This window comes from Mustela putorius, unplaced genomic scaffold (genome assembly GCF_011764305.1).
Source record: "Mustela putorius furo isolate JIRA1106 unplaced genomic scaffold, ASM1176430v1.1 tig00000196_pilon_pilon_pilon, whole genome shotgun sequence".
NCBI lineage: Eukaryota > Metazoa > Chordata > Mammalia > Carnivora > Mustelidae > Mustela > Mustela putorius.
Window position 1 is genome coordinate 13044069 of NW_025421310.1, and position 69336 is coordinate 13113404.

At 53.8% G+C, this 69336-nt stretch overlaps 2 protein-coding genes across 10 annotated transcripts; both read right to left on the reverse strand.

Moving 5' to 3' along the window:
• Positions 1-1918: 1918 nt before the first annotated feature.
• Positions 1919-23201, reverse strand: PPP5C (protein phosphatase 5 catalytic subunit). The gene is made up of 13 exons (XM_004767527.3): positions 22985-23201; positions 17227-17468; positions 10301-10448; positions 9432-9553; positions 7254-7319; positions 6853-6951; positions 5970-6075; positions 5087-5229; positions 4842-4929; positions 3985-4025; positions 3717-3895; positions 2621-2702; positions 1919-2437 (listed from the first exon to the last, which is right to left on the reverse strand). Exons 1-13 carry the CDS (start codon positions 23103-23105, stop codon positions 2375-2377), a joined length of 1500 nt encoding a protein of 499 aa, XP_004767584.1. The 5' UTR covers positions 23106-23201; the 3' UTR covers positions 1919-2374.
• A 2154-nt stretch (positions 23202-25355) lies between these two features.
• HIF3A (hypoxia inducible factor 3 subunit alpha) lies at positions 25356-53025 on the reverse strand. 9 transcript variants are annotated; one of them, XM_013063946.2, is made up of 15 exons: positions 52921-53025; positions 47766-47956; positions 46618-46763; positions 44941-45025; positions 44555-44667; positions 44205-44365; positions 42621-42727; positions 42280-42427; positions 38911-39029; positions 37734-37924; positions 36700-36804; positions 32432-32703; positions 31384-31501; positions 30247-30328; positions 25356-27954 (listed from the first exon to the last, which is right to left on the reverse strand). In XM_013063946.2, exons 1-15 carry the CDS (start codon positions 52944-52946, stop codon positions 27857-27859), a joined length of 1962 nt encoding a protein of 653 aa, XP_012919400.1. In that variant the 5' UTR covers positions 52947-53025; the 3' UTR covers positions 25356-27856. The 9 variants fall into 9 exon arrangements, with proteins under 9 accessions (XP_012919400.1, XP_004767589.1, XP_012919401.1 ...); XM_004767532.3 differs by having other exon boundaries at positions 44205-44413; XM_013063947.2 differs by having other exon boundaries at positions 30247-30347; positions 44205-44413.
• Between the last annotated feature and the right edge of the window lie 16311 nt (positions 53026-69336).

Consider the following 69336-nt stretch of genomic DNA (forward strand, 5'->3'; position numbering starts at 1 on the left):
TGCCTCTCTGCCTACTTGGTGATCTCTCTGTCAAATAAATAAATAAAATCTTAAAACAAAAAACCTTACGGACATACTAAGACCTTCCCCTAACAAGTCCCTCTCCTCCCCTGTCCTTCCTGCCCCACCACCCCGGCTCCGTCATGCTGCTGTTTCCTCACATCCCTCACAGCATCTCCTGAAGTGGTTTCTCTTTTCATTTAAAAAATTCCTCTAGTAGTCACTCGGAAAGAGAACACCCCACGTACCGGAATAAACTCCAAACAGACCTGAGATCCAGATGGAAAGCACAAAATTGCACAAATGTGGGAAGAAAGCCTGTCGGGATGTCTGTGGAACCTGGGTGTAGAGAAGAGGTCTGACCCCGACTCACAATGTGGAGATCTTGAGAGAAACACCAATGAGTTCAACCTCATCAAAATCACCTTTTGCCTGGCCACAGCAGCCCAAGCCAAGGCTAAAGAGAAAGGACTGGCATATAAACTGAAACATGGTTAAACTCACACAGAACATAAGCAAATCTTCACAGTTTAAGGGGAAAAAAAAAAAAAAGGAAAGAAAGCCCCGAGGAAATTCTCTGCAGCATTCTTCCAAACACAGGGTCTCCCACTATTGCCTTACATGCTGTTCCAGCTAGAGGTCCCCGACCCGAATCTCATGAAGAAAACGCCAGACAACCCCACATAAACTTTTCTAAAGGGGGAAGGACTGTACTCATTGCATCTGTCAATGTCCTGAAAGAGCACAAAAAGGCTGAGCACATGTTCCCGATCGAAGCGGACCAAAGAGGACTAAATATAATGCAGCGGGCACCGGGTTCCACGGATATGGACGGACACACGGCAGGTGGACGCAAGCAGACATGCTATCACCGCGAGGCTCTCCTAGCGGGTGTGGGTCATGTGGTTACGTGAGAGGAGCCTGACTTGTAGGAAGAACACACTGAAGGACACAGGGGTCAAGGGCCATGATCCACGCTGGGCTGCGGTCTTCCAAGCGGCTGAGGAAAACACTGGTGGGCACGCGCGCATGGTGTCAAACAGAACAAAACAGTTTGTTCACAGGTGAGCCCAGGTAAACGGTGGACGAGTGTTCTTTGCATTTCTCCTGCAGCTTTTTGTGCAGTTAAGAACTGTTCCCAAATAACAAGTTAAAAAAGACACCAATCAGGGTTTTATGAGGACTGCCAGGCACATACAATCTGGAACCAAGTCATCCCTAACACGCAGCACCAAGCAGCTATTAAATGCTAGCTAGGGGCCTCTTTCTACAGGAAAAACTGCAGCTCTGGGCTTGAAGTTCATTCTGACATCTTGAGCTCAAGCCCTCCTGCTGTGGTCACCTGCCCACAGACGGACAGCACCCAAGGTCTGCACCTCCCCGGAAAAAGGTGGGTCAAGAGAAGCTCGAACTCGAAAACGGAAATGTCTCCACAGGGCCAGGGGTAGGCAAAGCAGCCTGGACAGGACTCGGTATTAATCTCTGATGGAGGATGAAGGAGCCGCAGAAAACACCTCTGGTCTTCCCTGGTAGGGGAAGTATCTGCTTCCCTGGATGCTGTAAATGCCAGGACACTCTGAGCGACTGAGAGCACATGGCAGCCTCAGCGAGGGCCTGTTCCAGCATCGCCAGAAGAAGGACCAGTCTTTCCAGCGTTCTGCTTGGGCCTGGCCTCCCCAGGCCAGCTTGTGCCTTGTTTCCTTGTGTGCGCCCTGGGCCGCAGCTGCGGTTTCCCTCTCCAGGGGCCGCTGTAAGTGCAGACACTGGGGCAGCCTGGCTGGTCAGCCCCAAGCCCAGCCATCCAGCCGATCTAGCCCCCAGGAGATGGAAGAGAAGGGGTGCGGGGCTCGGTGGTCCCCCTACTTGTCGGGATGCTGTGATTATCCCAATCCCAGCAGCTCCACCATCTGACACCAGCTGACTTACAATAATGACTTTATTTTAACATATTTAATTACAGACATAAAATAGCTGGGGGAGGGGGTGAGCCCCAGCCTCGCCCCGTCTCGGGGCCGCCAGGAGAGGGGGATGCAGGCGAGGCCTCCCTGATGACCCTCCTCCCGGGGGGTCTTCCTATGGCGGGGCCCTATTGCTTCAGGGGAAGGGGCCATGCAAACGAGGAAGGCGGGGAAGCATCGGGCCCCGCCCACCCCACAGGCTGAGGCCTCCCTCCACAATGCCCGGATGTGCCCCAACCCCAGCCTCTCCACCTCCTTCCTCTTTCTCTGGGGAGCGGACCTTCTGGTCGGCTCCCCACCCCCTCTGCAAACCTAAAGGGGAATAAATACAAACTTTACAAAGTAAAAGGGGGTCCAACGTTGCCCTGGGCCGGGCCTGGGGTCACACGGGGAGCAGGCCCTGGGTTGCGCGGGCCTCACATCATCCCTAACTGCAGCAGCGTGCTGGCGTAGGCCATGGGCTTGACGTCGGGGTGAGGCTGGGGACAAGAACACACGGGGCCAGGGAGATAGAAATGGGGCATCTTCAGAGCACCAGATGCACACAACAGCCCTCCCGGCAAATGCTGCTAGGCACTGAGCTCTGCCCCTGCCTAGACCGCTCAGCTGCGTCCTCCCCAGGTCCAGGCCAGGGGGGGCAGGGGACTGCGCAGGTGACTCACCACTGCTGTGAACTGGTGGAACTGGGGCCGCAGGTCGGAACCCCGGAGGTGGATGTAGGAGGCTTTATTCCCCATCTGGTCACTGTGCGAACAGAGGCAGAGGGGCCAGTCAGGAGTGTGGCAGGGCCCATGGGGACCAGGGCTGGGGAGGGGGTGGGGAAGATACCCAAGGAGGCTAGATGGCAAAGTCTCAGAGAAGAGGGGGAGACAGATGGACAGAACCCATGGGAGATACTGATAAAAAGAGAGGGACAGAGAGGCTTAAGGCTGGGAGAGGGAGAGAGTCATGGATGCAGAAGGCCAGGGAGACACAAGGGACAAGCCAACCGGAAAGGCAGGAATCCAGGAGAAAGGATTCCCCACCCCCACCCCCCACTCTGCCCCCTGGGGAGGCTTGGGTAGGAGGAGGGGGGGGATGTGGGGAAGGAGGTGCAGGTGGGGCACGGGGCAGTAGAGGGCCCTCCTGACCCCACAGGCAGGGGGACACGCGGCCCCATGGAGGCAGAGCTCTTGCCAGAACCTGAACTCTGCCCTGAAACACAAGGGACAGAGGAATGTGGTGCCCGGCATCCGGGGGATATGGGCGGCCTGGTTCAGAGCACAGGCAACTGCAAGACGAGGGGCCTGGTTTCTTCACCCAAAACCTGGCAAGAGGCAGGGAAGGAGGGACAGGGAACGGGAACACAAGGAGACTGAGTGTGGCCCCTGTTCAGGTCCTACTTGGAAGGCATCAGACTGGAAAGACATTTATGAGAGACATGAGGAAAGGGCACTGGATTCAGGGGACTTCTCCTGACACCTGATAGTAGGACAGTGGTCTTCTGCTTGCGCAGAGAAGAGTTCTTTCTTCCTGAAGCATATGGGGGTATCAGTGCATGGAAAAGGGAATGCCTGGGGTTTGCTTTAGAAGAGCCCGGGTAGTTGGGAACTGGTGAATCTGGGTGATGACCACATGGGCATTGTACGACTTTACCTCCGCCTGACTGTCTTTGACATTTTCTGATCATAAAATTAAAAAACAAAAACAAAACCCCCCAGCACAAAAAGCAGTAGGTAGGGAAGAGAAGCCCAGACCCGTGGGGGAGGTGGGACCCACCAGTAGTTGGGGGCGGAGAAGACGGTGACACAGCGGCCACCGTGTGCCACCTCGTAGCCCTCGGCCTTGACTTCATGACTGCGGATGATGTAGTCCAGGTGGTTCTCCTCCAAGAAGGCCTTGGTGACATCAGGGCCAAACTGGCAGCTCACGCCCCGCTTGCTGACTGAGCGTCCGTTCTGGGGAGACAGGGGGCTCAGGGTGCTCACCGTCCCACCCTCTCTGCCCACAGCCCGCACCTGCCGGCCACAGCCCTGGGCACACTGACCTGCGGCTGTGGGTCTGACCAGAGCAGGTCGCACATGGGACCTGGGGGGGGGGGGGAGGAGAGGGGACATCAGGGACTGGCCCACCCCACAGCAGTTGGGGTGGGGGCTAGGCAGGGCATTCCTGAGCAGGGGCTCGTGAAGTGGGCTTGGGAGCCCCGTGATCTCCCCTGAGACCCGTTCAATGTGTTCTGGCCCCGCAATGGGAGAACTTCTAACAGAGCAGTTTAGATCACACCCCTCTGCTGCTCAGAGCCTGCTGTGGCTCCCACCGCCCTAGGAACAAAAACAAAGCCCATGCTCTTTACCCAGGCCTGTGAGGCTCTGTAGGGTCTGGCCCATCTACCCCTTTAAAAAGCACATCCCTGCTCACCCTAAAACCACTGGCCACCAACTGTTCCTCGCAGCTGCGGAGCTCACCCCTGACGTGGGAAGCCCTGTGCTTGCCTGGGACGTTCTTCTGTGTGGCGGGTGCCTCCATCCCCATCAGTTCCCATGTGGTGTCCCCCGAGAGGGCATCTACCCACCCTCTCCGGGCCCCGTGCCACGCCTCCCACAGTTGGGTGTGTGTGTGCGCCCGTGTGAGTCCTCTCCATCTGTGCTCATGGCTACAACAGGAGCCCCGGTATGTCATTCTCTGGGCTCAGCAGCCGAACTCACAAGGAAGCGATGGATGCGTGCTCCCTGTGGTGAACACGAGGCCCCGTGCCAGCACAGCCCCGTGAGAGAGGACACGGAGGCTCGGCCTTGCCGTTCTTACCAAGGGCCAGAAGGCCCACCGGGGCAGAGCCACCCCTCTCCGCCGGAAATGCTGCAGCTCTGGGAGGGAAGGAGGTGCCACCTGGCCCGCCCTGGTCACCTGAATCTGGGGGCTGCCGGTTCCGCTCGATTTTCCTGATATCGTCCAGGGTGACGCCATCCTCACTGAACAAGCCTCCATGCATGATCTGGGGTGCGGGGGGGGGGGGGGGGGGGGACAGCTGTATGAGTGGAGACGTGGGCCACACCCCAACTCTCTGACGTGCTTCCTCAGCACGTGGCCACATGCAGCCCCCAGGGGTGCGGGAGGTGGAGGGGCCCGCAGGGTCCTGCTGCCGCCCTCACCAGCACTTTGCCGTTGATACACTGGGCCAGCGGGAGCCACTCGAACACCTCGCTGAAGAGTTCATACATCTGGGCTGTGTATTTGGCCTTCACCTCGCCCTCAAAGCCATAGATCTGGTTCATGTTGTCCGTCTCGTGGTTGCCTGGGCAGCAGCAGGATGAAGAGGGGCCTCAGCAGCCCTGCCTGGGTGCCCTCAGGGCCCATGTCCAGGGGCCCCAAGCCCACAACAGTCACCATCAGCTGGTCGGCCCCCCAGAAACCCGAGGAGGCACAGATACTGTTCTCGGCCCCTTTTCTGGAGAGATAAACAGTCTGAGGGGCTCACACTGGGCGTCAGGCCACAAGGCACAGGCCTGGTGCAGCCCCAAGTGACCACGGCTGTGTCCTTTGCCCCCATGGGCCTTGAGCTCCCGTCTGGAGAAGCTGCGTGCCTTCCAGGGTAGGACCAAGGAGGGCACAAGTCTTAAGGAAAAAAGGGGCCCACTATGGAACACGCAGTGTGGGCCGGCCCCGTGCTGTGCCGCCAGCTCCCCACATGCAACCTCCTTCCTCTCTCCCAGGGCTCCTGGGGCTTGGAGGAGACGAGGCAGCCGCCAGACCCCGTGGAAGCCGCAGCCAGCCCTTCAGCACCTCCTACAGGGAAGCCCGCAGCAGGTGGTTACCCAACACCTACCAAGTACCGAGCGCTGCTGGGTCAACCCCTGAACCTGGCCACGAATCTGGCACTTGGGCCCCCAGGAGCCCCCAACCCAGCCCACTGCCTCGTTCCCTCCTGCCGCTCATGTCTCCATCTCTTCATGGACAAGGCCCCCCACCCCCACCCTGGGGGCTCATCCTGTACAAGGCCGCACCAACCCCAGACCCAGCTGCCACCCAGCTTACCTCGAAGTAGGTGAAAGTGGTCTGGGTACAGGAGCTTAAAGCCAAACAGGGTGAGGATCACTTCTACGGAGAAGGAGCCGCGGTCCACAAAGTCACCATTAAATATCTGTCCTGCTAAGGGAAACATGGCAGGGCGGACACTGCCTCCCTCCTCAGCCTCCCCACATCCCAGGCTCCTGCCTGTTCCTTCCTAGAGTGGGGGTGTCAAAAGGGCCGGGGGTCTGCGCTGCTGTCTCTCCTGGCTGTTTGGCTCTGGCCCAGCAGCTGGGCCTCTCCGAGCCTCAGCAGGACAGTATTGAAGGTCCCCAACGCACCTGTTTCTCAGGAAAATGAACGGTGGAGGGGGATGTGGGGTGGTCAGCTTGCTCCGCTCCCCCTCCCAGTACAAGCCCTCAAGCCACAGGGGAAACAGAACACAGACCCTCCCACCCAGCACTGCACAGGCCTGGTGGCCCCACACCGTGGCCTTTATCAAGCCATGGTCGTAACCTCAGCAAATACTTCTACAGCTTTGACTGCGGGCTCCTCAGCTCCTCGAGGCCTCTTGACACTCCTAGGAGGCAGACCCTACGATGCCCACTTTGCTAACGAGGCATCTGAGGCCCAAGAGAAGAGGTTGCTCCACATGTGCTGACAGCGGCCTCATCTGCAGACGAAGAGGGACAGGGGCCCAGAGAGAATGAGCCACCAGCCCAGGTTGCACAGCATGCGGGGGCGACCCTGGCCTATCTGGTACCAGCCAGCCACATCTCCCACATGCCCTCGCCTGAGCAACTGCTCTGGCCTCTCCCTTTGCAGGCCCAGGCCCTGCTTGCAGGCAGGGGTGCCTTTCTCAAAGCCCGCTGGAGGAACAGGGAGAGTGTGCTCTGCCGAGGAAGGATACATAGGGATTGGTCTCCGAGGGTAAACCATTGAGCTCAAAGATGTTGAGGAGGTCATAGAACTGGCCATGGGTGTCCCCGCACACCGTAATCTTCTCTGTCTGGAAGAAAAGAGGCCACCGGAGAGGGAGGGGCCCAGAGAGAGACGTGGGGAGGGGGCAGAGGTGAGGGGAGGGGCAAGAGGTCACAGCAGACCAAGAAGAAGCATGCAAAAGACACAGGCAGGGGACACAGAAATGAAGGGGGTGGGACAGAGACCAGGAGGCCCAGAGAAGCGGGGTGGGAGAGGGGAAGAAAAGGCAGATCAAGCCAGGTGGGTCTGTGAGTTTCTGAGCTCCACAGCCCCTCCCCAGCCGGGGAGCTCCCACCTCTGGCCGTCCACACACTGCCCCACGGCGCGCACCTCTTTGAGCGTCGTCTCCACAAGCGTGCTCAGCTTAGAGAGGGCCTCTTTGACCTGTACCAGGATCTGGAAGGCAGGGTGGGCTGTGAGCCCAGCTGGAGGGAGGACCTGTCGCCCATCCCAGGCCCCGGCGAGCCTGGGCTGACCAGCAGACACTGCGGTATGGAGGGTGAGGGAGAGGCTGGGAGGGGAGATGGCTGGGCAGTGGAGGCCGGCTGAGCGAGTGCTGGCGGGAGCCACAGGCAGCCCCCGAGCTGTGACCCCAGCAGCCTCTGTGGCAACGTCAGGATTATGTCATGTGAAAACCGAGATTCTGGGTTCCCCTTAAAATAATCAGCGTCATGAAGAAACAAGGGAGAATCCAGATGTGAAACATTTTCTAACCAAACTGGCCCAGACATGTGTACATGTGTCATGAAAGAGTCTCCCCAAAAGGGCACGAGACTGTTCTAGATGAAGGAAGATAAAAATGCAACATCTGCTCTTTCAGTGGAATCTGGATTTAAAAACAAAAACAAAAAACAAAAACACCATAAAAACCAAAACCACAAAATAGCTTAAAAGGACATTTTTGGGAGAATTGGGGGGGGGGGCAGGTATTAAAGTATTTTAAAGTATGTCTAGAAATGTAGATAATACTAGTTTTTGCTAAGAGAAGATCTAAGATGACCTTGGCGTTGCTATGTATATTTGACAATGTTTCCAGATCTTGTGGACAGCCTGTGGACTGTCTGCACTAGGCATTATTTACTAACTTCTGAGGGGGGACACCTGACCTGTGGTCACACAGGAGAATGTCCTGCTTTTAGGAGATACAGTTATGATGCAATACCTTTCTGGTTCAGGAAAAGAAACGAGAAGAGAAAGCCTGCTGTGTGCATGCGCGTGCACACGTGTGTAGAAAACGAAGGTAAATGTGTCAAAGTGTTAACATCCAGGTGAAGGAGGCATGGATATTAGCTGTACTGTTCTTTCCATGTTTCTGTAGGTTTGAGAATTTTCAAAATAAAAGCTGGGGAAGAAAATACCCCAAACTATCAAAAAAAAAAAAAAAAAAAAAAAAAGCAGAATATGTCCACCTCTGGTCAGAATGAGGAGGTTACAATACAAAAGACTGTCACTCTTGTCCCAATGACAACAAACCCCAAATCCATAAAACCCAATTTCATGAAAACCATCTGAGAGCCGAGGGTGCTCACAAAGAAACCTAAATCCATCAGCTGTGGAGGCAACAGGCCCTTCCGTGGGGCTTCCCAGGCGCAAGGCATGAGGCAGGAGGCCATAGGGCTCCTCAAGGCCCAGAGTGAGGGCAGCCGGCAGGGCGCTCAGGCCGTGTGCGGGCTGGTGACAGCCGAGAGCCCCGAGCAGCCCCCGCCACCCAGTGCCTTTGCTCTCACCTGTCAACCCATTGCCGCTGCCGTCACACAAAGGGAGGCATGAGGCAGCACGGTGTGCGTGTAAGGGGGAGCCTCCCCAGGCACAGGAGTGAGGCCTACACTGGACAGCATAGAACTCGCAGCCCAAAAATCTGGCTGTGGGGCTGAAAATCAGAGAGCGCTCCCAAAGTTCCAGAAGCTGGAGACTTTGTAGCATAAAGACATCCCTGGGATCCTGCCAGGGCTGACGGGAGGGTCTGGATTCCAGTCTTAAAATACCATGAGCCAGGGCTGAACTCCAGCAAGAGCCGCACAACTGTGGACCAGATGGATGGGGCCCCTCACGCCAGTGGCCTGACAGAAGACAGGGCCGCCATCTCCTGCGCATAATGCTTACTTAGCTCAGTCTCTACTGTTCTTCTACCCCAAATGTCTAGCAGATGAAAAAAACGATGAACCACACGAAGAACAGGCAACAGAAGCAGACCCAGAGATGACCCAGATGGTGGAATTACCAGAGACTTTAAAATAACTATGATAAATGTGTAAAAGATCTAGTGGAAAAGACAACATGCATGAACATATGGGGCAGGGAGATGAAAACTATTAATAAAAATAACTAGATGGAAATGCCAGAAATGAAAACGCAGCATCAGAAATAAAGGCTTCCTTTGCGCCGTGCTCAGCACACTCCCCACTCGGCAGTGCTGGCCGCCGGGGCCCCTCTTCCCCTCGACCCGCCCTTTGTGGCAGATGCTATTGGGGGGTCCCAAGTGTGTGCAGCACCTGGCGGGGGCGTTACCTGGTAGGCGCATTTCCGGTGCAGTTTCTTCTGGTCCTTGTACCACTGCATGAGCTCCTTCATGAAGGTGATTGTCACTTTGCCATCCTCAAGCTTGGGCCCGCTGTACTCATCCTCAATGGCTGGTGTGTGAGCGGGGGCGGGAGTCAGTGGCCAGTCACCACGGGGTGGGGGGGGTGGGGGTGGTGTGGCACAGGGTTGGCTCCCGGGCACAGGGCGAGAGGAAGATGGATGGAGAAGGTCCTGCTTCCCAGCCAGGTCCTTTCCCTGCCCGCTCCTTCTATTCGGACGACTCTGCTGACCTCTCTGTCCAGTGGTTCCCCCTTTTCTAGCACCTTCTCTCCCCACTGCCTACTTGGTTTTATAGCACTTAACATGGTTAATTCATTTGTTGACTTGTTAATCATTGCTCTCCCTACCAGGCATCAGCTCAAGGAGGGCAGAGACCATTTTATTCACAGCTGTATCCCCAGTGCCTGGGGTGCTCAGTAATTCACTGTGGAATGAATGACTGACTCCTCAGAGGGCCTGGAGGACCTAGACAAATCCCACAGGGAGACCCGTGAGGGGTGGGCTGGGCGGTACAGATGCAGATAGGGAGCTAGGCCCCGGCGGGGGGTGGGAAGGACTCACCCACCTCGCCTGAACTGGGGGACGCAAGCCCCAGTGCAGGATTGTAGAGTTCCCAGGAACGCAGGCAGAAGAGCAACAGACCGCGGCCCTGGTACTGGGCCAGGAAATAGCTCCACCACCACCCCCACTCCCCAGTGTGCGCTGCACGGGAATGGAGAGCGGAGGATGGAGAGTGCCTGTGCAGGGGTGTGGAATGCTCGGTGCTGGGTGTGGCAGGGCCCCCAGGCTTGACTCACTCATGCTCTCGATGTCCAGCGAGTCGACCACGGAGCGCTTGTGCTCATCGCCGGCGATGGCCCGCTCGAAGGCTTTCTGCTTCACGATCTTGTTGCACTCCTGGTACTTCATTTTGGCATCCTTGTCATGGGGCTTCACCTTCACCACCTGGGCAGGTAGGTGGGCAGAGGGAGGGAGGGAGAAAAGAGGCATCAGCGCCCAGGAACAGCTGGCCTGGGGCAGAGGAGTGGGCAAAAAAGGGGGCGCCGCGGCTGTGCTCGGCTGGTCTGGCCCTGGGTGCAGTGAACCTGGACCCAGACCCCAGCCTCCATGCGCCAGTGGTGCGACCCCACCCTTTGTCACCTCCAGACGACAGTCTGTGCGTCCCAAAACTGGGCCAGGAGAGCTACCCACCCAGGGCAGTCCTGAGGTTTGGGACACACTGTTAACCCAAGCAGGTGGGATTTCTTACAAAAATCTTAGCTCTGTCATTAAAATAAGTCTCAGCTTGGAGTTCCTCCAGGGGACCCCAGCAGGCTGAGGCTTGCTTTACCGACATGACAGTCCACACCAGCACCAAGTGGGATGAACAGGAAAGGGTGGGCTGGGCCCACAGGCACAAGGAACAGACTCAACAGAACCAATGACCTGCCGGATAACCCGACCCCCGGGGCCTCCATTTTCTCATCTATAAAAGGGCAGCAGGGGGCACACATGACAGACTCCACCTGGCAGGGCCGTGGGGAAGCACAAGTCAGCAGGCTGCAGCCAGCACCGCGTGGTGTCCCCTCCGTCTCCGCCCCTGAAGGGCAGCGAGACTGTGGGCAGAGGCTGGCCGCCTGGGTTCAAGCCCCAGCGCCACCACCCCTCAGCCGAGCAACCGCGGAGCGGCGGGTCAGCCTCTCTGTGGGAGGAAGCGGTAATTGTCTCCACTTCAGAGGCCAGCCAGGTCACAGGAGCAGACTTGCACAAAGCGTGCGCTGTGGTGCCGGCCAGAGTAAAGTCCACACCAGCCGCAGATGCACCTCATGGCCCCTTCCACGGGCCACTGCGCTTGAAATGGGGTCACTCGCAAACAGGCACCAGGCCCATGACGTGGAGGTACAGTAAGTTCTCAGTAAAAGGAGCACCCCCCACCCCCCTTTCTATCCCACTTTCTGTAAAAACTCTGACCCTCCTGCTTGGAAACAGAGAGGGCTCTGCCACCTTCTTACTGTGTCACCTTAGGCAAGGACATCACCCCACCCCGTCCTGTTTCCTTATCTGTAACTGTACTTGCTATGAGTGGACCCTGCCTCACCTGCCCACCCCACGGGTCGCCCGAAGAACAGCTCCCCCAGATCCTGTGCTGTGGGCCCAGAGAGAGCCCTCAAGTGCGGGGATGCCACTACCCCTGGGAAAGGCTGGCGGGGGGTGGGGTCAGAAGCCTGTGCAGAGGCACCTCCTTACCCCCGCGGATCACGGGGGCTCATCCACCCTGGGGACGGGTGCACAGACCCAGCAGATGGCAGGAAGCCGGGTCGTGGCAGGCGATGGCTTCCTCCTTGTCTGGGCAGGCTCGGGCTCGGGCAGCCTGCCAGGCGGCTCCACCTGGGGTGTGGGTGCGGTGTGAGGCTCCGGAGGGAGGCGGCCCCAGACATCCCCTGGAGTCCTTCCCGACAGGGAGAGGGTACGAGTCCACACCCTGGGATCAAGTCCAAACCGCCACTCGGCTTGGCCCACATGGGCCTGCCCACCCTCCTGCTTTCTGTTTGCCCGGCACAACCCGGCCAGACCAAACCCATAAGTCCAATGTGCCAGCTCCCGTCACCTTGCACTCGCCGCCCCCAGCCGAGGACACCTCCCTCCCTCCTCCAACTCCCTCCTAGCTCCTCCTCCCCCGGCTGTCCTCCAGGAGCACCCCCCGGGCTGGACATGGGTGTCTCCCCACTGGAAGATGGCCCCCCAGGGACTGAGTATGTCCCGGTGGATGGATGAACCACTGAGAGTTTCCTCTGGCTGGTCCCCGTTCTCAGAGAGCTCCCAGGGTGGGCAGAGGATGGGGACGAACACTAACAAGGCAGGGAAAAGAAAGCAGTGGCAGTAACGGTACACGGCTAATTTTCAGAGCCCTTACTCCTTTGTGCCGGACGTCATCGTACGCACTGAAGTTGCTCATTTAATCCTCCAAGCAGCTCTGCTGGGTGTTACCACAACCCCCCCCCTTGATGGATAAGGAAACTGAGGCCCAGAGACATGAGGTAGAGAAACTGAGGCCCCAGACGCCAGGATTCTGTTCTCTGCCTGCACAGGATCCCGCCTTGCAGCACACATGCTGGGCCGCGCCTCTCCCAGCCTGTGGCCTCCTGTCCCTGTCCCGAGCCCCCTCAGCTCCAAGGAAGAGGGCAGGGTGCCAGCACCCCTGCGGGGGGCCTGTCACGGGGACTGGCAGCCAGCACGTGCTCATTGTGGGCCTGGCAGCGGCCGCGGCTGCCGCCACGACTTACTACCAGCCAGGCTGCGAAAGGGGAAGTGGCTCTGCCGGGCCCCCCTGCTCCAGAGGAAGGTCATTTGTGCCAGACTGGAGGGCCTGGGGAGTCAGAACTCAACACTGGACTTGTCTTTAGAAAGAGGGGTGTGGGTTGTATCATGGTGCGGATCCTGACCGTGGCGTCTGCGTGGTTACGGGGGAAGCTGGGAGCACGATCTCACTTCACTTCTCACAACAGCAGGTGAAGCCACGATGCCCTCAAGAAGCTGTTTTGAGGGACGCCTGGGTGGCTCAGTTGGTTAGACGACTGCCTTCGGCTCAAGTCATGATCCTGGAGTCCCGGGATCGAGTCCCACATCGGACTCCCAGCTCCATGGGGAGTCTGCTTCTCTCTCTGACCTTCTCCTCGTTCATGCTCTCTCTCACTATCTCTCTCTCAAGTAAATAAATAAAATCTTTAAAAAAAAAAAAAAGAAGCTGTTTTGACAAGCGCCACCCCGCTGGGGGCGCTCACACCCAAGAACCACAATGCTCTGGCTGATGGCAGTGAGCTGGGCTCGCGATCCCTCCGTGACGCCCCCGGCAGGTCCAAGTGGCACCTCCTGATGACAGTATAGCACTGGGCAGTGGAAGCTCTGGTCACCGCAAGTGGAGGCATCGAGACCATTGACGGCCTCTTGTAAGTTCAGGTCAGAGCGGGCCGCCAAACGAGTTGTCAAAACATCACTACAAGTGTGACGGGATGTGGCCGGAGAGGGGCTGGGCTGGGCTGGGCTGGGCACATTGATAGGAGGGACCTGTCAATTGATAGGACATTGACAGGCTGTGACAACGTCTCGGGCAGGCACTGCACAGTGACGGTCTCAAGCACGACACTGGGGTTGTCACCCTCCAGGGTAAGACCCTCTAGTGACTTAATTAAGTCACTAAGTTATACTCAACGTTCCCTTTACAATGCAACAGAAGAGAAGAGAGACCGTTGGAGCAGAGCCGAGCCACGGAAGAGGCTGTGCCAAGACGCTCTGCCTGCTGCGTAGGGCTGGTGGTCACAAGCCTGACTCGGGTACCAGCCTGTCACTTCCTGGCTGTGGGACCTTGAGGGAGCAAACCACACTCTGAGCCTCAGTTTCCTCATCTGTAAATCAGGGATAAGGACAGGCCCCACGGTGCAGGGTTGGTGTGAAGACTACCAGTTACTAGGGCAGGAGGGTCACCGTTGTACCCGGCCCACGGTGGGAGCCGTACGAGGCATGAGCTCTGGGCACTCCTGGCACTATGGGCAGTCATCCCATGGGTGTCCGCGTGCTGTGAGGGCTTGCAAGGCTGGACGACACTGGAAGAAGAAACCCAAATGCAAACCCCATTATACACCAAACCTCCAAGATCCAAGGTGGGGAGTGTAGAAGGAGTCCCCGGGACCAGCTTGAGCCCAGATGGCCAGATGCATTCCCACCACAAACAGGAAAGAACACGGCAGGGAAAGAGCGGTCCTCTGAGAAGAGGACCCAAAAAAAGGGACAAGGGATCCTGGAGCAAAGTTTCCTCTGAAAGGATTTACTCAGAGGTGAGAGGGATGCGGGGAGCGGGGTTCAACATGGACCCATGGCAAAGGGAGGCCGGTTCCTGTGGAGGCCTCTGGAGGGGCAACAGCCCTTCCTGCCGGCCACGGGCTCTCCCCCAGACACCCCCAGGGGGAAAAGACCACGAATGCTAAGTGGGAGCAGGCCCCACTCAATGTACAAATCTCAATTATTCCTCACACGAACACTCAGGCAGGCCCTGGTGCTGTCCCCGCTTCTACAGATGAGGACACGAGGGCAGAGAGCCAAAGCACTCAGAGCTACCCAGCCCGTGGCTGGGTGTCCTGACTGTGCAGCCGGTGCCAGCTCCTACATCAGTGACCTTGAGGCTTTTGATTATGACTCAGGGTAAGGAAAGATAGGTTTTCTACCACACACCCATATACACATACGTGAGAAACATTTTTTCACAAATATGTACACACTTCCTCCAAAGGAACTGCTTTATTCTGCTCTATTCTATTTGAGGAACACAGAGGTGCTGGTCTCAAACCACTGGGCTGACCTCACGGCCCACTAAGAGTCACAAGATGGGACTCTGGGTTCCAGTTCCAACTCCACCAGGAGACCTTGGAGGAGGGGTGCCCCCCCAGACCTCTGCGTCCTACCTGCACAGTGGACCAAATCCACACTCGTGAAGAGCTCACAACAGAGCAAGGCCACGGTGAGCGTGCAGATGAGGACAGAGGCCAAGAAAGGGAAGACCCTTCAACCAAAGGCAGAGCCTCAGTCCTGTGTTCACCCCAGGCCACATCTGGGCTCTGCCTCTGCGGAAACTGCAATCCAGATCCAAACAGGAGCCTAAAGCGCTAGCAAGTTGCAGGGCTCCTCCAGACGGCAGGAGGCCAGGAGGCAGACACTCTGGATGGGGACTGCCCGGCGCTCACAGAGCCTGAGGAAATGTCAGAGTGGAGAAGCGGACCGCCCAAAGGCATGGGGAACAGCCACATGGGCAAGGATCCCAGCCTCATGTGGGGACTCCCCCACTGCTCCTGGCAAAGCCTCCACAGGGAAACAGGCTGTGACAACGTAAATGCTGAGTGTGGCCCCACCTCAGGTTGGTTCCCAAAAGGCTGTGGACCCCCACCACCAGCCTTCCATGGCATCCAAAAGGCCTGGGAAGAAGCTCAGATGTGATCATGTCCACAAGACGGCTAGAACCAACCATCTCAGCCTCATGGAGTATGAGGTGTTAGGCGCCTGCCTGATCTGGAGGCAGAGCCATAAGGAGAAGGGGTCTGTACCCCCAGGAAAAGAGTTCCCTGCAACTCCAGGCACGGGGAAGACACGGCCACAGACCTGTGCTCAGGCTCGACAGTCCTCTGCCCTGCCCCATCTCCTCCAGGCCCCTCCCCACACCCGGAGCCCTGAAAACCCCTGCCCCTGTCCCACCCTGAGGGCCCCCCTGGGTTACTTATTAATGGGCCTTCACCCCAGGGACCTCTACTCATACCACAGCCACCTAGGAGGTGGCTACTCCTAGTGCCCCTATTCTCTAGATGTGGACACTAGGGGACCACAGGGGAAGGTTAGGCTGGGGAGTGGCCTGGGATCTGAAGCTCCTTCCTAAGGACTCTATGCCATGGTTCCTTCCCCTGCCCTCCCAGAGGTCACCCCACTCCCACCCCTACTTTGCCCCCCGTCTCTAAATTACCACCTTTTCCATGCCTCTGCCCCCACCCGGACACAGATGTCCCGGGGCCAAGGGCTTGGCTCAAGACTTCACTTGACCTGAAATCCACCCTCTGCCCCTGGCCAGCAGCCAGCCACACTCCCTCCAAGAGCAGACCAGGGCTCTCAGCCCCCTGGGCGCCCCTCCCCGCACAACAGAAGATCCTCAGCACCTGGTGGTGAATGAAACAAAAGGAGGGAGTATGGGGGCGACTGAGGGGGCAGAATAATAACGCAACACATTCTGACTGAGCCCCTGTTGGTGCCAAGCAATGACTCAATGAACAGAACAAGCAAAACCCCTCCTCTCAGGGTCTCCGAAGCAGGAGACACAGGTGCCAGGGGTTCAAACCCCGGCTTTGCCACTTGCCCACCACATGTTGGCAGACAGGTGACCTAACTCCCTGGGCCTCAGCCTCCCGATCTGCACAATGGGGTTAATCATCGGTCCCCCTCCCACAGGGCTGCCACAACAACTCATTCTGCCAGTCCGCAGAGGGCATGGGGCATCCCTGGTGCGAACACACGTGACTGACATCCCCAAGCCTATCGTGCCCATCAGGGCGAATCAGAGGGATGGGGGTGGCCGATGAGCAGGTGAACTAGTGACCTGCCGTGCTCTAGGTCCCCTCCCTCGTCTCCTTGTCACAACACACGCCCTGTCTGCTGCCCCCTACGGCATATGGCCCTCTCTGCCTTCTTCCAAGCACATATCCTCCCCCTGCCACGACTCTGTTTGCCTACTCTAAGTCACAGGTTTGGGTTTTGCCCTCCTCCAAATTAGAGCTCCTCCTCTGCAAGATAGGCTGCATGGATCTTGGTCACTAATAGCGACAAAAACCCCAACAGTGCAATATAGGGCACAGGCTATGGGCCAGGCACTGGTCTGAATGCTTAAAAAGCAGAAACTCATTTAGTCTTCATGCCAACCCTTAGAGGCAGGTCTCAGTGCTCCAACTGCTGTGGAGCAGGCGGCACAGAAAGGCCAGGTGACTCATCCAGTGTCATCAAGCAAGTGATGGCAGAGCTGGGATATGAACCCACAAAGTGTGCTCCAGGCCAAGGGCCTCTCAGGCATTTATCTGTCAGGTGGGTGAGGGGCAGATGAATGTAGCCTCCCCTGCCAGCCATGCACCCAGAGGCCATCCTTCCCCGGCCTGGCCCTAGACAGCATTCACTGGGCTTGGGTGCCGGCAGGCGGCCCCCTCCCCGAGGTCCGGCTCACCGTCTCGTAGTCCCGCAGGGCCGCCCGGAACTTGCCCAGCGCCATGTTGCTGGCCGCCCGGCGGTAGTAGCCCTTAATGTACTTCTTGTCGATCTCGATGGCCCGTGTGGCGTCGGCCAGCGCGTAGCCATAGCACTCAGTGCGCAGATAGGCCAGGCTGCGGTTGCCGTAGTAGATGGCATTGCTGGGGTTCAGCTCGATGGCCTGGCTGTAGAACTTGATGGCGTTCTCGTAGTCCTTGGCTGTGGAGATGGAGGAGGAGGCGTCATGAGGCAGGGCTGCTGCCACCCAGTAAGAACAGGCCCCAGGCTGGCTCTCCCTGTCTACTGCTGGGGACACCGAGGTCTACAACTGAGCTCAGGAATGTCTACTCAGCTCATTCCCTCTTTCCCCTCCCAACTGTCCCACGCTTTTGTCTCCTCAGGTTTAAAATCCCAGGACTCGGGCGCCTGGGTGGCTCAGTGGGTTAAGCCGCTGCCTTCGGCTCAGGTCATGATCTCAGGGTCCTGGGATCGAGTCCCGCATCAGGCTCTCTGCTCAGCAGGGAGCCTGCTTCCTCCTCTCTCTCTCTCTCTGCCTGCCTCTCTGCCTACTTGTGATCTCTCTCTGTCAAATAAATAAATAAAATCTTTAAAAAAAATAAAAAAATAAAATCCCAGGACTCGAAGTCACTTCCACACACATGCCCAGCCATCACCCCTTAAGGCCCCAACCTGGGTGATACTTCTTCCAGAACCTCGGAGGGTCTTCCTCCAGTCCTATGGCCCAGGGGAGATTTATTCGAGTACCAGAGCTGAGATATTGTGAATCAGCAAATGTGACTGCCCTGAGTCCCTTGGTTGTCTAGCCCCCCCAAAGCAAGTAAACAAGCCCAAAGAGGGAGCCCAGTAGGAGAACAGGAAGTGGGAAACGAGAAGGAATCTACTTGGGCCTCAAGGAGAGGGGGACACACCAGCAGAGACCCAAAAGAAGCAACAAACTGGACAAGACGAAAAGCATTCCCAACAGAAGGAACAGGAGGTGCAAAGGCCCTGAGATGGGGATGGAAGGGGCGTGCTGTCAGCACAAGCCTTGTGTTCCAGGACCAGTGAGAGGCTGCTGTGGCTGGAGTATAACTAGTGAGAGGATGGAAGGGATGAGGGCAGGGAGGTCGGCAAGACAAATCCCGAAGGCCACAGCCGCAGCAGGGTGTGGACACCGAGGTTCTAAGTGGAGAGCAGCAGGATGGGTCATCTGGCCACAGGGAGGTTCCTTTTATCTGAAATGAGTTATGGGTGTGCACTTTACATCCTGACCTACAGAATCCTCACATCTCTCCATGGCACAGGCCCCGTCTGACACTCACTTTATAGATGAGTCACAGAGGTCTTGTTCAAGGTCAAACACCCGTCTGTATCTGCAGAGCCAGGCCTGGACCTGTCCCATGTGCCCATTCAACAGGCAGGAGGCTAAGGCTCAGAGACTTGCCCGATTTGGGGGACTATGATGTGCACCCCCTCTGCCCCACCCTTCTGGGGCTCACAGTCCTGCAGGACACACACACACCCCTCCAGACACCGATGACCCAGAGTGTTTAGCACAGAGACAGACTGGGAGATCTGGAGGATGAGAAAGAGTGAGTCAGGTGAAGAAAATGGAAGAGGGTTCCAGGCTCCCTGAATAGTTCTTCAATGAATAAAGGAAGGAAGGAAGGAAGGAAGACGGAAACAGACTGACAGCAGGAGAAGGAGAAGTCAGGTCCCGGGGAGATGTCCAGGAACAATATAACAATTCCTCCTGCAGCCTAATACCTGGCAATCTTTCAAATGGCTCGGATGTCCCCTCTTCTGGGAAGCCCTCCTTGATCCCCAGGCTGGCTCAGGCACTCCTTCTGGCTGCCCCAGCCTCTGGGCTCACCTAGCCCAGCCCCGCTGGGTCCAGGTTTGTCACCATTCAGTGATGAATGTGTCTTCCTCAGGACTGGGAGCCCCGGAGGGCATGCCTAGGACTTCCCAGAAACGAGCAAGGGCAGAACCAGACAGCCCAAGTCTGACAGACCCTCCCTGGAATGCCAGTACCTTCGAGGACTACCTCCAGCCTCCTGGCTGCGTTCCAGAGGCCCTCTGGCCAGCTCTCTGGATGGCTGAGGTGTTACTCAAGAGGCCGTCTGGCCTAGGGTGGGGAGCCTGGTGTGTCCGAGCTTGACACCTGGCTCTGCGGATGCTGTCCACGAGGCCTCAGGCAAATAGCCTTTCCTCCCTGCATCTCCGCTGGCTCATCTGAAAATGCAGGAATCATGCTTGACCGTGCCCTGCCTCGCCAAGCTGGGAGGGCTAAATAAACTCTCATTCGGAATGTGGCCACAGCAGATAGTTGCAGAAGAAGAGAATACATGACTAACCCAGAAGAGGAGAACCAAGCAGAGGAAATGGGAGGGGACTGTACTTCCCACAGCATCTACCCAATGACACTGACTCCGGGCCCTGTTCTACCTGCCTTACAAATCAGGTGCATCTAACCTGGAGAGAGTCCCATTTTAGAGATGAGGACACAAAGGCACAGAGAGGTTAAGTCATTTGCCTGGAGTCACGCAGTACACAAGACAAAGAAACAAGATTTGGATCTAGGAAGCCTGAGGTCCTAACCACATCTGCAAAGTCTTAGGATGCAGAGGCCTCTTTGGGGGTTTGAGAAAACTCTTCCCATTTTACAGAAGGGGGGCGATGAGGCCCAGAGAGAGGGGACCAAGCTCTGAGCTCACAGAGGGGTTTGCAGCAGGGGGTGGGGGGGCGGTATCCTCTTTTCCCCGCAGGCTCCAGGTAAGGAGTCTGAACACGGGAGCCAAACACGTGGTGAGGAAGGGGGATATCCGGGCTCTGCTGCTCACGCTCTGACCTTGGGCTGGCGGTTTCACTTCTCTGAGCCTCAGCTTCCTCTATAAAACAAACAGCGCTGCTCCTACCTACCTCCCAGCGCCTCAGGAAAGATTAAGCAAAGTGGTGTACCTGGCCACCACAGGGGCTCAATTAAGGAGAGCTTAATTATTCTTTTTATTGTTATTCCCACAGCCCCTGAGGCTGGGGCTCTGTGCCTGTCACTGCCTGCCAGGCAGTGAGGGGCCTGGACCAGGAGGAGCTTTCTCCTCTGTGCCAGCTCAATACGAGCACCTCTGGCTGCCTGCCCAACCTCAGGGCTTCTGAGTGCCCAGGTCCTGGGGGGCAGGGGGCCCCTCCCCATGGCTGTTTCCCAGAATTCTTACCTCGACTAAGCATCAACCCTTGACTCATCCCATTGCAGGGACAGCCCCACCTTCCTCGCCATCCCCCAGATGGAGACCATGCCTTGTCCTGGACACTTCTGGGTCAACCCCCCAGTGCCAGGCAGTGGTCATGTTCTGTCAAGTCAGCCTCCCCAACATCTCAGATCTATTCATCCACTTCCATCCCTACAGCCCCGCCCTGCCCGGGTCTGGCCTTCATCCTGTGGGGCCCAGGTTCCTGCCCCCGCCTCCTCCCTGCTCTCCCAGCCTCCAGTCCTGCCCCTCTGCAGGGGTCCAGCTAAAGCACAAACCTGGCCCCATCCTTCCCTTTCTCAGAACTATCCATGGCTCCCCGGAGTCCCCAGCAGAAAGCTCAGGCTCCTCCCTTGCCTTTTACACTCCAGCCCCACTCACTTCCTCGGTGCCAGGCTCTGCTCACCTTTGCCAGGATAGGCCTTTGCCATCCCGTTCTTTCTGCCTGGCATTCCCTCCTCTCTCTCTCCAGCCCTCATTTCCTCTCTGAAACATTTCTTTAGTTGGTTTCTGTCTCTAGTCAGCAACGCCACCACCTCTCACCTATCCACTACCCTGGTCTCCATCCTGGCTCGAGCTCTTACCATGCGTCCCCACCACCCTGAGGATGACACCCACTCCCTGACTGGGCCTCCAAGGCTCCACCACCAGCCTCATCCCTCACAGGCCCTCCCTCCTTGTTGCTGCAGCCTGACCAAAGGCACCCACTGAAGGCTACTGAGGCTCTAGATTCCTCCCCTGCTTCCTTCTCCCCGGCTTTGGTCCTGTAAGTCCCCTGCCTCTCCTGCAGGATCAATTCTGGCTATTGGACCAAACTCTTGGACTCCTCCATCCTTTAAAAAAAAAAAAAAAAAAAAAAGAAGGCAGCAGCTCCCCCTCCCTGTTTCTCCACTCCCTTTTAGGCCCAAAATACTCAAAGCACTTTGTCAACATCTGCTGTCTCTACTTCCTCACTTCCTGTTCACTTTTGGGTGTCCTTCTAGCTGACTACCACTTTCATTGTTCCCCAGAAACTGCTCTTGTAAACTGTTCTTGTTAAGGCTACCGCCAACATTCGTGGAGCCAAACCCAATGGCCAACACTCAGTGCTCACCCTGGCAGAACCTGACCCAAAGCACAGCCCTCCCTTCTAGAAGCACGCCCTTCTCTCATTTTTCCTGACATCTTTCCCAACTTCCCTTCCCCTTCACTGATTACCCCTCCGCAGCCTCTTCTTCTTTTCTTACCTTAGAATTTCTCAAGGTTCTGGCCCCTTCGCTCCCTATATAGCCTCATACATTCCCAGGTGTTCTATTTCATTCATAGGCTGACCATGCTCAAATTCCTCTCCTTGGAGCTCCAGACTGGCCCATCTATCTACTCAATGTCTTCTCTTGGAGTAAAACCCAAACTACCTTTGCAGTGACTCTTGGAAGCCTACCTGATCTGGACCCTGTTCTGAACTTATCTTGTATCAGTCTCTCCGCTAACTTGCTCAAGTTTCAGCCATGCTGGTCTTTTCATTTCCTACCTCAGGGCCTTTGCATATGTGGCTGCACCCACCTGGAACGCTTGGTTGCGATTCTTCTCGATTTAAATGCCTTCTCCTCAGTAAGGCCTTCCCTGACCCCGCTTTCTAAAGCAGCCTCCAGCCCTTGTTCTCTACTTCACACCCTGTGGGATTTTTTTCCCAAAGCATTCCTCACAACTTCTAAGTATTTTATCATTTCTTGTGTTTTGCTCAATGTCTGATTCTCCTGCTCAATTACATCCGATAAAAGGGCAGGGCCATATCTGCTTCATTCGCTGCTATATCCCCAAAGTCTAGCACAGTTCTCAGCACAAAGCAGGTACTCAATGAGCATGCTGAATTAGCGAATGAATGAGTGCCCCCACATTTTACTCTTTCCCAAGCTCTTATGTCATACTATTCTTGGGATTTCCCCACCTTTACTCCCAGGGCCTCCCACGCATCCCTTTTCCTCTTGCAACCCCAAATCTCCTGTCACCTTGCCCTCCCTCCTCCTGATCTACTCCCCACCCCACCCCCAATTCCCTACTCTATTGGGACATTGCCCCCCACGCTCCACTTGGTGCCACCCACCCCAGATCTCCCCACTTGGTAGCACCATCACTCCCCAGCCCCGTCACTACTTGGCAGCGCCCTCTTCAGGTCTCACCATAGCTAGCACCTCTCAAGGATCTCACATATGGAAAAGCCCTCGTTCCCGTCCCCCTCCCGCCCCACACTTGGTAGCGCCCTCCCCAGTCTCCCCACTTAGGAGCACCCGCTCCGAGTGCCACTTCTAGGCATCACTCCTTCTGTCAGAAGCCCCCTCTGTCGCCCCCTCGTAGCGCCATCCTGGGCCTCCCCACGCCAGGTCACTTGGTAGTGTCTGCCCCGCGCCCAGGCTGCCGCTCCGCGTTGCCATGGCTCCGCGCGGGCCGGGCACCCCTTGCCCTGGGCAGATCTCCACCCTCCCTGGCCCCTCTCCGGGGCGGGCTCACCTTTGAAGTAGTCGTTAGCCTGCGTCTTGAGCTCCTCCGCCCGCTTCAGAGCGCCATCAGCCGGGGGCTCGTCTCGGGGGGGCTCAGCACACTCAGTCCGCTCGCCCTCCGCCATCGCCATGCCGCAAAGCGACCCCCACCCTGGCAACGGCCGCCAGCGGCACCCGGCCGAATCGTCGCGAAGGAGTGCCGAGTTGCTGCTGCCGCTGCTGCACAAGTGTCGTAAAGCGCGGGCCCCAAAGGCGCCCTTGGCGCGCCTGCGCAGGGTTCTCTCGCCATAGAGCGCGCGGAGGACAAGGTGACCAGAGGGCCCCCAGACAGCGCCCTTCCTAGAACGAGCCAATGGGGAGGGCGAGAGGGGGCGCGCGGGACGGGGGGTGAGGGGGTGGGGATGAGGTTCTGGCCTGGTCCCCCGCTCTCAAAGTTTACTCCAAGGCTGCAGAAGTTGAGGGGGTGGAGATGGGTTTCACGGTGGGGTGGAGAGGGGTTTCACGGTGGGGTTTCCCCGCGGTCTTCTCGGGTGAGTGGGTGGGTGTGGCTGCAGGGCAGCCCCGTGCCCAGCGCATAACTAGAGCCCCGACACTAGCCTTCGTGACAATTATTTGTGTGACCTTGAGCAATTAGGGGCAGTTACCCCCCTCTGAAAAATGAGTGGTTTCTCAAACCAAGTTCCATCCTTGAGGTGCTTCTGGCTGTTAACTGAAGTTGCCCTGGATCCGCTAGTCCTTGAGCAAGGCAGAGAAGTTTGTTACGCCGTCTCCTGTCTTCACCCTCATCCCCGGGTCCCCAGCCTGCCAGGGTGCCTCAGTGCCCTTAGAAATAACACCTGAACTATTTCTAATGACCTAGGAAACCCCGAATGGTATAGCCTCAGCCAACATGTCCAGATGCCCCACCCCCACCCCTACCTACCACCCACTGCCCACTGTACAGCCATGCAAGCTGTTCTTTCCAAACCCTCAGCTTCTACTCCTGTGGGACTGTAGCACTAAATCCTTTAAGAACCTGCTGTGGCTCCCCTCACGGAAGCTCAAGCTATCCCACTCCCCGGTCTTGTCTGGGCAGCCTGATCCCACCACCTCCTGTCATAGCCAACAGTCAGCCTAGAAGGTAGATACCAATATCAGCTCCATTTCACCACTGAGGACACAGATTTGTAGAGGTCAACAAACTTGACCAAGGTCATACAGTGAGAGTGGCAGAGCCAGGATTTCACCTTGTCCCACCTGATTCTGTGCTCTTAAGTAGTACTCTACTTACTGTCTCTACACTCCATAGCCCACCTTGTGAGTTAGATTTTTGAGATTTTTAGGGGTGTGTATGTAATGGATTTGAATCCCAGATTTGAATCCAGCTCAGTCCTTCCCTGCTGTGTGACCTTGGGGAGAATCATCCTCTCTGAACCTCAGTTTCCTCCTCTCTAAAATAGGGACAATAACTGTGCCTATTATAGGTGATTAGAAGAAGGTTTGATAAGATCATAAGGATAAAGTGTTTGGCAGAGGGCCTGACACAGAGTAAGTACCTTTTAAATACCCAGAGTGCAACTGAGTGCCTGGAGCTTCAAGGGGAGGGGCTCACTCTGCTGGGTGGGCAGGGAAGGTTTCCTGGAGGAGGGGATATCTGAACCAAGATCTAAAGTATGAGTAAAGTATGAGGACCCAAGTGGGGAGGAGGAAGGGAGAAAGGCACTGAAGGCAAGGGAACAGTGTCAAGGCTTGAAAGTGTTTTCTTTTTTTGAAAAGATTCCTACATGATGGCGTGCATGGCTGAGCCCATACAGCATGTGGCTCTTGACCTTGGGGTCATGAGTTCAAGCCCCACATTGGCACAGAGATTACTTAAAAATAAGAAAAAGAACAACACAAAAAGACTCCTACATGCAACATAAAAGAGGGGTTATAAGAGTGATCTTGAGACAGGACGCAACAGGCATACCCATCTACACATGAATCTGCAGACACACGATCTTACACACACAAGTACAGGGAACATGTCACATAGTTATCAGTACAGAATGATAGTGTCAAAACAGTCTCATATGTGTAAGGATAATTGCAACACCACAAACCTCCCATACTCAGGAACACGGAAACCCAAAGTCACCAGAAACACACATAAAGCAGAATCATTTCACTCGGAGGATACTAACAACGTACAGGTAGATGGAATTACAACTTCCCACCCCCACCAGTTCATAGAATTATATCACAAAGACACTTATGTAGAATTACATCACCAGACCCACAATGTTACCTAGACCCTTGCAGGAACACAGAGTCACGCATACACACAGAATCACGGCCACACAGGACAGCCAGGGTACCCACACACCCTGAAGCGACCCCACAGATGAGTCAACACACAGAGCTCTGGTGCCTACCAAGGCGAGGTCTTTATCATGGTATAGAGATTAATGGGTTTCAGAGCCTGAGCGGCTGGTCCAGTCCCTTTCCCTTCCCAACCCCGCCCAGCTCCCTCCATTAAGAGCCCAGGTCACCCCCGAGGGAAGGAGCGACCTGACCCTTCTTCCCCATAGCACCAATCTGGATAGGCCATCCCATGACAAAAGAGAGAAGTGCCTTCCAAAAAGGGGATGAATTGGGCTGGGGGGGGGGCACTTTTCGTGTGGGAGACCCAAGAGTAGCACCATCATAGAAACAAGGTTGGAGGGTAAGCGACACACAGGTGGTGGCAGGAGTTCTGAGGAGTCCTGGCCTCTCTCCCCACCTGTGATATGCAGATAGGGCTGTGCGTGTGTCTGTGCGGCTGGGGAAGTCTCCTGGATTTTAAGGGAGCCCCAGGTCCCCCAGGTACCTGGGGTAAAGTAAAGGTAAGTGCATCCCTGGAGAGCTGAGAGCGGGGGGGAGGGGAATTCCAAGAGAGTGAAACTGTAGGGATAGCGAGGCTTGAGCATGAGGTCCACTAGCGAGGGACCTGGAATGGGAAGACTACAGATAGAGGAGGAACTGGGGCAAGCTGAGTAGTGTAGGAAGCCCAGAATAAAGTTAGGATGGGGTCTGGAATCAGAAAGTCAAGGGTCATAAGATTCTGAACCAGAGGAATCCATAGGGTGACATCCAGATTCTAGAATCAGAAGCACCTGGAGGCGGAGTTCTTGGACCAAAAGAATTTGGATCTGAAATCAGAGACAGTTGGAGGCTGTGAGGCCTAGAATCAGAGGAATTTATAGAATAAGAATAGAATTTGAAAAACTGTGAGGATGAGTTCTAGAACCAGAGAGATTTGGGGAGTCACAAGACCTAAAATCAGGAGCTGGGCCTTACCCCTACAGGGTCAAGAACCAGAAAAATTTGTAAAGGCAAGCTCTATAATCAGAAGTCTGAATGCTGAGTTCTAAATCTAAAGTAATTTGGAGTCATAAGATCTGGAGAGCAAACTGGAGATTTTGAGGTCTAGAACCAAGGGAATTGATAGGGTAAGTTCTGGAATAGGAAGACTTCTGAAGCCAAGTTCAAGAATCAGAGAAATGATATCAGCAGATCGGGAATCAGAGGGTCCTGGGAACTGCAAGTTCTAAAGGCTGTGTGGTCTCGAACCAGTGGATGGTGGCGATCACGAGGTCTAGAGCAGAAGAGACCTAGAGCACGGAGTCTGGCCTGAAAGTACTATAATGGTTAGAAGATTTACATACCACTCACTTTATTTCTTTTTGATGGGAAAAACAAGTCTTGAGGGTAAAAGTTGAAAAGGAAGGAGCTGGGCATTGTGACACGTACCACCAAAACGATTCAGAAATTAGGAAGTCTGGAATTGGAGCCAGGCGTATTCCCGATCAGGAAGACTAGACCCAATACGAAGCCTGGGTTTTGGGGTCCAGAGTCAGAGGCAGTTGCTGGTTGTAAGAGCTGGAATCAGCAGGAGTCAGAGCATGTGACATCTGGTACAAGGGAGACTTATTTACAGAGAAAGGTCTAGAACCAGAGGAAGTCAGAGTGAATGCTAGAACTGGAGGGCTCTGGTGGGTGTCAGCTCTGAAGCTGTGAGACCTAGAACCAGACAACTTGGGAGACCATGGAGGTACAAAAAGAGACAGCACTGGAGGTGTGAGGTCTGGAATCAGGTTTGGAGGATGTGTTGGTAGAGGGGCAGGCTAGAAGAGCAGGTCAGAAGTTGTGTGCTCTAGAACCGCAGAGAGCAGGAGGTTGCCTGGTCTGGGAGCAGAGGAAGCTGGAGGCTACCCCCGGAAATGAAACCAGTGTCCAGGCAAGGCTGGGGCAGCAAAAGTCCCCACTGGAGGAGCAGGCAGAGAGGGTTGGCCACTTGGAAGGCTAAGAGACTGGTAAGAAGTTGCTAGGAGTGAGGTCTGCTCCAGAGCTCCCCCCACCACCGCATTAACACCTGAGGGAGGAGGGGAGATCAGAGTCCCGCATTCTTACGGACCCCAGGCCATTCATAGTGATTCAAAACCTATCATGAAATCAACAACAACAACAACAACAAAATAAAAGATGGATGGAAAAGAAATGTGACTATGGTTATCAATACTCCCCAGAGGCGAGAAACACAGATCTGAACCCCAATGTTCCCCACCCCGAGTCACCCAAAAATCAAGCCAGGAGAGTCGGAGAAAGGGATGAGGTCACCAGTATTGAGAACTCCAAGGGAAGTCCTGAGAGAAGGAGGAGGAGGGCTCCAGGGGCCCCTCCCAGAGGTCACTGAGCTGAGACCACCCCAAAGTCCCCAGACATGGGGGGCAGCGGGGCTAGGGCTGAGGTAGGCCCAAGGCGGGCAGGGGCCGCTGAGAGGAGAAAGGGAACCCCTCTCCTGGTGCCCCCTTCCTGTGCATTGGCTGCCGGCGTGGAGTGTGGTTGAGGTCCTTTCTGGGGAGTAGAAGGGAGAGGGGCTGGCTCAGTTGGCCTGGGCCAAGCCTGCTGCTGCCTGGAAGTGGCTCCTGGGCTCGGCTGTGTCCTCATCTGGGTAGAGAGAGAGCAGCGAGGGGCCCAGGCCTGTGGGGGGAAGACGGAAGATCAACCAGTGGGGAATTACTACCCAAACCCATCTTCCCCTCCTGACCGTTAAAAGTGTGGGTGATAAGACAGGCATGCCTGGATTCAGATCATAGTAAAATCTTGGGCAAGTCTATTCTCTGAACCTCAAGGTGCTCAGGATGTTTAAGGCAGTAGTTAAGAAGGCTGGAGCCAGATGCAGCCTGACTTTGAATCCAGGCTCTGCTCTTTACTTGCTGTGTGACCTGAGACAGGTAACTTCACCTCTCTGTGCCTGGGCTACCTCATATGTAAAAGGAGCCAAAAATACTTCCTTTCCAGGGCTGCTGTGGGAAGGAAATGAATGAATCCATGTAGAGTGCTTTGAACAATAGTATTGGTGAGCGCTCAGCAAGTGAGCTCTTGCTATTTATCCAGGAAACAGGGAGACCTAGACCTAGACCTGGGAGATACCCCACTCGTGAGAATTTACCCAGTCAGAAAATACTGAGCACCTGCTGTGTGCCAGGCACAGGGGCCACAGCAGTTAACAGGACAGACAAAACTCCCTGCCCTGGGTTCCAGGGGGGGACATCAGTTCTGTCATGTACACAGTAGGTTTTGCACAAAACCTGGCACAGAGTGAGTGCTAAATAAATATTAGCTCTTCCTTTACAAATATGTACTGAGCCCCTGCTCTATGCCCAGCCACTGCCCTGCCTCCCAGAGACAGGAGAGTAGGGCCATGACAAGACAAGCCTGGCCCCTGCCCTCACATGGCTCACACCCACAGGGAGAGGACAGCCAAAAATCAAATAATGACATCAACACCCACATAAATATGTTCTAGGATGAGTGTTACGGGCCATGAACTTAGGAAGTTAGGGAGGGCTTCATAGAAGGGGTAATATTTGATCTGAGATCTAAAGGATGCTTTAATTAATTAGGCAAAGAATAGAAGGAAAAGCATTCAGGCAGAAGGATCAACATATGCAAAGGTCCTGAGGCTGTCTCTTCTAGGGAGATTACATCAAAGTCAGCACAATGCCCTATAGAGTCCCCCCACAATCAGCCCCTCACCCTTCTCCTCTCTGCTGCAGCTATACTGGCCTTGTTGTCCCCCAACTAAGATATACTCCCACCTCAGGACCTTTGCATTACCTCTGCCTGGAATGCTTCTCCCTCAGAAACTGTCACTGCTCACTCCCTCACTTCCTTCAGGTCTTTGCTCCAATGTCATCTTCTCAATGAGACCACTCTTAATTGTACTACTTAAAATTGAAATCCTCCCACCCCAAGTTCCCTTTCCCTTTGTATGCATTATTATTTCCCCAGAAGCACTCATCTTCCTCTCTCGCACCCCTTCTTGTATTTGTGTCTTTATTCTGGACTGTGTCCCCACTACAATGTCAGCCCTGTGACAGCAGGGATTTCTGTTTTTGTTCACGGTTGTGTCTCCAGCTCCTAGGACAGTGCTTGGCATTGACTGTGTGTTCAGTAAATCTTTGTCACATGTATGAGGGACAGAATGAACCAGAAGACTGTAAACATGGCTGGAACAGAGGATGTGGAGCTGAGTGTGGTCTGAGAGGAGGCAGTGATCAGACCCCCAGAGGCTAGAGTATAAAGTGAGGAGCTTGTTTGCTCTTTCTTGGAAAGGCACTAGGGAGCCATGGATGAGTTGGAAGCAGAGGGAGGCCAGAGTCAGAATCGTGCTTTGGTAAGATCCCCTAGCTGAGTGTGTGTAGGTTTGGAGTGGAGCTCTGGCGACTGACGATTGTACTGGAAGGGGAGGATGGGAAGCTAAATGAGCCCAGCAGTGTTCTCACTCTGTGGAGGGGCTGCCGCACCAGCGTCGCGTGAGAGCAGACATTTCTTGAACATTTACTGCCAATCCGGTCTTGAGCTAAGCTCTCCTGTGCTGCCCCTCCACAGATCCTGAAAACATCTCCTTAAGGTAAGAACTACTATAAAAACTATAATGGGTCCTAACTATTTCCCAAAGCCACACAGCTGGGGATAACCAAGGCAGGGCAGGCCCAAAGCAAAATCAGACACAGACTTTGCGAGGCCCCGCGTGGGCCTCGGCTCAGCTTCCACCCCAAGGGACACCTCTGGCAAGCCCCTGCCTCCCTGGGGGCCTCTCTTTCCCCCCTCAGTGCCACTGAGAACAGGGAAGGGCTGTCTGTCTTTACCAAGGTCAAATCCAGCCATGGCATCCCCCTCCCACCTTCTGGATTGCCCCACCCCTCCCCTCTCAACCATCTGGGGCACCTCCTTGGGGAGAGAGGGACCCAGAGCAGTGCTACTCACGCAGGGGCTCACGCAATCCCAGGAGGTGGGTGCTGGCGTCCTGCTGGCTCCCTGGGGCTGGCCCTCCGGTCAGAAGGAAGCTCTGCAGGAGAGACACAAAGCTGCCACTATCACGGTCAGGATCGTCAGTGTCCCTCTGCTGGTGGTCCTGCTTTCAAATGCTCCTCGTGCCCTGATGTGAGCGTGCTGCTTCCTGCCTGGACTCTAACCCGGGCAGCTGCTCGTCCTCTCGTGTGCAAATGTGAATGCAAAGCATTATGATCACGGCGACAATATCTTAAGAACAGTCGTGAGGATTCAGCAAAATGTAATCACACAAGAAATACCGTGCATCGTCTACCGCAAGGTAGGCCCTCGGCAACTATCAGCTGTGGGTACTGCCACACACCTCTCGTGTTCAAACCCCTGCTTCGTGTGAGAAGCCAGAGAGCCATGGAAGGTGCTAGGGGAGGCTAGTGGCAGGGGCGCAGCCTAGGCCAGGTTTTGGAAAGGGCGTCCTGGTTGCCGTCATGCAGAAAGGACAGCAGGGGCGAGATGGAAGCAGGGAGTTGGGGGAAGGAGGCAGCAGAGGAGGGGGGTCGTGCCTTTGCTTCGTCGTTTTTATACTATTTATTGACAGCCACTAAGGACCGGCCTGTTTTCACTTGCCTCTCGTGAGTCCTGTGAGATGTCACCATCCCACTTCCCAGATGAGGAAACTGAGGTTCATGGCAGTCCCATCACCTGCCCAAGGTCTCGCAGTTACGAGGTGGAAGACCTGGGACTTGACCCCAAGTCAGTCTGACTGTTGTCTGGACTCTTAATGCTACACTAATAATCCAAGGCCAAGAACCGTTCTGGGTTTGGGAGGGAGGCCCACGGGAGAAGTTCCTATACATACTAACCTTTGTCATTTCTCCCCTTTACCCTGCGTCACTTTTCTGCTTAGAACTCACCACCAACTTACATAAATTTGCAGAGCCCTATCCTACCATGACCTGAGCTAGCAATCAGGGTCCTAGCCTCACCTGGATGACTGACCTTCCATTTGACCTTCAGTCAGCCCCCTCCCCTCTCTGGTCTTCCCACGTGTAAAACACTAGGTTTAAGCCCACTAGGTTCTGAGGGCCAGAGAACCCCACGAATCCCCCAAAATACCAGGCTGAGGGGAGGCAGCAGGAAGTTTTCGGCTTCTGGGCTGGGGGACCATTTGGGGGGTCTCACTCCTAGCAGCTCCACGCCCTCGGCTTCGTCCTCTGCGCTCCGAGCCAGGGTCCTGGGGGGAAACAGGTCAGAATCTCAGCACACGACAAACCTGAGCAGGTGTGGGCCCCGCTGTAAGCGGGTGACGGGTACTCGTTCACTCTCCCAAGTGCCTGTTCATTCCTTGACTCACACCTTCACCCATCCTTCTGTCCGTCGTCCATTCATCCACCCATCAATCCAGCCACCCAGCCATCCGCCAATCGTCCATCCACCCATCTACCCGTCCATCCATCCGGCCCTCCACCCACCCACTTACCATCCATCCGTCCACCTACCATATTCATTCATTTCCTCCCTCCCTCATTCAATAAGTCTTTATTAGACACCCACTGTATATCCACCATCAAGCTGAGAGCTTTGGGAAATAATGAGATGTATCCATAAAACCTCACATGGACAGTCAAGGGACCATTCTGGACACTAAATGGCGCCCGCCTGCCAGGTGGAGAGCAGAAGCTTGAGCATTAGTAATTTAACGTCTCTGGAAAGAGGGCGTAGACCCTCTGAAATTATATACACAATTGTGCATGCGTATGTATGTGTAAATGTTCTTGGGAAAGAGTCCATAGCTTTCAACAGATTCTCAAAGGCGTTAGGAAACTTGGTTCTAGACAGGTTTTTTTGACACTGTTGCAATGTCCTCTTAACTGTGACAAAAATTGTGACGAGGCCAGATATAAATATGTTCTAAAGGAGAGGGCCCCGGTGGACTGGTGGGATCTGGAGGAGAAGAGTGGAGGCTACTCCAGCCGGGCACAGCCAAGACAGAGACAGAGGGTGGAACAAACTGGCACAGGTGGCGCACACCGAGGGCCTGGCCGGAGCAGAGGTCAGAGGAGGAATGAAGCGGGATGGGGCTGAAACAGGAGGCAGGAGCAAGAAGTGGGGGGGGGGGGCGCCCAGCTCACTCCCTTTATATCCTCCCTCTACTGCGGCTCACCTCTTCCGAGCCCCAGCCGTGGGGGAGGGTGCCAAGGGGTCCCCTCTGGAAGGGCTGGAGCAGCTCAGCCGAGGGTCACTCCCCCAGCGGGGCAGCAGGGAGGGCTCGGGGGCTGGGGGCGACAGGCCATGGAAGCTCCGAGCACGGGGCCGGAGGACAGCGCCTGGAGGTCTGTGGAAGGCCCTGGGCCGCTGCTCGCTGGAGCTGAGCTGGAAGTCATCATCCATGGAGATGTAGGGGGCCAGCATCTCCAGATCCAGACCATCGACGTCCTGCGGGAGGCAGGAGGAGGTTAAAAGCAAGGGCCTCGGCCTCAGGTGGGCCTGAGCTGGACTCCCAGCTCCGCCGTCTCTGAGCTGGGTGCCCGAGGTCAAGAGTCTGAGCTTCGCTTTGCTCATCTGTAAAATGGGTGGAAGGACTCTGTGGCAGCCAGTCACCAAGATGGCTCCCAAGGAGCCTCGCCTCTTGCTGTTTGTGCCCTCGTGTAGTCCCTACTGCAGGGACAAGGGTTGATCTGGGCACAATAGGATTTCGAGGGGATGATAATGTGGGACTCCCAACCTCAGGTTATAAAGAGACCATGGCTTCTGTTTTTGCTGCAAACTCTCTGGGGTCATGTGCTGTGGGGGAAGCCCTACAGAGAGGCTCCCATGGCAAGAAACTGAGACGTCCTGCCAGTGGACAAGTTGGCCATCTTGGAAGTGCATCCTCTGGTCCCTTTTGAGCCTTCCAGTGATGGGACCCTGGGTGATGACATCTTGACTGTGACCTCAGAGCAAAGGCCAGGCCGCTAAGTGGCCCCCAGGCCCCTGATCCCCAGAAATTACATGAGGTTGTACATGCTCTAGGGGAATGGGTTACCCACAAACAAATGACAGGTGAGATCTTCGTCCTGAGAGTGGGGTGCTGCCCTAACGAAAGCCTGAAATGCGGGGCGGCTTTGGCACTGGGCAGTGGGCGGGGGCCGCAAGGGCTCTGAAGAGGCTGTTGGAGCCTAGACTGCCTTGAGCAAACAATTAGTGGACACGTGAGGCATAAGGAGCCAGCCAGGGAAGGCATAAAGGGATGTGAGGAGCGCATGACCGGAAGCCCGAGGAAAGGGGGTTTTTGTGTGGTGGCTACAGTTTAGTGTCACCTATGGTTTTGTGGAACTCAGAACAGGTAACTGGTGAGCCGGGCCATCCAGCTAGGAGCGTCCCAGCCCCAGTGCTGAACGGCTGCCTGATTTCTTCTTGCCCTTGGAGGAAAGACAAGAGGAGAAAGGAGTAAAGGAGAAAGGCTACACACGAAGGAGCTGAAGGGGACTTGAAGGTCTGGAAGATTCTCAACCTCCCCGTGAAGTGAAGAATTAACTTTACCCAAAATGAGGTGTGGCCTTTGCCCTGGCTCCTTGGGATTTTCTGAGTGACAGGAGCGTCTCTGCTCCTCATGGTGAGCCCCTGGGGCCATGCCGGACACTGTGTGCCAACGAGATGACTCAGGCTGGAGGCCGGCCATGCCCAATGGCCAACCATGCGACGAGAGTGTCGGGGCCCCGTGAGATCAGCCTCACCTCTGGGGGAAGTGTGTGTGTGTTGGGGAGGTAGAGGTAAAGATCAAGGTTAACTACATGGGCAATAATTCAGTCGTGCCTACATAATGCCCCTTCGGTGAAAACTCTAGACTGCCTGGGGCACCTGGCTGGCTCAGTAGGGTTGTGTCTGCCTCTTGGTTTCGGCTCAGGTGATGATCTCAGGGATTGAGCCCCATGTTAGGCTCCAAGTTCAGCAGAAGTCGGCTTGGGTAGTCTCTCCCTCTGCCCCTCCCCCTGCTCATGCTTTCTCTCTCTCTCTCGAATAAATAATAAATCTTAAAAAAAAAAAAAAAAAACCTAGACACGACAGCTTGGATGAGCTTGCTGGTGTGGCAATATGCCGTGTTGCCAGGAGCATGACATGTCCCCGAGGTCATGAAAGCTTTGCATTTGGGACCCTACCAGTCCCAGATTCCACACTATGCATCTCTTCATTTGGCTATCATATTCTTTTGAAGTAATAACTATCATTTTAAGTCCAGTGCTGTCCTAAGTTCTAGAGCTACTGCCAGCAAATTACGGAGACCGAGGAACTCATAGGAATCTGAATTTATAGGTGGCTCGTCTCTAGTGAGGGCGGCCCTGGGCACCACAGCCAACGAGCTTGCAGCTAATGTTAGAAGTCTTGGACAGACTTGGCAGACAGGAGGACTGTGGCCTTCACCTTGGGTTTGGCTGAGCCTGGGAACTCCCCAGATGGCAAGGCATGCTAAAATTGAGCAGGGAAGAGCGCTCTTGGGAGGGCCTGGTCTAAAGATGAAGCCCAGGGTATGACTAAAAAATTATTAAGACTTTAGAAAGATCAAAGGCATTGCCAGAATATCCCTCAGTCAGACAACAGCACTCTGGAGTTTAAGGATGTGCCTCACAGATTTTCTCAGTCAGACAACAGGGCGTCTGTTAAATTTCTGGGCACTCTCACTCAACATCTCAGCAAAAGCCCAAAGTAGGGGCACCTGGGTGGTTCAGTGGTTAAAGCCTCTGCCTTCAGCTCAGGTCATGATCCCAGGGTCCTGGGATCGAGCCCCACATCGGGCTCTCTGCTTGGCGGGGAGCCTGCTCCCCTTCCCCTCTCTCTGCCTGCCTCTCTGCCTACTTGTGATCTCTCTCTCTCTATCAAATAAATAAATAAAATCTTTAAGGAAAAAAAAAAAACCCAAAGTAAAGAAAGGCTTATCTTGAAGAGATCGTGGGCTTTACTTTTGTCTAAAGGAGTGAACTCCAAAGAGATTCATGCAAGACCCACACATTTTTTTTAAAAAAGGATTTTTATATAAAGAGAAACATTGTCAGCTTGGACTGGAGGAGACAGAGATGGAACTAAATGAAAAGAGACCTTTGGGCCACCAAAGTTCCCTAGTGAGAAAGCAGGTCAGGAAAACCCTCTCAGCTGCAAACACATGTTACCCCTTATGAAACAGCAAGGAGGACTCCAAGCGAGGAGCCCAGCGACTAGACAGCAGTGCCAAGAACCATGGAGAAAGGCCCTAGGAAGTAGTAGGGATGAGTTCTGATCAAGGAACTTCTCACAGGTGCCCAACTGGATTTCAGAACTCCTGGGGACTAGTGACTCCTGTATGCGCTCCAGTCCTCTTCCTCTTTTTGAACAGGGAATACATGGCCTTACTCTGTGCCTAGCCCACCACCGTATGTGGGGCATGCGGCAGGCGCATCACTTGTCTCTTTAGTTCACGGGCCAACAGAGGGAGAGCTTCACCATGCCCAGACCCGATGCAGGTGACAAGCTTCCAGATGTTGGGCTGATACTGTCATGGGAAGAGACTTTGGGGGCACTTGGGAGGGGGTGAGTGTATTTTCCATGAGGGTGGGGCATAAATTATTGGGGGTCCCCAATGATCTTTGCCTTCTGGTGTATGCGGATGCCTTCTGCATTGTATCAGGGTTGGTCTGTATGACCGATATAATCGTGAAGTGATGATGTGTTGCTTCTGAGATTCATTTATAAAAGACTGCATTTTCTGTCTTGGGCTCACTCTCATTATCTCTTAGGTTCCCTGGCTTTGGGGGAAGTCAGAGAGCCTACGTGGTAAGCAACTGAGACCTCCAGCCAGAGCCAGTGAGGGACTGATGCCTGTCAATAACGATGTGTGTGAGTTTGGATGTGGCTCCTCTAGCCCCTGTACCCCTGACAGAAAGCTTGACTTCAGCCTCACAAAAGACTCATCAAAAACCATCCAGCTTAGCTGCTCCCAGATTCCTGAATCTCAGAAATAGTGTGACACGATAAATGTTAGTTGTTTCAAGGTACTCAGTTTGGTGATTTGTTTTGGAGCAACAGGAAACCACTACATCATATCACTGCCATTCATCTAGCCACTCAATCATCCAAACATTATCCATCCACCCATCATCTACCCAATGAACCAGTGGCCTATCTAACTACCCATCCAAACATCCATTATCCATCCTTCCATCCGTCTAACCATCACCCATCCATCTATCCCCCATAATCCACCTAATGAATATAGTGGTCCATCCATTCATCCATCCATCCATCCGTCTAACCATCACCCATCCATCTATCCAACATCATTCACCTAAAGAATACAATGGCCTTTCTATCATCCATCCATCCAGTGGTCCCCTCAACCACGCTACCACCCTCTCTAAAGCTCAGTTATGTCAGCCCCCAGAGCACAGAGGTAAAGATTGTTTCTTCCAGGCCAGCCCTTACCTGAGCTACATCTAGATCCGACTCCACAGACTCAAGGTCCTTCCCTGAAGCCACGAGTTTGTGCGTGTTCTCCATGTTCAAGTGTGGTCCATCTGGGAGATCAGCCTGTGGGAGAGGCAGACGCTTAAGGAAATCTGAGTCTAGGAAGTGTTAACAGCAAGACAGTCTGGACATTTGAGATCAGGGGCAGCAGTGAGGGTTAAATGTCACACCGCTGGGACACCAAGGGGGTCAAATGGCAAAAGCAAATGAATTCTGGACCTGGATGTTTGGAAGGTGGAAGTGGCCAGAGATGGATTGACAGGAAAAACTCAGATTCAAAGACCAAAGCCCAAGGCCAAGATACTCAGGCCCTCTTGGGAGTCTGGAGTCTGGGTCAAATGATGCAGAGTCCGCTAGCCCAGGTGTAAAGGTCACAGGCCACAGTCTTATTTCTCTGGTGGAGAGGAGATCTTGGGGGAAGGGTGGCTGGGGAAGAACGAGGAGAGTCAACAGCAGATAACATGGGCCCTTGAGTCAACGGTCACACTATCTGAACTCAAGTAAACAAAAAGTAGCTTCTGTGGTATATATAGCACCCTACAGGGTACCAGGGGTCTACCAAGCACTTCCCGTGAATGATCTCAATGAACCCTCCCAGCAATCAATGAGATGACTACTTGCTATGATCCTAGTTTTATAGATGAAGACACTCAGGGCCCACGTGTCCAAGGAAACACAGCTGGGAAGTGGCAGATTCAGGATTTGAATCCTGGTCTCTGTCATTTAAGACATCAGACATTCTTGACTCTTTGAGTGCCTGGATGATTGGTCACAAGCAAGGAGGGAGGGTCACCTGTGCCAGTCTCAAATAGCCCATGTTTTGGTCCAGATCACAGTTGAAGAATCTGGGATCTAGATCTTAAAGGAACCCCATCTCACCCCAACCTTCCCACTGCACAGAGGGAGAAACTAAGGCCCAGAGAAGAACAAGATTCAAGCCAAAGGCCAAAGCAGCCTGAGTGCGGAGGGTTGACTTGGGAGGGACTGCTTACCGGAAGAGGACTTTGGGGCCGCTGTGTGGCTGGGGGTGCACTGGGGGTGGTGGCTCCTGAAGTCCCATCCAGGATGGGTGCCAGGAGGCGACGGAGTTCGGGGCTGCAGAAGCGCCGGGGGTCAGCGGCCAGGGTGGCCTCGCTCAGTGCGGGGGGGTGCAGGAAGGCCAGGATCCGGGCACCAGAGGCATCTACAGGACACACAGATGGGGAGGACACAGGGCTGAGCGGCAGAGCCCTCCCCACCAACCCAGGGAGCCTCGCTGGCATTTTCCATAACCGATCAGGGTGGAGGCTGCTCATAGCACTGAGGAACTGAGTTCTGGGGAACCGTTGCTGTATCCCTTCAGTTGCTAGATTGTGGGGAGACCCTAGAGGGTCCTACAAGGGCCAATGTGGGGTGGGAGGCACACAGTAGGCTTGGGATAGTAGCAATTGCCCAAAGATGGGGAAATGTTTTAATATTTAAAATCAACGCAGCTAGACCAAGGCACATGCCTGACCCGATTCTTCTCCAATGGCACAGAACAGCAATCAACCACTCCGCTTGCATATTGGGGGGGACTTGCATATTAGGAGAAAAGACAGGCCCCAGGCCCCCAAGGAGGTTCTAAGGTCCCTGGAGGTGAGTTCTGAGGCAGAAAGTAAAGGCTATCAGTGACCCCCACACCATACCCAGGAGCATGGGCTGCCAGCAACAGCTTGGAGAAGGAGATGGCCTTGAGGAGCCATTAGGAAGAAAAGCTCGCCCAGGATTGGGGGGAGGGTCAGGTGGGGGAGAAGGAAGAGGGAGAAAGGAGCCCCAGGAGGATGATTATCGGATGCCAGCGAGCAGTGAAGTGGGAGCAGGGAACCAGCTGAGGGGTGGGGGTAGTGGGGAGCCACAGCAGGATTCGGAGCAGAGGAGCGTCAATTGAAGCGATCATCCCAGGGACACAGGAGAAGTAGAAGGACCAAAGAAAGGAAAGCATTCTGCGCAGAGGGAGCTGCCAGTGCATAGGCCCTGAGGCACGAGAGTCTAGCAAGTTCCAAGAGCACTAAGGGAGCTGGTGTGCTCAGAGGGTGAGTGAGAAGGGGAGGGAGGCAGGAGTCAGGTCACGTAGGGCCTGGTGAGCCCCATTCTTAAGGCATTTGGGCTTTTCCCTCAACTCCTCCCAGCCCCAGCCCTGCCCCATACCAAGGCTGTCCCGGAAATTAGGGGCATCCTTCTGGGAGGGGGTGTCCCGCTGAATGGGTCTGCGAGAGTGTCTCTCCGTCTGCTCCAGCGACAGCACCACTCCGGTCTCTTCCACGCGGCTGGGGTATAGGGCAAAAAGGGGAGCAGTAGTCAGGGAGGGTCCTTGGGCCCTGGCCCAGGCAGCCCCCTTAGATGATGTCCTGCCACAGGAGGTGATCTCAGTCAGGGCAGGAAGGCATTGTGCAAAAAATAATTTGCCATATTTATGCGTTTCTTTTATGGATTTAATTTTGGTTGAATGCTTTTTATCATAATAGCATTTAAAATAAAGTTATGTGTGTCTTCCCAAGCTCTCTCTGTGGAAGGAGACAAGAAAAAAAAAAAAAGTTGGCATTTAGCACAGCTTGGGTAGAGAGGGGAAACGTGTGGGGGGAAGACAAGGGACAGAGAAGGGGAGAGGCAAAAGGCATAAGAACAAAATATTCTCTTTATATTTACTTATAAACATATTCTTATAATGATTGATGAAACATATATATTTAACATTCTTACATTACCAAATATGAAGAATTCGGAGGGATATATTTTAATGAATAAGATTTTATTTATGAAGTCTCTATTCATAGACATTTTTCATATTCAAGGGAATGGATTTATAAATATATCCTTCTTATGTCCCCGGCACCTCCCTCCCCCCCTAGTCTCTAGCTGCTGAGACAACCCAAATGTTCTCAGTCCAATTGGCTTTTGGAGAATCAGTCAGGGGGGCTGAAAACCAGGCCCTCATTTGTGTCTCATTTACATAACAATACCCAGGATGGCACATGGGTGGTCCCCCCACCAGCTCTTTGAGAAGCCCCTTCCCCACCCTCACCAAACCCCTACTGGGCTGGACACACCCCAATTTAGGCTGGACCAAAGCCACACCAATCCCTTTGAAAAACACAAGCCTGTCCATGTCCCACGTGTATACGCACAGTTCACACCCGCACACACAGGAACACAGAAACAGGTATATACCCAGACGTGCAGGCACAATCTATACTCTCGCACTCACATGTGCATATTCTGCATTCGTTCATCCCATAAACATGTCCTAGACAACTAGTACTGTCTGGTGGCAAAGAGCAACGGCTCTATAGCCAGTGGTCTGGGGTCAACCAGCCTTGCCACTTTGAAGCTGTGTGACCTCAAGTCTGTGGCTGAACCTCTCTGTGCCTCATTTTCCTCCTCTGTAAAGAGGCAATATAATAATACCTCCTCCTGGGTCCCTGCGTGGCTTGGTCAGTTCAGCGCCTACCTTCAGCTCAGGTCATGATCTCTGGGTCCTGGGATCGAGTCCCGCATCGGGCTCCCTGCTCATAGGACAGTCTACTTCTCCCCCACACCCCAACTCCTCCCCACTGCTCATGTTCTCTCTCTCAGATAAATAGAATAAAAAAATAGTAATACCTCCTCCCCAGGTTGTTAGGAGGCTTAAGTGGGCTAATACACATAAAAGGCATACAACTGAGCAGGCACCTGGGGAGCGCTACCTAAGTATCTGTGATTCTCATTGCCTGAACAACTATTCGGTGCCAGGCGCTGTTCTAGGTGCTGAAGATTCAGTAGTGCGCCATGTAAATCAGTTTTATTCTTATAAAGCAATTGCTCACTGCAATGGAGGAAGGCTTGGGTCTGGGAGGGGAGGGTTTTTATGCCACAAAGTATAAGCACCTGAGCACACAGACAGCCACACAACTGCCCACCACACAACACCTACACAGAAAAAGGACAATTAATACCATAAGCTCCTTATTTCACTGGAATTAAGTAAGCCATTCCCTCCTCTACCATCTCTGCCAAGAAAAGTGAACTCTCTGGGCCTGTTCTTTGCTTAAAGCACAGAAGACTGAAACCACAGGGCCTGGCCATAGAAAGGCAAATCTTCACAATGAGCAAAAGGAGTTTCCAGAAGAGGGGGGCAGGTCCCCTCTTTCACAGTGACAATGGCAAGACCTCTTGCCACATGGACAAGTTATTCAAAGGCTCTGTTTTGGAAAGGTGTTAAAGTGAGAACATTCCACAGAGAATTAGTCTTGTTTTCTCACGGGGCTTGAACTCCGGATTGTGAGATCCAGACCTGACCTGAGACCAAGAGCCAGACGCTTAAGTGACTGGAGCCATCCAGGTGCCCCCCCACTTCTGTTTCCTAAGAGAATCTGTTCTTGATCAGAAAGACATAGGGAAACCCCTAAGACTTTAGAAATTGAGAGCATGTCCTGGAACAGAATTTTCAAAGAAGACCTGTAATTCTTTCTGTCTTCTGTGCTAATTTGCTGCCCCTCGTCACAATGTTGTCATGGTGAAAAACTTCGAATATGCTGAACTCAGTGGAGGAGAGTCTGTGATTTTACCCCAGCACATCTATTAGAATGGTTAAAATTAAAACCAAAGAAGACAAAAACAGAGGACACAGAATGCTGGCAGGCGTGCGGGAACCCTTACTCACTATTGCTGGTGCAAAGGCAAAATGGCGCAGCCTTTTGGGAAAATGACCTGGGCGTTTCTTATGAAGTTGAATACACACGGACCATGTCTAGGTGTTTACCCAAGGGAAATGAAAACATGATCTCACAAAAGCTTCCATGAGAATGTTTACAGTAGCTTTTTTTGTCATCACCCGAAATAGGAACCAGCCTAAGTGTCCTCCAAAGGCAAATGGACAAACAGACTCTGGTCTGTTCATATTCATACCAGAGGACACCACTCAGCATTAAAAAGGAGCAACCCACACACACAGCAGAGATACACTTTAAATATGTTATGCTAAGTAAAAGAAGCCAGACTCAAAAGGCTCCATCCTATGGGATTCTATGAACGGAACATTCTGGAAAGGGCAAAATGCTAAAGGTCAGAGGGCAGCTCAATGGTTGCCAGGGACTGGGGTGGAGTGGGGTGCACTGGGATTCACTACAACAGAATGTTTTGGGGTGATTCTCTGTAGCTTGACTGTGGAAGTGAGTGACTCCACAATCCCACGCCTTTGTCAAAACTCATAGTACCGTAGACCAAAAAGTGAATTTATTATATGTAGGTTACACTTCAATTTTTTAAAAAGCAAAAGAGCCCCCACGATTCTGTTAGATTTCTTACTTTAATTTGAGTATGGAGCCCTTCTCAGTTTCAGTGAACAGCACGCACACGGGCGTGGGTGTGCACACCCACGCCCGTGTGTGTACGTGCAGACACACCTGTGTGCATTCGGTCACGCGTGGTCTGCAGACACAGACATGTGAGCACTTGTTCTCAGAGTCATGTGCACACACACACATGCCTCTCACACCCATGCAGACCAGACCCACGCCCTGCACACCCCCTCCCACTTACCTGATTAGGAAGTGGACGCAGACGATACTCTCAGACTGGGGACCCCGGCCCCCTGAAACCACTGTGGCCTGGGTCTGGGTCCACAGATAGCCACCACTCCGGGCCAGGAAGCGATACTGCCCCGTTACTGCCTGGCCCTTGCTCAGCACTGGGGAAGGGGATGCGGGACGGGTCAGGGCCACAGAAGGGGCAGACGGGAAGAAAAGGCACTGGGGACAGGGGCTTGGGTATGAGGGGACCGGGGAAGAGAAGGTTCCTTGGGACATGGGGTGTAGGGAGCTGGTGTCGGGGCATGGGGGGCTAGGAGGGCCTGTTTCAGAGTGCCAGGAGGTCCCACGTACAGGTGTGGATGCTCTGGCCAACCGCGTCCGAGTCCAGAGCGTGAATGTACTCGTAGGCCGAGCAGCCGATCAGGTCACTGGGGCTGTAGCCGGCAACCTCTGCGATCCTGGGGTGGGGGCAGTGGGGCTTGGTCAGTTTGACTGGCTGAGGTGGAGAGTGGGGCTGGGGGCCATGGGGATGGATTCAGCAGAACAGAGACAGTGGTAACAGAGGGAAAGGGAGAGTAAGAAACAGAAAAGGGATTATGATAGGCTGAATAAGGGCTCCCAGAGAGGTCTGTCTCCTAATCCCAGGGACCTGTGATGACTGTGACCTCACAGGGCAAAGGGGACTCCATGGGGCTGAGATGTGAAACTTCACATGGACGAGCCTGGTGGGCCCTGTGTGGCCATCGGTGCCCTTATAGAGGGATACAGAGAACAGGACAGGTCCTGTTCTGTTCTCACGGAGGCAGAGGGCGGGGCCGTGTGTTTTGAAGATGGAGAAAGGGGCTCCAAACCAGGACTGTAGAAAGATTCCAGAAGCGTTTAAGGCAAGGTGACTCCAGAGGAATGCGGCCCCTGACTTTAACTCCACCGGACTCATGTCAGGCTTCTGGCCTCCAGAGCTCTGAGATGGTGAATGTGTGTTGTGTTGAGCCCCTTGGCTTGTGGGGATTGTTACGGCCGCAGCAGGAAATGGATGGGGGTGACGAGGATGGGATGAGTAGAGCAAAGCAGGAGAGAAAAGGACCAGGTAAGAGAAGGGAAGGAAGAAAATCAGAAAAAGAGAAATAGGAAGAAATGAATAAAATAAAATGTAATAATGATGATAATGATTAAAAATACACACTTCTGGGGTGCCTGGCCAGCTCAGTTGGTGGAGCATGGGACTCTTGATCTCAGGGTTATGGGTTCAAACCCCACTTAATAAAAAAAAAATTTTTTTTTGTTTTTATTTTTGTTTTAACACACCTCTATGGCGTTCTGCACCAGGTAATGCACTGGGTAGTCAGAACGGCTGCTCTAAGGAGGTTCTGGTACCACTCCCTAGGACAGACCAGGAGAGCACAGTACAGAGAGGTGCCCACATTTGGCCAAGGGCACACAGCTAGGCTTTAAAACCGAGCCAATGGAGCCCAGACTTGCCATTCCCAAGCACAACTTCAGGGCGAGAGAAGGAGGGAAGATGCAGGAACATGAAGGGCCGAAGAGAGGGGAAGAAGGAGAAAGAGAGAGCGGGAGAAAGGGAAGGATGGGGGGCGATGAGTAAGGGCGGGTGTGCCGAGCGCTGCCTTCCATGCTGGGCACTGCGCTAACTGCTTTAGGTGCACTGACTCGTTTAAGGAAAGCAACAGAAGGACAGGGAGGGAGTAACGAAGACTCAAAGCGGACAGGAAGAGAACCCAAGGTAAAAAGACCCACAGAGAATGCCAAAGATGGACAGCCACACAAGACAGAGATAGATGGCATCAGAGAGAGACGGAGATGGACCAGAGGGAGAACTGGGGGGCAAGAGAAAAACCAGGAAGGGACCCAGGGGCAGAAAGTAAGAGGAGGAGCCGAGCCAATGGAGGGGTGGGGTGCAGCGGGGCTGCTGCCCACCTCTCATCACAGTAGGTGAACTTCATGTCCAGGCTGTGGCGGCTGAGGAAGGCCCCCCGGCCCAGTGGGGGCTCCAGGCTGCCCGGGTGGGGGATGGCTTCACAGATGAGCACCAGGCATTGCAGGGGGGGCTCCAAGTTGGGGCTTCCTGCTGGGGACATCTGTGCAGGAGGCTTGTAAGCCCTCATGTGTCCAGAGCAGTGCAGCACCTGGTTGGGGTGAGCGGGGGCAAGGTGGGGAAGCACGTGGACCTGGGGCTCCCGTGGGTCTGGGAGGTAGGTCTCTGGGGACTCCACCGGGAGCTGAGAAGGAGAAACCCCAGACCCTCCTCCAGGCCAGGCCCTGCTCACCTTCCAGGTGGCCGCCTTGAGGTTGAGGGTGCGCCCGCGGCCGGTGAGGGTGCTCTTCATACGCAAGGAGAAGCAGCGCTCGGTGGGGGCCTCCAGCTTCTTTTTGGACAGGCCTGGAGAGGGCCCCGGGGAGGGGGGTGAGTAGGGCACCAGGTGGCTCTGGACAGTGCCCAGTTCCCTCCAGCGCCCCCCCGCTAGCCTCATTCCCAGAGCAGAGACCTGGAACCTGGGGTGGGGACAATGCTCTTTCAGAGCCCCCAGGGCAGTACCATAGCCCCTCCTTCCAGCTTCCTTAGTCCGGTCCTCCAAAGGAGCAGGGGGCACACTGAGGGAAAGGGGGATCCGCAGCTTTTATAACCGGGGTCAGAGGCCTCCAAGGAACTCACTCTGCCGGGGTGTCAGGGCATCCTGTAGCTCCTCTTGATCACAGGGATGGATAAAATCAAAGATACTGTGTCCAATGAGCTCCAGCTGCCAGGGAGGGAAGCAGGGGCAGTCTGGGGGTTAGAGCACTTTCGCCGAGTCCTCCTTCCTCAGCCTCGCCATCCCTGCCCTGATTTATAAGCCTGGATTACTTCACTAGTTTGTTCGTTTGTTCATTTATTCATTCATTCATTCACTTACACACTCACTAAGCAACCCTCTCTTTAGCACCTCTTCCAGATGGGTGGGCAAAGCTATGACCACACAGGAAAAATCCCTGCCTCTCAGAGCTTACTGGGTGGCAGAGCAGGTGGTCAATAAAGAAACCAATTAAACAAAACATAGATATAAAATAATATGGTACATAATAGGAAGAAAACTGGAATAAGGCCATGAAATGACAGCATGCTATCTTAGACACCATAGTCAGAGCCCATGTCTTGAGGGGACACTGAAACAAATTGCTGAACCAAGCCAGTGAGGTGGTCCTGTGGTTCTCTGGAGTGTTCTGGAAGAGGGAACAGCAAGTGCAAAGGTCCTGAGGTGAGACCCCATTCAAATCCCTCCTGGTCTCCAAGCCAAAGATTTGACAAGTTATTTCAGTTCAGGAAATGGGCATGGTGCTGGCGGGAGGGTGTGCTGAAAGCACTTCCTCCAGCTAGGTTCAAATCCTGGTCTGCCACTTCCTAGCTTTGGGGCCTTGGGACATTCCCCTCTCTGAGCCCGAGAAGAGCTCAAGCTAACAGAGAAACTGGTACCAGGAGCAGGATAACAAGGTGGGAGAAAGGAACAGATGACAACTGTGGAGCCTATTTATGTGAAATAGAAAAAAAACAGTAACTGTCCTGTAGGGCATGCCGTATGGGTTAACTGAAATCAGTTCTCACCTGTGTATCCTGCCTTCTCATCCCCAGGCCCCTGCTCATACTCCTCCCATCCAGGGTCCTGCACCCCTCCCTGTGGATGGACCCTCAGCCTCCAGCCTCATCTCTCCACTCTAACTCTGTGTGCACCAAGTGGCGGGAGGAAGGGCTTTTCCAATGGTAAATCCAATTCTGCCTCTCTCACAGCCTCTCCCCCGCCGAAAATCCATCTAAGGTTCCCTAGTGCCCTGGCAATAAACCTAATTTGGCCCTAAATTATCCAGCTCTGTTGACCTCTCTAGACCTTTTTCTCTCACCTTTCCCACTGTACTCTGCACTGAACCAGGATAAACATCTTTAACCCATCCCCTCCCCACACACACACACACTCTAATGCTGTTTTATCTCACCTCTGGGTCTTTGCATATTCTGTTCCCTCAGACATGCGCATTCCCATTCTTCACAGTTCCCATCCACTCCCCAAACCTTCCGACTGGCTAAGTCCTTCATTAAGGTTTCAGCTCAGATACCTTCTTTTCTAGAAAGTCCTCAATGCCCCCTGAGGCTGGCTCAGGCAACCCCCTTCCCCTGGCTCACATGGCCCCCTAGGCTGTCCCATTCCTGCGCTGACCCTTCTGCCGCTTCCCGTCTGGTGGCACATCTGTCTCCCCTCTGTGCTGGGAGCCCTGTAAAGACAGGGCTAGGCCAGTCTCAGTCACCTCCGTATCCCGGCATCATCTGCACGGGGCCAGGCACAAAGCAGGCAGCTCCTCTCACCTGACTGAGGCCCAGGTGTTTGCTGACATTCTCCGACAGGTAAGCCATGTCTCCCTCGGCAGTGAGCACCATGACGAAGCCCTCCAGGGCCTTCAGGTAGCAGGCATCCAGAGCTTCGCCCCCTGCTCCCACCTGGTTCCACTCCCCTGGTGTCCGGGCCAGGGCGGAGGGGGTTCTCTAGTCAGCCAGCCACGGGGCCACCCTGGCTAGCCTCCCTTTGCCTTCCCTCACTCTGAAGAACTTACAGGTGCCCCCAGGTGAGCAAGAATACACGCCTGCGGTTTGGGAGTCCCAAGGAAGGGGGCAGGGTTTTCCCAGGGGCACAGAATTCTAAGGAGGTGGGGGTCTCCCACAAGAATCGAATTCTAAGGTGGGAGAGTGGTCTCCTAGGAGGACAGGCAGACTTCTAAAAGGATGGGATTCCTAGGGGTCAAAATTTAAGGTTAAAATTCTGACTAGAGGGAGTCAGAATTCTAAAGGGGGTGGGGAAGGCCTCCCAGGGCTTCAGAATTTCAGAATTCTTGGGGCAGGACCTTGTAGATGGGCAGAATTCTAAAGAAGCAGGGACTCGTCCAGGTGACGAGGATTCTAAAAGGGCAGAGCGTCCCAGAGAAGGAAAATTCTAGGGGGCAGGGAAGGAAGTCTCATGGGCAGAGCCTGCCAGAAGATGGCTCCACATTCCCCGTAAATAAAATGTTTTCAGGGTCCTGGAGATTCCAAGGGGTGTGTGTGTGTGCGTGTCTGTCTGTCTCTCTCTCAGACCCCCCTGCAGGGTAGAGTCCTAACTGGATGGGAATTCAAGAGGAGGGCTCTGAGGGGAGCGGCGATGGACCTAAGGAGCTAGGGAGGGTACGCTCTCAGGTGGTCATTAAAAATTGGGCAGCTAAGCCTCCCAGGGACATTTATCGCAAGAAAGTCTTCCTGGGGGCCAAATCCTAAGGGTTGAAGCACCTAAGGGAGTTAGCGGGTCTCCTATTCCTTAAAATTCCAACTCGAAGGAGGTGGGGCTTCCCAAGGGGCGGGGCCTCACCCGTGATCGACTCAGGAGGTGGCGGGGCGGCCTCGTGCGGGAAGGGGGCCCCCTCCGCCGGGAAGACGTTAGGGGTTGGGGCCTTGCCCAGGTGGGCGCTCCCGGGGGCGGGGCTCACCTGCAGCACAGAGGCGGTGCATGCGCAGGTAGCTGATGGTGAGGCGCATGATGGAGGCCTTGTCCAGGTGGGCGCTGACTCCGCGCGCGAAGGGCAGCGTGTGCGCCAGCTGGTACAGCACCTCGGTCTCCTGGCTGCGCCGGCTGCGGGCCGCATCCCGGGACTTTTCCTTGCGCAGCTCGGTGCTCGACCTGCGGGCATCGGCAGCGTTCACTGGCGGCGCCCCCGGAAGGGAAAGAGTTGGATGGGACATGCACGTGGGGCGCTGCCACATGGGGCCCTGGGCTCAAAGAGGGCAGGGCCGCGACGGTGCACGTCTCGCTGTGTGGCCCGGGCGCGTTTCCGGAGCTCTCTGGGCCTGCGAGGGTTATACTCTGGGGCAGCTCCTAGTCGCGGATTTTATCTGTCCCTGCGCCAGCCCATGCTGCCCCCAGCGCCTCACTCTCTGAGGCGTGCCCAGGGCCGCTGTCCCCTCCCTGACTTATCTGCTGTTTGTTCCCTGGGCTGGGGACGCCTGGGAGACCCGGAGGCCTCCTGCTGGGAGGGGGCTGGCAGAGCTGGCCCCGAGCCAGGGAAGGGAGGGATCCTGAAGATGTCAGAAGCCTCCGGGCCCCCTGCCCTCCAGCCTCCCTGAACCCCGTCTCCTGCCCTTTCCCCTCCTCAGCTGAGCTGAATCCTCAGAATCTTAGAACACAGATCTCAAAGTCCAACGACCCATCAACAGGGGCCCTACTGATGTGACACAGCAAACCAACCCCAGTGTTCTGTCCAGCCAACAGCTAACCACTCACCCCTACCCTTCAATCCGCTTCAAATACCTGACTTCTATGGGTGGGATTGGGGGGGGGGTAGAGGTTGAAGGATGAGTATTGTTTCATCAGAAATATCTGCCACGTATCCAGCTTCTTCCCTGTGCCAAGTGAGTAACTCACATTAAACGCACTAAGAGCTCAGACAACCCCAGCAAGAAGGTAATGACGTTATCCCCACTGAACATATGAGGAAACCAAGGCACAGAGAGGTTGCAGTGTTTGCCCCTACGGAATGAGGCCACGTTTGGACTGTGGTCTTCCTGAACTCTTCAGCCTTCTCTGTCCTATGGCCCTGGGTTTATCTTCAGGTTACTGCTTCTCCCTGTTTTAAATGTCTAAATCCAAACAACACAGTTTTTGAAAGAAAAAAAAAATTGGAGTATATTATATATAGTACAGTATGCATAATCTTCTTTATATTTATATTGATAAAACCATTAATAACAAGTTATGATCTGCTGAGCGTGTGTCTGGCATTGTTCTAAGTACTTCACCTATGTGCACTCACTCCACAGAGGGGACACCGGGGCTCTGAAAGGTAAAGTCCTTTGCACAAAAAGTCACAAAGCTAGTAACTAACTGGCAGGGCCAAGATGTGAACTCAGGCAGTGGGGTTCCAAAGCCTTCTCTCTGATTGCTTCCTTGTGACCCACTCCGGGGAAGCAGAACTCTAGGAAGAGAGGCTGTCCCTTCCAAAACCAGAGGCCACTCCTGGGGATGGCATCAACCTGGGGGGGGGGGGATCAAGCAGGAGACCTGCAGCCCCACCCACAGGCACAATTGGGAGAGCGATTTGGAGAGGGAGGGGCTGTCCTGTCAGGCTGCAGAGGGAAAATACTCCCTGCATCCAGTGGGAGGCACAGAGTTGGGCAGGCTGAGTGGAGGGGTGGAAGGAGCCAGTGGTCACCCCCATCCCCTCCCTGCTAGCTGGTGGGAGGCGGGGGCCTCCAGTCCTGCTCTGCCCAGAGGACATTCCGTCCTGTCCTGTTCTGTTCCAGCCCTGTTTGTCTTCCTGCCCAGAGGGTGGGGGTGGGCGGGCCTCACCCAGCGGAGCCGGGGCCCAGACAGAGGGAGAGGGAGTGGGAACGGGAATGGGGGTGGGGCCAGCCCCCCACCTCCCAGGCAGCTGGGCTCTGTAATCCTCTCCGTGGCAGACTTCTCCCTCCATAGAAGGAGCCAGCTGGTGGCTGCAGCGGGACCCTCCTTCCAGCTCCCCGCCTGATCTCGGGACGTTCTTCTGACAGGAAGTGTGGGCCTCTCACTGGCTTCAGCTGGTTTCAGAGACGCCTGGGTCTCCAGCCTTTCGTTAAATGGAGTAGGGACGAGCTTGACCGGAGCTTGGCTCCACTGTGTATGAGCTGTTTAACTCTGGGACAAACCGCAGGCCCTCCCTGAGCATAACAACATGACCCCACGGGGTTGTTGTAAAGATTACACAAATTCGTATACGACAAGGACTTAGAACAGGGCCTGGCCATTGATGAGTGCCATGAGGGCTACACTTCTGATTACTCCGTCTTTGTCCACATCAGGAATGGAAGGCTCTGGAGTCTCCTGCACGCTGGAGAGATGCGTGGGCTTTGGTGGGAACCCCGTGGTGTGGTATGTGTGCCATCACACACACGACCTTTACACAAGCACCTTGGACGTAGACCAAAGTGTCGTGAGAGTGATCAAGATCGCTTTGCGGTACTGAGCACTCAAGGAGCCAGAGACCCCCAGAAATCCTCCCAATGGCCCAAGGCAGCAGGAAAAATAATCTCCCTTTCGCAGGGTCTGAACTCAAGGCTCTGAGCAATGGCCTCACTGGCCCAAGTTACCCCGCTGGTAATCAGGGCCCCCACCACAGGGCAGCTGTGGCCCACCAATCTCAGAGTCCCACGGAGCATCTACTTCCACCCAGAATGTTGTCCGACTTGAACACAGTTTGTTGTGACCTGTGGGGTATCCTGCTCCCCAAAGATCAGTTCCCTCACTGCTCCTTATTTTGATGTGCTGCAGGGAAGGGGCGGTATGATTCCCACCCACCCACCCCCCATTTTCTAGGATATGTCACTGAGGCTCAGAGAGGCAGTCAGGGGCCCCAGGCCACACATTCCAAAAGCAGATGGATGAACTGGATCTGAACATGACTTTAGGGCCTGTGCGCTTTAATGCCATGCAGCGGAAGGCATGTCCACCCCAGGAGTCCCTGCCCTGTCCCTCCTTTGCCCAGTAGCCTCAGTGCCTTCCCTTGTCCCACCTCTGCTACCTCCGGATTTCCCCAGCTGGCCAGTCTCCCTAGCTGGCCCCATGCCCAACCCTGGTCCAGCCCCCTGGCACACTGCCCAGGTTGGGACGTGCAGCTGGAACCCTGCCACCCTTCCCCTGTGTTCCAGCAGAGAACAGGGGGCGGGGCCGGGGCCTGGAGGCCCCAGTGTGAGGCCTGGGAATGGGGGCTGGGGCTGGGTGGCCTCCCCCCAACCCTGGCCAAACCAAGAGACAGAGAAGCCCACCTCTGCAGAAATTGCCACCGGAGAGCAAAGGCAAGGAGAAAGTAGGAAGACACAGAGCCATAGTCAAGGCTGCTCCTGGCCCTCTCTCTTCTGACACTGAGCTGGGTAGTGGGGTGTCTTGAAAAAAGTGTAAAGGATCCAGGGGGCCTTAGGTTGTGTCTGGGCAGGGACCCCTCTGGGCACTACGAGGTCAAAGGCAGGGTTTGGGAAAGGACTTGGGGTAAGGTTAGTCAGGAGGACTCTGCCTCTGCCTCTGCTCATTCCCAAGGACATGGTTACCCAGCGGGGGTGCCTGCACCCTGAGTCCTATCGTCCCTTGGAACCCTCTGATCTGGGGGGCACCCAGACCCTTACACCCATCAGGGACTTCCCAAGAACATCCCTGTCTAGGGTGGGATGGCAGGAAGCCTGAGTTGGAAGAAGGGAAGGGGGTGAGGCCGTACGGGGGCCCACTCACCATCACCCAGGCCCCCTTTGGCCCAAGTGCCATCCTAGGGGTGCAGGAGGGGACGGAGCGCGGCCAGGATCCGGGTGCGAGTTACGAGTGGGTGGTGCGCGGCACTGGGATGACACCACAGGAAAGGGCTGGCCTTGGTGGGGAGGGGGGAGCGCCCCAGCTCAGCCAAGTGGGGCCCCCACCTAGCCAGGAGGGGGTGCTGGGAGGGGCTGGGCTGAGGCTGGCCCAGAAGGGGTGGGATGGAGTTCCCTGGCAGGCCCAGAGCCAGAGACTGGAATAGAACTGAAGGGGGGAACAGCAGTGGGGGGGGGGGCAAAAACATGAGGGTGTGGACAGATCCAATCAGACCTGGGAAGCCAGGGAGGAGGGAAGGGGGTGAGGTTTCCTGGATGCCTCAGATTGGACAAGGGAAACCAAGGGCCTGTAAGATTTTTCTGGGGCCCCAAGAAAACATGGCCAGATAGACCCCTTGGCCTTGGACCCAGAGCACTCAGCAGCTCTGCACCTGCTGGGCGGTGATCACAGAAACCTACCCTCCGGCCAGGAGGACCCAGCTGAACACTTAGGAAGGGCGTGCTCCCATCAGAGCTTGCGCTGAATTGGGTACAGCACCCTCCATGGGGGATTCCCCAAATAAGGCTTGGATGGTGTGCCCCTGTCCACAGTCACAGGCACTGAGTGGGGGTGGAGAGGGAGGTAAGGGGCTAGACCTTGGGAAGTTCGTCAGGCTGTTTCTCTGTTATCGAAAGGTGACTCTACCTTTCAAAAGGATACAGAAAGGTCCCTGGGAAAGGTCCCAGGTAGCTGCTGAAAGGTGACCCTCTCTGCTTATCTCTAGGGACCCCAAGGTTTGAAAGTCTGTCAGGGACCATCCAGTTATAAGGGCTCTCACTGCTCTTGAACTCAGAACCTGACTTTCCATTCCAAGGGACTCCCTGGATCTGTGAAGGCTTATTCTGGGGGCACCCCATATACCCTAGGATCCCCGGGTTCCGTAACAAGGAACAACCTCAATTCTGGGAATTCGGAGGCCAGTAGGTTCAATACATGGAAGGAGAATGCCTTCCTCAGAAGCCCGGGAACTACTCGAACACAAGCACCCCCAATTCCGTAGGGGCCCTAACCTGGAGGGAAAGCGAACCCCGAGCAGCAGGAAATTGGGGATCACCACCCCGAAGTCACTCCAGGCTAAAGGGGCGGGGCGGGGCAGCTGGGGACTTGGGGAACCCCCCTCGCCTGCAGTCCGGTAGGATGGTGGGTGCGGCGGCCATGTACCTCCAACCGCGCGGCCCGGGGCCTCCTCAGCTTCCCCCGTGCATCCCCCCCCGGCTCGGGGGTCCCTGCAAGGAGAGCCCCCCGCTTCCCATCATTCCTGCCCCGAACCCCAGTACCTGGCGCGCTGTAGCCCCAGAGCCATGGCTCGCCGTCGTCGCTCCCGAGCCCTTCGAGGCCCCTAGCCCCCTCCCCTGGCCCTGCGAGCCCCCTCCCCAGCTCCGCCCCCCGCCGCGCCCGGCCCGCGGCTCCGGTTGGACGACGGATGTGTCACTTCCAAGAAAGAGGCGGGACCAGGCGAGGACCTGAAACTCTCGGAGTGGGGGGATACCGCGGCATACACCGCCCCCCTCCGCCACACCCCTAGCCGCGGACTTCCTCCGCAGTGTCGCCCGCAAGGCCCGCGGGCCGCGCCTTCTGGCCCAGCCTCTCTCGCCAAGTTCTGACACCAGCCCTCTCCCGAACCCACCGAGATCACTTGACCCTGATACCGCACCCTCTAACCCTCACCTCCAGCCCACCTCTCTATTTTCCCACCCCTGGTCGGGCCCCTCAGACCACCAGGCCCACCCCCTGCAAGTCGCCCAACTCTGCCTCCTCCATCTCCTCCTCCTTATCCACTGAGAACTCCCGCTTCTCCCCACCCCCACCCCAGCGCTACATTCCCTCTCGGTCTGCAGCCCCTCTGCCCCCATCCCTGCAGCAAGTACCCCCATCTGACCCCAGTCTTCCAGTCTGCACCCTTTGTACCTCAGCCCTACTTCCTTGCCTCCCTCACTCCCCTTTTCAAGTTCCCACCATTGAATGATTAAGTTTATGTCAAGTAAATATGTAAAACCCAAACACACCCATTTTCTAAAAGAGCAGAGAAATGGTATCTTTCTATTAGTGAAGTAAGAAGAGAGAGGTACAAGGTCACCAAGGAGTGTCTAAAGCATTAGGATTGGCTAGGGAACAGAGTGTGCGTGTTCGTGTGCGTGTATGTGTGTGTGTGTGTGTGTGTGTGTGTGTGTAGGGGACGGTTTACTAACCCACAGGGGACAGGTATTCTAGATGCAGCTTTGGACAGGGAAAAGGATACTATAGCCAAAGTTTGTAGGATTTGCCCTCCCCAGCTTTGCCCTCACTCAGCTTTCTGGTGGGGAACCACTTCTTTCTGTTCTCCTCTATTTAATTTGAATAGGGCTGGCCATAGCACTCTGCTCACCAGCTCCAGGCACACAGGATCAAAACCTAGCCAATCAGTTTATTCTGTCTCCCTGGTCACAATGATTGGTTCAGGGAAGACATGTGACCTAACCTAAGCGGGTGAAAACCAACAGAGACATCTGCTACAACTAAAGAAAAAGGTTATTTCTGCTGGAGCTTCCCAGCTGGTAGGAGGTAAGTCCGTTACCAGGAAAGAAGAGGCTTTAAGAGATCAAAGTCAATACAGAAGAAAGCAGAAATGAAAATGAAAATCTGCTCAAGACACTCCTGACATCAGCACTTGGGTACCTGGATCCAGCCATACCTGAACTCCACTTTAATCTCAGAACAATTATGGGGGGTTTTTGGGCTGTTGCTATTGTTGTTAAATATTACTTTATTCATTTACTTTGTGCTTAGATTAGTGTGAATTGATTTCAGCTGCTTTCACTCAAAAGAAAGAATCTTGGGGCGCCTGGGTGGCTCAGTGGTTAAGCCGCTGCCTTCAGCTCAGGTCATGATCTCAGGGTCCTGGGATCGAGCCCCACATCGGGCTCTCTGCTCAGCAGGGAGCCTGCTTCCTCCTCTCTCTCTGCCTGCCTCTCTGCCTACTTGTGATTTCTCTCTGTCAAATAAATAAATAAAATCTTTAAAAAAAAAAAAGAAAGAAAGAAAGAATCTTGATAAACAGAGAAAATATCTCCCACGCTCTAGTGTGGAGGCAGTGGAGTATGAGAAAACTAGAGGCCTAAATTAGAAAGGGCTTCAGGGGAAACAATGCATGCCAGGGGCTATGCAAGACATAGCAGAGAGTCAATGCGGGGATTTACAGCACCTGAGGAAAACTGGCACTTCTGAAACACACACTGCAACAGAATTTACAAATACACATGGATGCACCAAGAATCTATGGTCTAGGTTAGCATTAAGCTTCCCTCGGTGGTTCCTGGCAGCTAAGGCAAGAGGGGGAATGTGTTTGTTGAAATCGTTTTCATTTTTTGCTGACTGAATGTGTTGTTTGTTTTGAGAAACAAGATTTGTTCCTGAAACTCAACTTTAGCAGAGACCTTTTTGTTATTAAAAGGTAGAGTGATCTGAGCCACCAGGGACTGTGGGAGCTCCGTGGAGCTGCCTCCCCTAGCCTCTCAAGAATAGGATAATTAGCAGTGAGGAAGGTAAAGAAAGGGCTGGGGGAAACTATTCTGGACAGAGGGAAGAGAATACAACAATGTGGAGTGTTGGGATCGCGGGGGCACCTGAGTAGGAGACCACCTGCCACCTGGAGCATAACGAGAAGAGGTGGGAGGTGATGGTGGGGTGGTGCATACAGGTGCATAAAGGCATTAAAGAAGATAGGGCGATCTCCTGAAGGCACTAAGGCGCCATGGCAGAGTTTTGAGCAGGACAGAGATACAGTGGGTGACTTATAAAAATCCCTCTAGTTGCTCTATGGAGAGTGGAGGCATGATGGAGTGAGACAGGAGGTCGGAGAACAGGAAGGAGGCTGGGCATAACGAAGACCGGGGCCAGGGTGAAGGAGAGGAGATGGACTGAAGAGACAATGAGGTTCACATAGAACACCTCACTATATCAGTATCAATCAACTATGGCACACCCAGCAAGAGAAGGATGAACTACTGATAAACATCCAGTATGGACGAATTTCAAGATCCTTATGCTGAATGAAAGAAGCCAGAAACAAAACAAAGTACGCTATGTGATTTCAATTACATGAAGTTCCAGAATGGGCAAGGCTGATCATGGGGGGTGGGGGAGCGGGGGTGGGGGAGATCAGGACAGTGGTTCCTTATCTTGATGGAGTTTGGGTTACAAAGGTATATGCATTTGTCAAAACCCAGCAAATCGTACTCTTCAGATTTGTGCCTCTTGTTGTCTGTAAGTTTTACCTCAAAATAGAAAAATATGAAGGGCAAACTATTATTGATAGACAGATAGAAGGACTCAGGGGACATGGTGCTAAATACACAGGAGAAGCTGTTGTAGGCACTGGGACTGCCGTGGTGAACAAGACAGGTCAAGATCCCTGACCTGCCTTCATGGAACTTACACTCTGTTTGGGCAGAGAGACTATACACAGAAACGTAAGTGAAATATAGTACGTTATATTGTGACAAGTGCTATAGAGAGATGTAACCCAGAGAATGGAGGGCATAGTGATTTTTGGCAGTGGGAGCTATAATTTTAAACAGTTTGGTTATGGAAGAGCTTAATAAGAAGGTTTCATCTGAGCAAAGACTTGAAGATGAGGGGGGAACCCCGTGGATTTCTGGGAGAAGAGTGTGCTAAACAATGAGAACAGCAAGTGCAAAGGTCCTGAGGTTGGACTGGCCCGGTAAGTTCAGGGATCAGCAGGGAGGCCAGTGTGGTTAGAGCAGGGGGATGTAGGAAATGAGTAGGAAATGAGGTCAGGAAAGGTGGTGTGGGGTCTGAGGTGGACAGTGGTATGGAAGATCACGTAGGATGGGTTTTTAGGCTATGTGTGGCTTTCACTCTGAGGGAGATGGGAGCATGGGAGGCTTTTGAACAGGAACATGGCATCTGAGTTAGGTCTGAAAGAAGTTCTCGTTCCTTCAGGTGGGAAAGAATTGGAAGCTCTCCCGCTTACAACACAAACCACCCCACAGAGAGATTTATTTTGCTCATGAGTTGCCGTCTGACAGGGCTCAGTGCAGACACCCTATCTCCACCCTACTTGGCATCAGCAGAGGCAGCCCAAAGGGGTGGGCTGGAATGATCTGCAGCTTCCCCACTCACTGGCCTGGCACTTGTTGCTGCTACCAGAGGGGACCTCACCTGTGGGCTGCGGCTGGGACATCTACATATGACCTTTCCATGGGGCCGCTTGGACCTTCTCACATCATGGCAGCTGGGGCCAAGGGAGACAAAGAGGGAGCAAGGAAACAGGCAGGAGCCATGTCTCCTTTATGACCTGGATTTGGAAGCCATGCAGAGTCGCCTGCATGCCCCTTTCTCGAGTCAGTCCTGAGGTCCTGCCCAGCTTCCAAGGGAGGGAAGAGACTCCACTTCCTGATGGGAAGGGGCCAGCTTGCATGGGAAAGAACAATGCAGAACTGGAAATATTCCTGTGGCCGTTTAGGGGAATATCTGCCAAACTCCTCATAAGACAGTATCTTGGAGCTCTGCCTAGAAGCAGCCCCATGGGGATGGAGCCTTGAGCCTTGAGATACCGGAGAGGGACAGGGGATAGGGTCCCCGCAACTGTGCACACACCCAAATCTGGTAAGTCAGTATCTCTGGCCACTCTCTCCTGTACATCTGCTCAGACATTTTATCCCATGTTCACCTCCCTATGTTCACCCTCTCTGCTGCCAGGGATGGGAAGGAGTCGCTCCAAACCTTCTTCTTTTTTATTTTTTTTTTTTAGATTTTATTTATTTATTTTTTGACAGAAAGAGAGCAAGTGCACAGGTAGGGGGAGCAGCAGGCAGGGGGAGAAGGAGAAGCAGGCTCCCTGCTAAGCAGAGAGCCCAATGTGCAGCTCAATCCCGGGAGTCAGAGATCATGACCCAAGCCAAGGGCAGATGCTCAACCAACTGAGCCACCATCTCCCCTTTTCCTAACCTCTTTACAGCTACCTCTTGTGATCTGATTCTCTCTCCACTCTGCCTTCCCCAAGTTCTGACTCCTAATCACATGGGTTTATAAAGGCCAGTTGGTATTCTTGGAAAACTGCCAGGAGCAGAAAATCCCTCCAGACTCAAGCCAAGACTAACCTGGAATTAGGTGATGGAAATAAACAGCACGGCCATAAGTATCATGCAGGGCTCCTGTGCCGAGTGCTGTACTAAGCCCTTCGCATTCCTGCTCTTACTAGAACATCACGGCAGCCCCATCAGGTATTTCCCTGTAGTGTAGCCTTATTGAACCTAGCCTGCCTGCCTGGGTTCAAATCTTGGATCTCTCGCTTATCAGCTGTGTGACTTGGGCTAGTTACTTAACTTCTCTGTGGACATGTAGAGTTGTATCTGAAAAAAATGCATTTGATTCAAAACCACACTGTTGCCCGGCGTAGATTAGATTATTGTCTCCTGAGATCCAGTTCCTCCTTCTTACAGAACTGCACATTCCTGATTTCACTATGTGCCCGTGAAGGCCCTCCTGAGTAAATCACAGACACTCCTTGGCCCATTTGGTCATGTGACATCCATCGTTTGGGCCAACCAAAGGGGGAAGATGCCGCTGTCATAACAGGCACACACCAAAGACTCCACCAAACATGGCGTGCCTCCTGTTGGGAGGACACAGCAGCGCCAGTGAAATCCTTTCACCAAAATAACTGAACCTGAATCTGATCAAACTTCCAGATTGTAACTATCCATTCATTCATAGGAAAGACGGTGGACAGAAGAACACAATAAAGGACACCATGAAAAAACAGTCACCTGGTTGGAGCCTGCAGGAAACCCTAGACCAGCACTAGCCAATAGAACCTTCCACGATGATGGAAATGTTCTCTATCTGTACTCTCCAGTATGGTAGCCACTGGCCCTGCGGGACTACTGAGTCCTTGGAATGTGTGCAGTAGGACTGAGAAACTGAATTTTTTATTTTTAGTTTCTGGGGTAGCTCCTTCTTTTCTTTTTTTATTTTTCATTTTTTTACTTTTAGAGATTTTATTTATTTATTTGACAGAAATCGCAAGTAGGCAGAGAGGCAGGCTCAAAGAGAGGGGGAGGCAGGCTCCCTGCCAAGCAGAGAGCCTGATGTGGGGTCCTGGGATCAAGACCTGAGCCGAAGGCAGAGGCTTTAACCCACTGAGCCACCCAGGTGCCCCTTCTTTCTTTTTTAAAAGACTTATTTATTTTAGAAAGAGAGAGAGAGCAGGAGAGCAGGAGCGAGTGGGAGGAGGGGCAGAGGAAGAGAGTCTCAAGCAGACTCCCCCCTGAGCACAGAGCCCCACCTGAGGACCAATCCCACAACCTGAGATCACACTCTGAGCCTAAACCAAGAGTCGGCCCCTCAACTGACTGAGCCACACAGGTGCCCTGGAGTAGCTCTTTCTTTATCTTTTTTTTTTTTCTTGAGTTGAAATTCACATACCATTTTAATGCACCGTTTTAAAGTGTGTAATTCAGTGACCTTGAGTACGTTCATGATGTTGTGCACACATCACCTGTATCCAGCCCTAAAACGCTTTCATCAGCCCAAAAGAAAACCCACGCCCCCTCAGCCCTACCTGCTCCAGCCCCGGGCAACTACCACCCTAATTTTTGTCTCTGTGGATTCACATATTTTAGACATCTCATGGAAACGGAGTCATAGAATAGGTGTCCTTGTGTGTCCAGTTTCTTTCACCTAGCACAGCATGTGCAAGGTTTGGCAGTAATGCACGGGATGACTTGTATCTCGACTTCATTGCTCTGCGTGGGTATTACCGTGTTATTCCACTGTCTGGCTCATCTATATTTTGCTTCTCCTTTCATCAGCTGATAGACATTTGGGTTTGTTTCTATCTTGTAGTCGTTATGAATGACGCTGCTGTGAACATTCACGGACAAGTATTTGCCTGAACACCTGTTTTCAATTCTTTGGGGGGGTACCTGCCTAGAAGGTGGACTTGCTGCTACTTTTAACTTTTTGAGGAAATGTAAAACTGTTTTCCACAGCGACTATGCCGCTTTATATTCCCACTAGCAACGAACAAGGGTTCCAGTGTGTCCACACCATCACTAACGTAAGGGCTATGGATCCGTGACGATGGGGCGGGAGAAGGACCCCCCTCTTCTGCTTGAAAGTTAATTGTCCATTAGACACCCCCACACCCACACACACACGGCCAGGTGTTCCTGGATTAAACTGTGTCTGCCTCTTTCATCTCCGAACTGATGACAGAAGGCTGCCTTCTGTTCCTCCAGCTTGCTGAGGGCCTGCCTTGGAAGGATGGCAGTGGATCCCAAGAATTGGGGGAGGGGATTGTCCCATCACAATCGGAACAGGTCAGGGGTACTCAGTTTGGAGTTTAAGAGGCCTGAATCAAATCCGGGGTCTACCAATTCTTTTTTTTTTTTTTTTTTTTTTTTTTTTTTTTTTTTTGAGAGTGTGTGAGAAGGGAAGAGCAGAAGAAGAGGGAGAGAGAATCCCAAGCAGGCTCCATGCCCAGTAGAGCCTGGCGTGGGACTTGATCTCACAACCCTGAGACCATGACCTGAGCTGAAGTCAAGAGTTGGATGCTTACCCGACTGAGCCACCCAGGCACCCTAAAGTTACATAGTGGCTTGATGACTCAGGTTTCCTCTTCTGTATGATGGTGATATAACAGTCCTTCCGTCTCAGAGACCGTGGTGTGGATTTAATGAGAGCAGGCATGTGTGTGCTAAGCACCGTGCCCCACATGTGGTAAGGTCACAGGATCAGGGGCCGTTCACTTGCTCGTTCATTCCCTCGCTCATTCACGCAAGCATTCATGATGCATCCATTCTCTGCCTGATGGAAAGGACACAGGAATTCACCAGAACCTCTCCTGCTGGCTGAGGGGCTCCAGCTTGGAGGGTGGACGGAAAAGGCTCAGACAGGCACTTTTGCTACCCACCTGTCTGCAGGCATACACGTCCCGTGCATGTCGATGTCACACACGTAAGTGTCACAAAACAGGCTGCCGTGCACACACGCCAGGGTCAACCACCGTGGATTGTGACACACATACACATGTCATACCTTAAGACTAAGCCCTGTGTCTTAGCCTTGGACACACCTTGACATTAGCAAGCCTGTCGATGTGGGCACGTGGAGGCCTGCTGGCACCAGTGACTATCTGCGTTCTATAAATAACAGCACCCGTCATCCAGGAAACAGGGGAAAGCTCACACTCCCGTCTAGGGTCCCACCACGTCCTGGTTCCCTGTACAGATGCTGATGCGTATGTTTGTGTTGGTATCGGTAAGTGCCGGGGGGGCAGGAGGATGATGGGTGGATGCGGTGGCCCAAGTCCCTGCCCCTCTCCTCCCACTGGCTTCCTCAGCACTCTGGTGTCCCCAGCAAGAGACTCTCTCACTAGACTCTTCGAGGCTGGGGAGCCCCCTCCCCAGAGTCCTGAGGCCCCATCTCACCTGCTCATACCCATCAGAGCTCAGTGACCTCGGCAGCCAGGACGCCATCCCCAGGAGGTGGATGTAAATCTAAGGTTTCTGGCAACTGGTGGCTGGGACCAGGGGTCCCCAAGCCCCTTGTGATGCACTTTGCAGCCCTGATAAGGAGGGGTTTCCTAGGTCCTGCTGGAGTCTGCTTGTGCAGGAGGAATCCCTTTCTGTCAGAGGCTACAGAGGTTCCCATTCTATATCTAAACAGCAAGAATTCTGCACTATTTCTATCTGCTCTGAATTTTCCAGAAAAGCAAGTCCACGGGAATCAAGGGAAGATCACACCCTGTTTGGGGCAGCAGTTGGTACTGGGAGTGTTTACCATTTCAGAGACTCCTATCATCGCCGTCTCCCTCCTCCTCGTGGCATTTGATTCCCAATCTAGCCGGCCGCTCTGCTTTGCCTTCTCCTGGGGTCCACATGGACAGATCAATGTTCTTATTTAGCCCTTATTCCAAGACGTCAACGACAAAGAAAAATAGACATCTGACTCTTGTCTTATTCACCTGAAATCTAAACGTATAATTCACCAACAGCAGGGACGGCTGGATGTTGTGTCTTTGAGCACTGAGCGAACGGAGCACTTCGCGTTCCTTATAAATTACAGGCTCTCCGTCAGCCACTCCTAATGCCAAGATCCAAACACAACTGAAATAGGAAAGACTGTTGTTGAACTTGATGGCAATGCTTGACCTGACACAGGCTTTTTTTGGTCATCTGTGTTCACCTCACTTTGAGATGAAGAGCGACACATTTCCCTGCAGAAATACTGAAGTGTCTGATTCCAGGAGCCACCCAGACCCCAGCTGGGCTGTTAAGCCTACGTGCCGCGTGTGTGCACCAACTTTCTAAAACCTAACCACCTCCTCGATTCTTCAATGCACGTGTCTGGTGATGGACAGCGGATTGTATCTTTCCTTTGTTTCCTCTATATTACAGGCAACGCATCAAAATGAACTTCAGGTAGAGATTATGTGCACGGGTAAGGTGGGCTGTGAACGGATTTCATTTCACAATAATAAAAGGATATTTTAAAATGTCTATTTTTTATTTTTTCTAAGAGGTTATGTATTTGATAGAGAGAGAGAGAGAGAGCGCGCGCAAGCAGGGGAAGCAACCGCTAGAGGGAAAGAAAGAAGCAGGCTCCCCGCTGAGCAGAGAGCTTGATGCAGAACTTGATCCCAGAACCCTGGAGTCATGACTTGAGCTGAAGGCAGACACTTAACAGACTGAGCCACCCAGGCACCCCTAAAATATCTATTTTTTTAAAAGAGGGATACTGGATTGAATGGAACTCGATTGAATGGAGGTGAGAACTGAAATTCGAAGCCAGTGGTTCCAAAAATATGGTCAGCAGACCCCCAGGGTTCCCAAGATCCATTCATGGGATCCACAAGGTCAAAACTATTCTTATAATAATTCTCAGATGTTATTTGCCTATTATTTTCCCCAGAGTGCAGTGAGGTTTTTCAGAGGCTATGTGATACGTGATGGTGTCATTGCTTTGATAATGAAATGGATTTATTATTGCTATTTCAAAATGAATAAATACATCTTTAAAAACTTTGTCTAAACTTCTGTAAGGTAAATATGGCTAGCCATCCAGTGGCATGCTGGTGCCAGCCCCTAGCGACCCACAGACCTGACTGTTAAAGTTTCGGGATCATGTGAGCCAGGTGTTAAACTCTGATAGCTTGAGGGGCACCTGGGTGGCTCAGACGTTACACATCTGCCTTCAGTTCAGGTCATGATCCCAGGGTCCTGGGATGGAGTCCTGTATCAGGCTTCCTGCTCAGCAAGGAGTCTGCTTCTCCCTCTCCCACTCCCCCTGCTTGTGTTTCTTCTCTCTTGGGGTCTCTCTCTCTGTCAAATAAATAAATAAAATCTTAAAAAAAAATTAAACTTTGGTAGCTTGAGATGGGTCACAGTGGGAGTATTTACACCATGGAAACACCGGGTCACCGGGTTACTTTTCCTTCAGACAGCTGGTTTACCAGTACACCACCCTGTATACAGCCTGAATAAATGAAAACTCTTTGGGGGTCTTCAATTATTTTTTTAAGAGTATGAATGAGGAAAAAAAAAAAGTATGAATGAGTTCAGAACCGCTGGTCTGTCTAAAAACCGGGCCCTCCCTAACCTAATCTGAGGTGCCCTCTGGTGGTAGAAATTAGCGTGGATGTGCCGATCCACACTCTCAAACCTACATCCCCGAAGTGTGTGTGTGTGTGTGTGTGTGTGTGTGTGTGTGTGTGTGTGTGTGTTTGGTTGTGAAGAAATAGTAACATAGAAAGGTCACATCGGTTAGATATTTTTGGTGGGTTGATTTTACATTTTAAGATTTTTTTTTTTAAGATTTTTTTTTTTGACAGAGATCACAGGTAGGCAGAGAGAGAGAGAGAGAGAAAGAGAGAGAGAAGGAAGCAGGTTCCCTGCTGAGCAGAGAGCCCGATTTTAAGATTTTTAAAAAGTAATCTCTACGCCCAATGTGGGGCTCGAACTCACAAACCCGAGATCAAGAGTCACACACGCTCCACGGACTGAGCCAGCCAGGTGCCCCTGGTCTTCAATTGTAATTATCAATTCATTGAAAGATGACGCACCAGGGACTGCTACAAGCTATTTCACATCACCTAACTCCATTCTCACATCAATCCTGGGCGTAAATATTGGTACCTTATTTTGTTTCCTGAGCCGTCTGAGGACAAGTGGCTGGTGTCACGCCTCATTGCCTAGCCTCTGCGTCTCCGGCATGGGACTGCTGGAAACACGGGCGCCGCTCCTACCTATGTGTACTTGTGACTTGTCTCCTACCTCTTCCACAGCTCCAGTCTCTTTCCATCCTAATCTTGCCCAGGCCCCTCTTTCTCTCAGCCTGTCCATCACGGAATATTCCACCGGAGCCCTTGCTCTCGCCTTTGGAACGGGCCAGCACTGCACAGCCCGGTTTAAAGAACTCAGGAGGGAGGCAGCTGTTAGAAAATTTGAACCCGGGGTGCCTGGGTGGTTCAGTGGGTTAAGCCGCTGCCTTTGGCTCAGGTCATGATCCCAGGGTCCTGGGATCGAGCCCCACGTCAGGCTCTCTGCTCAGCGGGGAGCCTGCTTCCTCCCCTCTCTCTCTGCCTGCCTCTCTGTCTGCTTGTGATCTCTGTCAAATAAATTTTAAAAATCTTTAAAAAAATTAAAAAAGGATAAAAGAAACTTTGAACCCGGCAGGGGGAATCGCCTGTGTGTCCATCCTCCCTCAGAAGCCCTCACTGCCCACTAGGACCTCAGGCTCTGTCTGAGGGCCTGGGATGAGCTCTTCTTCCACTGTGATAAGCGGGCAGAGCCCTGTGCTCTAAGGACCCAGGGGCGGAGGGTCCCAGCTCTAGTTCTGGCCCCATTCACCCTGCCACTGGGGGAGCGGAGGGCGCAGCAAAGCTGGAATTGCACAGAGAGGTGAGGCCTCCCTGAGGCTGCACCGGGCACCCCACACTTGGGTGGAAGAGAGGACATCCCTTCTGAGCTGGAGTCTCATTGGGTTGAGGTCAGGGACAGTGAGGTGACAGGTCACTGCCTGGGGAGGGCCAACGCTTCACTTCCATGAGGCAACACAGGGCTCTGGGCTCTGGGGAGGCCCCAGTACTAGAGGCTTTTAGCACTTGGGCTACGAGGGGCGGGCTTCCTCACCTCTGCCCTGGGTCCCTCTTGTGGATGGTGGCCTCGCTTTCCTCCCAGAGCATCAGGAAGCTCTCTGGGAGACACACGGCCTCAGGGCTGATCTGGTTAAGGTTTTCCTGCTTGAGCCCTGTCCCACCCAGCTCCAGAGAGACCTGGTCTCCAGCAGGGGCCTCCCAGAGAATACAGCACGGACAGGACAGTGGACCCAGGAGGAGGGTCCATGGAGTCTGCCCCGGTTCCTACAAGGACAGAAACCTTCCTGCTGCTCTCTGAGTGGCTGTCCTCCTCTGGTCCTAGGTTAGGGCCAGTTGCTGGACATAGTCGGTGTAAGATCCTTGGATGAAGAAGGGTCCCCTGGCTACAATCACAGCCCATTTCAATGCGGCCTCAAGCGCCCAAGCTCAGTGGGATGTCAGTGCGGCTCCAGCGGACACTGCTCTGGCTGAACGCACCCTTGTTGTCATATTATGTTCTGTGTTAGCTCCCAGCCGTGTTGGCTCCCCTCTTAGGGCCTCCAGCAAGGAGTTCAAACCGAGATGCCTCCCTGCCTTAAAGTCAGTGTCCCAGAAAATCAGGGTCTTGGAGAGAAAAGGTTTCTCTCTCCTGTTTACCTGTGGCCTGAAAGGTCTGAGACCCAGGCCCACTCCTGCGGACCCTCTGCTTCTCCAGTTGGAGAATCAGCAGTGGGTCTGGAAGACACCCCTCACCCGCCTGCCCACGTGGGTGTGCCCTTAGGGTGTGGCACCCTCCAACCATTCAGCCAGAACTCAGAGCCCTCACCACTTGCTAGTAGTACCATCCACCTCCATGTAATAAAGAGGAAGACTCCACTTTTGATGTTAGATCCTGACAGCTTCAGCCCCACACTCCCGCTTCTGCTGCACATGTGCAGACCTATCAGAGAGCCAACACACTCCCTCCCTGGGTACCAACAGGAGGTTCCAACCACAAAAACCCACCCCACATCCAGGAACCCTCACTGACCCCAAGTCCCAGCCCAGAGGAAGACCACAACCAACCTTCACCTCATCTCACGCCTGGACTGTTCAGTTGGTTAAGCATCTGCCTTTGGTTCAGGTCATGATCCCAGAGTCCTGGATGGAGCCCCAAGTCTGCTGGAGAGTCGCCCTCTGCCCCTCTGCCCACTTGTGCTCTCTCACTCTCTCTTAAATAAATAAAACCCTGAAAAAATATATATATAGCATGTAAAATACATTAAAAATATATATTGTATGTATATATACAAGTACATAAAATACATATATATTGTATGTATATATTATATATATGTATATAAAATTCCTGGGCAGGGGCTGTCCAGCCTCCCAACAGGAGACACTAGACACTCATAAAATATTTCATAACCAGCTGCCTCCTTGTCCCCCATCCTGGCCCTGACCCCCCTGGTTGTCACTGTCCAGGGACAAGTTGATCATCTGTACTGGTCCCAGAGCTCTGTGAAGACAAGGACTAGGGCTGCTGTGGCTAATGCCATGTACCCAGCTGTTAGGGACTCTGTCTCTTTCCACTCGGGATGCTTAGTGTCTCAGAGGAACGAGGAGTATTTTCCAACCCCTATCCTGGGGTTGGGGTCTTCTCTAACCCTGGGTCCCAGGATATAAGGAGGACCCCGGATGGAGGACCCACTGCAGGTCACAGACATGGGCTGGACTATCACTCCCGGCCCACCTCCCAAAGTGCAGGGCCAACCCCTCCAGAAAGGACAGGGAGGTCCAACCCTCAGACACCCCTGGACAGGCCCCTAGTGAGTGTTCTCACAACTCCTGGGGACTGCGGGCAGATCTGTACTTTTGGAAGGTGAAACAGAAAAGGACATTCCCTTTCCTTCCATCACTGGCACCCCCCCCCCCCCCCGCTTCCCACTTTGCTCCAGGAGGAAGTAGCCAACTCCCTCCTGGCACATGAGAGCATTATTTCCACACTCGCTCACAAGGTCCTCCCCCCCACCAAGGTGAAAAGCAGGAAGTACCTCATCATATCCTCTTGTACAAGAATATTCATAGCAGAATTATTTGTAATAGGCTCAAACTGGAAACGACCTACACGTCTATCACCTGATGACCGGGTGTTTTGTGGGTCTCAGCCTCCGACAGTGACGGTACCCGCTAGGAATGCCTGAGGTGCTCACCTGGGTCCATACATGTGTGCGGGGGGAGGCGGTGAGCCCCCATAGACATGTCCCCAACTGGAGCCAATGTTGTGGCTGGACCCGCCTTAGCGGTTCTTCTTACAAACACGGGGCACCCTTAGCAAAAACCACCAGGGGACTTTGAATAAGACTGATCACTCGCCAAGTCCTGGAGGGCACACGGCATGCCTGGGACCATAGAGTGAGGTCCCAGTTATAGAGGGAGGGAAGGCGCATGCGCCCAGGGGCTCCGCCTCTGTTAGGGGCTGAGGCTGGAGTGTCTAGGGTTTCACTGGTTCACTCTTCATTGGCAAATTTAAAGCCTAAGAGCAGGAGGGCCCCTCAAGCAGCCGACCATCCCGGACTTTCCGAAGGGCAAATCCATGGTTGGGGGTAGTCTCCTTTCTTATCTGGTCATTTTTTCCTCTGAAATTCCGTATTTCTAATTCCATCCTCCGACACAGAAACCATGGCTCCTCCCAAGACGTCAGTAGATGTCGCCAAGTGCTCAGTCCTACACACAAAACGATTATGCCATAGGAAGATTTTTGTTTGGACAGAGTCGGAATCACTGACCTTTCTCATATGTCATCATAAGGCAATTGCTACCACTTTAAGCTTATTACCCTGTATTTTCTAATACTTGTGTTGCTTTTCCTTTGGCATCATTCTCATCCAACTCAATTAATGACGTTTTGAATGACATGAGCTGGGATCTAAATATTTTCTTTCAATCACACTGGCCCATTGGCCAATGCCAATTGACTGGTCCGTGGGGCACAAGCACTGAGGCCAGCCCTGGGTTTAGGATTCCAGGAGAGACGAATTTTTTTTTCTTCCTAGGGCAGGGGATTCCTGTCCGGTCCTCGTTCAGTGCAGCCCCGCCCCATGCCCCATGCCTACCAGGGGGCACAGAAGCCGCGTCCTCCCCCCACCCCGGGCAGGTGGAGACAGGCGGGACCCCCGCTCAGCGCTGACACCGCCCTCCCTGTGCAGTTGTGCGTGTCCAGTTCCCTGTCCCACAGCCTGATGAGGCCGATGCAAGAACCCCAAGCCTTGTGATGAAGACGGGGTCTTAGTAAAACCAGGAGATCACGGTATCTTGAAGTTTGTTCATGGGTGGGGAGAGTGTGCATACCTTGTCACCTCTGGAGCAGAGGAGGCACCACACATCTACCATTTCTGACACCTCCCATACCTTCAAGCTCCCGGGATGAGAGTCTACGTAAAATGGCAAAATTTATGAAGGGCCTTGTGTCTTCTGTCTTGTCTTGTGTCTCCTTGTGTGATCTGCCAAGAAAAGGGCTTTAGTTGTGAAAAACGTGTCAGAGATGTGTCCCCAGTGCCAGCCTGGGGATGGTGCCTACTGAATTTGGCTGTAGGGTTAAGTGCCAGGGCCCTGGGCACCTTCCAGAGCAAACTCATCTCTCATGATTGTCCAGAATCAGAGAAAAGGGACCTGTCACTCTACACAGGATAGATTCAGGCTGGGTGCCTCTTGTCTCCAAACACCACACCATGTCCCGGATCTAAGTCAACAGCAGACCCCACTTGCCAGGCTCATTTACAAAGCAGAATCCGTCAGGTCCTCCCGTCACCCAGTCCTCTGTCTGCTGATACTGAAGAGGGACAGAGAAAGTGAGCGAGAGAGAAGGAGAGAGACAGAGACAGAGGGACAGACAGAACGTAGGCAGGGCAGTGCAAAAGAGAGACCCGAGAAGGACGTGCTCCCCTACCGCCCCACATTGGCCTTTTCTGACCTGCCCTCTCCAGGTTCTGTGCCCCAGAGCAGGCTTCTCCTGGCTGTGCATCTCCCCGTGTCAGCCAGTGATAGCACCCCTTGAGTTGGTCATGAGTGATACTGTTTTTATTTTTTTATTTTCTAAAGATTTTATTTTACTTATTTGAGAGAGGGCATGAGCTGGAGGGAAAGACAGATGGAGAGGGAGAGGCAGGCTCCCCTGCTGAGCATGGAGTCCGACACGGGTCTTTTCCAGGACCCTGGTATCATGACCCGAGCTGAAGGCAGATGCTTAACCGACTGAGCCACTCAGGCTACTTTCTGACGGATTTTCAGAAAACCAGTGATATGTGGAGGAGATACACCCTGAACACAGTGCTTTCATCCATCCACCCATTCATTCACTCATTATTCCCTGAGCACCTGCTCTGCCACTAGCCCTGTGCTAGTCGGGGACACAGTAGTGACTTAGCCCCAGGCCCTGCCCTTCAGTTCTTGTGTCCAGTGGGGGACATAAGACCAGCCCAGACAACAGTGACCTATAGTGAGTAGGGTTGGGAAGGAGGGCCAGAGACATCCAGGATGGCTTCCTGGAGGAAGGGACATCTGAGCTATGACTTTAAAATTGAGCAAGAACCCTATTTCAGTGGGGCCCAGGCCTAGGAGGGCTGAGAGC

Excerpts from the sequence above, each read along its gene's own strand:
- PPP5C (XM_004767527.3), bottom strand. The coding sequence starts at position 23,105 with ATGGCGATGGCGGAGGGCGAGCGGACTGAGTGTGCTGAGCCCCCCCGA. Across the intron at positions 7,320-9,431 it reads ACCGGAAATGCGCCTACCAG|ATCCTGGTACAGGTCAAAGA; the intron begins GTAACGCCCCCG and ends CCTGCCTTCCAG. Across the intron at positions 5,230-5,969 it reads CCACTTTCACCTACTTCGAG|GCAACCACGAGACGGACAAC; the intron begins GTAAGCTGGGTG and ends GCTGCTGCCCAG.
- HIF3A (XM_004767532.3), bottom strand. The coding sequence starts at position 52,946 with ATGGCTCTGGGGCTACAGCGCGCCAG. Across the intron at positions 42,428-42,620 it reads TGGCCAGAGCATCCACACCT|TGCTGAGCAAGGGCCAGGCA; the intron begins GTACGTGGGACC and ends CCCCTTCCCCAG. Across the intron at positions 37,925-38,910 it reads TAATTTCCGGGACAGCCTTG|ATGCCTCTGGTGCCCGGATC; the intron begins GTATGGGGCAGG and ends TGTGTCCTGTAG.